The sequence below is a fragment of the Eretmochelys imbricata genome, chromosome 14 (genome assembly GCF_965152235.1).
Source record: "Eretmochelys imbricata isolate rEreImb1 chromosome 14, rEreImb1.hap1, whole genome shotgun sequence".
Lineage (NCBI taxonomy): Eukaryota > Metazoa > Chordata > Testudines > Cheloniidae > Eretmochelys > Eretmochelys imbricata.
Window position 1 is genome coordinate 44,544,445 of NC_135585.1, and position 71,098 is coordinate 44,615,542.

The 71,098-nt window shown below is 50.1% G+C and overlaps 2 protein-coding genes and 3 pseudogenes across 2 annotated transcripts; 4 read left to right on the forward strand and 1 right to left on the reverse strand.

Annotated features, from left to right (window-relative positions):
* Positions 1–2,108: 2,108 nt before the first annotated feature.
* On the forward strand, positions 2,109–3,071 carry LOC144274234 (olfactory receptor 14I1-like). The gene has a single exon (XM_077832885.1). It carries the CDS (start codon positions 2,109–2,111, stop codon positions 3,069–3,071), a length of 963 nt encoding a protein of 320 aa, XP_077689011.1.
* Positions 3,072–13,780: 10,709 nt separating this feature from the next.
* Positions 13,781–14,734, forward strand: LOC144275146 (olfactory receptor 14A16-like). Its single transcript, XM_077834287.1, has one exon. It carries the CDS (start codon positions 13,781–13,783, stop codon positions 14,732–14,734), a length of 954 nt encoding a protein of 317 aa, XP_077690413.1.
* Positions 14,735–19,051: 4,317 nt separating this feature from the next.
* Positions 19,052–19,629, reverse strand: LOC144274116 (olfactory receptor 6F1-like; annotated as a pseudogene).
* A 175-nt stretch (positions 19,630–19,804) lies between these two features.
* LOC144274117 (olfactory receptor 6F1-like) lies at positions 19,805–30,756 on the forward strand (annotated as a pseudogene).
* Positions 30,757–34,935: 4,179 nt separating this feature from the next.
* Positions 34,936–48,496, forward strand: LOC144274118 (von Willebrand factor A domain-containing protein 5A-like; annotated as a pseudogene).
* Positions 48,497–71,098: the final 22,602 nt, after the last annotated feature.

The window sequence follows — 71,098 nt, forward strand, 5'->3', positions numbered from 1 at the left end:
CTTAGCGATTGTAGGTCACATGTCTGTACTATAAATATATCTTTTATTCTGCAATCCCTTTGGGACACCCTTTGAGGCTCAGCCCTGCCTTAATTTTAGTCAAGGGTCCTACCAGGGATGCTGCCATTGTGTGAGATCGAGGGAGGGTGCTGTTCCCTGAGTTAAGGTTCATCTAGGGAAGGTTGTTAGGGTGGTTTGCTCCAGAGGTGAGATGATAGCTGGGCTCACAGCCCTGGAGACCAGATTCAGCTATTTAGCCCCAGAACAGGGACATCCCAGGTTGTGACCATGCCTGGTGCCTGCACAAACCAGGATCAGCTCGAGAGCTGAGAGGGGCTTTCAGTCTCTGATCCCATTTAGTCCATCACCTCTCAGCCAAGCCTGTCCAAGGAGGGAAGCAGGGAGCACACATCTGTGGAGTCTGCTGTCTGCTAGGAACTGCAGAGAGACCCGGCAACTCAGGAAACAGCTTCTGGATAATATAGTGATGGGGGCATGATAGACAGATGGGATTATCTGAACATTATCTCTCTGACAGAGGAGGATCAAATGCATCACAAGTTGGGAAAAAATCCACAAAGACCAGCACAGTAAGTTTCCTATTTCAATTAAATATGTGAGGGTATTAATATACAAGGCACATGTGAGAACATAAATATGCATGACAATGGGAACTCTTGAAGAGTTTTACTATCAATTTAATCAAATACCGAGCACCAGTCAGACTTTTTTATTTGCTTATTTTTCAGCAGCAAAAATGGATTGTCCATAGAAATTGTGAAAACTCAAACGTTTGTTTCATCGTGGCAACTGAGAAGAAAACAATTTTAACTGAAAACTGAAAAAAATTAACCTCTGCTGTCCTTGGAAAAACAAAATATATATTGAGGATAGCAGAGACTTTCCATGAAAATGTGTTCAATTGAAAACCCAATTTGCCTTTGAAATAATTAAAGCAGAAAATGTCTGTCTACCCAGAACTGGAAACTTAGTTTTGCACCAAGGTGGGAAACATTAAGATTTTCCACTAATAACCACAATTTCAAACCCATTCGCTCTATTGCAACTGTTTCAAAGGGATAGCTCCAGGATGGTTAAACTGAATAAAGCAAAGTCGATAGCCCACAGAATATATTTTAAGCACTGTGAAGCTAAAAGACGGAGTTGAAGCCCGCAGACAAAACCGTTCTCTCTTGACACTGCCCAAGGAGAGACAGAAGGTCAATGGGATTAGAACCTAGATCTCCTGCTCTAGCACCATATCTGCTGTCCGATATTGCTGCCACCTAAATGGCAGTGCTGTTGAGCGGTGCACAGAACATACACATAGTATGGCACGGTCCACCCCTCTAAGAGCTTCCAGTCCTAATGGACAAGGCAGAGAAAGGGAGGGAGGAGAAACAGAGGCACAGGGAGGGGAAGTAACTGGCCCAAGGTCACCCAGCAGGTCAGTGGCAGAACTAAGAACAGAACCCAGGTCTCCTGACTGCTACTGACCTGCACAGCACAGACACAAAGTCACAGAGGGAAACAATACAACCTAGCAGTAACTGAGCAATGCTCCTAGCCCATCATCACACTGAGATGGAAGTGCAGCTAGAATTGGTACCATGAATCAATCTGGAAAGAGGTAGCAGGCCGTCTGTGTGGAGGAATCATCACAGACGAGCTGCCACATAGGAAGCTGAGTGAGTCAATGTTGTATTTCTCTGGAAAGTGGGAATCAGGCTGTTGTCATTTTAGTATGTTAATTTCATGCCCAAGTTGTGGGCTTGCTGTTTGTCACACTAGGAAACCATCTGGGCTAGAATTGTTGGATTTGGACTGTACTTTGTCCCAGCCTTCATACTGCATTTTATCTAAGGCCAGAGCCTCAGAAGGCATAAACTGACCCAGCTCCATTGACTTTAAGTGAAATAATCCAGTTTTCACTAATGTGATAATGCATCTGATTAGTGCTCTGGCTGATGGAAGTGATGGTGTGGTGCACCCTTGGTATTCCCATCATGAGATATTACAGAGAGAGAATCAGGATCAATTCCTCTGGCACTCTAATCCTGACCATTGCCCTTCTCCTTCCCTCCCCAGACATCACACTGAGGAAGAAAATGTCCAACCGAACCACCGTGACCGAGTTCCTTCTCCTGGGATTCTCTGATGTTCGGGAGCTGCAGATTTTACATTTCATTGTGTTTCTAGTGATTTACCTGGCAGCCCTGATAGGGAATCTTCTCATCATCACAGTTGTTGTCCTCGACCACCATCTTCACACCCCCATGTACTTCTTCCTGATGAATTTGTCCATCCTAGACCTCGGCTCCATCTCTATCATTGTCCCCAGATCCATGGCCAATTCTCTCATGAACACCAGGTCAATTTCTTATTCTGGATGTGTTGCCCAAGTTTTTCTCTTTGTCTTTTTTGTTTCAGCAGATCTTGTTTTATTGACCGTCATGGCGTACGACCGATACGTCGCCATCTGCCAACCACTGCACTATGAGAGAGTGATGAACAGGAGAGCTTGTGTCCAAATGGCAGCTGGTGTCTGGATTGGTGTTTTTCTCTACGCTGCACTGCACACTGGGATCACGTTTGCAGTCTCCTTCTGTGGAGGCAACGTGGTGGGTCAGTTCTTCTGTGAAATCCCCCAGCTCCTCAAGCTCACCGGCTCTGACTTGTACCTCAGTGAAACTGGTACTATTGCCTTTAGTGTGTGTTTAGGCTTAAGTTGCTTTGTTTTTATAATTGTGTCGTATGCTCAGATCTTCAAAACAGTGCTGAGAATCCCCTCTGAGCAGCGCCGGCATAAAGCCTTCCTCACCTGCCTCCCTCACCTCACTGTGGTGTCCTTGTTCTTTTGCACTGCCACCTTTGCCTACAGTCATCCCACCTCCAGCTCAGCCTCAGCTCTGGATCTCGTGGTGGCTGTTCTCTATTCCGTGCTGCCAGCAGTGATGAATCCGATCATCTACAGCATGAGGAACAAGGAGATCAAAGCTGCATTGAGGAAACTGATAGGGTGGAGGTTATTCACCAGAAATAATCTGTCCATTTTTTCCCTTTGGTTGTGATTTCATTCCATGTTTCTTTATACATGTAATCCTCTGATGACATTATTATCTCCATGAGAACATGCTTTGCCATTTGCTTATGCAGAAAGCTGTATTTAGACTGGTAAAAATGCAGACAAACACAACTCAAGTCAGGGGAGTTACTGTAGATTTACACCAGTGTAGATAAGATCAGACTCTATCTATCTATCAAGTTTTTTGTACAGCCACCCATCACCACACTCTCTGAGCACCTTCCACCTCAAATGAATAGCCATAATCAAGTCCCTAGTGGACTTCATGAGGTCTCTGTGTCTTCTCCTTTTGGGGGGCATAAACTCTGCTTGGATTCAGCCTGCAACCTCGGACTTAGAGAATGGATGAGATCAAACGAGGGGAGGGCATGTCTCAGGACCATCTTGTTTTTGAAGATCTGTAACTCTTGAGGGCTTAATGCATAAAGTTTCTGTGGTTAAGAAATCCCTTGGCTCAACACATGTTCCTCGCCTTCCTATCATATTCTTCTTAAAGGGGTTCAACTAGAAGCCTAGCATGAGCACAACCTAGGTGAAGCTCTGGCAGAGTGTGTGTAGGTGTCTGGGGGCTTGGGAGAACTCAGACACTGGTTTTGAGTTGTAAGGCAGCTGGACAGTGGGCTCCAATGGCCAAGGGAAGGGCGTCAGACCAGAGGTCTGAGTGTGGCAGTGTTTCCTAGAGCCCCAGAGCTAGTGACGAAGAGACTCTACCCAGACGCAATTACCTTGGAAGTATGTGGCACCCAGAGATTGGGTCCGCTTTCACGAGATGGGTGACTGTATAAGTGGGTACCGGGCCAGGTTGTAAAAGCTATCTCGTCTGGCTTTTGTTTGGTTTTATCAGTTGGTCAGTTTGGCTTTGGGTTGTTTTTTCCCCCTTCTTTGGGGGAAGGGAAATGATTGGTTACATGGCTGTTTCAGCAGTTTGTCATGTATTTGGGAGGCCAATGTGTTCTCTCTTTGACTGGGTTTTCTGACAGATCTGACAGTTTGCTTCCCACAATGATGAAGGGGTGAGAAAGAGTTCTGTAGCTCTCTGGATGACTGAGTTTCTGCTGAAATTATTATTTTAAGGCAGCTGGGATTGTATTGTTTTAGTAATGACATGTTAGGGCACCTAGGGCCTCGGATAGGTATCTTTTAATTATATTAAAGCTAAAATAAAACTACAGCCACACTCCAGGTGTCCAGACACCTGTCTCCCACCTCAGTCCCGGAGCAATTCACCATCTGGAGGGAAGACAGGGTTTTGTCTGCTAACTCATGTGTGGGGCCCAATTGGTACGTGTACTCAGAGACCACCCATTGGATCTATTCCCATTCAAAATGTGGGTTGTGTCTTAACCACTGAGTGTCTAACCCCTGAGCTGTGGGGTATTCTGATGTGGAGCTTCCCCAGTCTCTTCCACTGAACCTGTTACACTTTGGATAAATACATAAGGAGGTATTATGGGTGAGAGAGCAAGTGGGTGAGAGAGCAAGCGAGAGAGGAAAGAATAACTCTTCAGCCTAGTGGTTAGTATATATAAATAGCTAGATGTGAATGGGGACCGATTGGTAGTTTCAGGATGTATCAAAACTCATATTCCTCTCCTTGTGTTGGCACATACCAGTTTTGTCTCCTTTCTCTGATACCAGCGCTAGTCACAAATTGTCATCTCTGAGTGTGTGTGTACAATTTTCTCGTGAAAAATTTAGACTTTTCAAAGAAAACCTCATAACAGTTTTGTTTGTTTGCTTGTTTGAAATCCCAAACCCAATTTTTTGGGGTCAAAGTCTGCCAAAAACTTTAGAAAAACTCTCTCTTTTTTTGCTCAAAATTTTTGGTTTTTAGAATTTCAGTTTTCCAGTGAAAAATCAGTTCTCAAGAGAAAATTAGACATTTTCTGAAAAAAAAAATCATTTAGTAAAAAGTCCAATTTTCCACCATAAATCTTTTGATGGAAAATGTTTAACCAGCCATAGCTGCTACTGGTTTTCAGGTACTGACTGTTCTCTTTACTGAGCACTGAGTGTAAATGGTGTACAGCGTACAGTGCTGTGATGCTGTGAATATGTATCTCTTTTTATCTACTAACCAACAGAGTCTGACACCATTATTCACACTGAGAATTCCCTTTTCCATGGGCAGTCCCATTAAAATCCATAGAGCTACTCAACATGAAGAAAGGTGGTAAAATCTGTCCCAAAGTGTATACTCAGTGTCATTCATACCTATTGAATTTAATTTCCCTTACTCCTGCAGAGACAACACCACCCTGGAGAGTCAACTGCAGTTCTCAAAAAGAAAAGGAGTACTTGTGGCACCTTAGAGACTAACCAATTTATTTGAGCATGAGCTTTTGTGAGCTACAGCTCATGCTGTAGCTCACGAAAGCTCATTCTCAAATAAATTGGTTAGTCTCTAAGGTGCCACAAGTCCTCCTTTTCTTTTTGCGAATACAGACTAACACGGCTGTTACTCTAAAAACTGCAGTTCTGTCAACTATGACCTAATGCCAGTTGTAAATTGCATCTTCAATTACACTTGAGCAATGCGGGTAGTTTGTATTGTGCCATTTCCATTAAAGCACGATTTGCCAGGACCCCTCCCTCATGCAGGACACAACATTGATGCATGGGGGGTTGTGTAAGCAACCACAAATCGGGCATATTCCAACTTTCACCATATATATATATGTATAATAACAGGGTTTTGGATGCAATTTAAATATATTGTGAAAGCAATCAGTGGCAGATTACCTCACGGGCCAACGTGGCCTGTGCCCTGGCCCCCGGCCAATTTGGAGCCCATGGAAAAATCTCCCCCACTGTGGCCCCTGGGAGCTCTCGCTCCCCATCTTGGCACTGGCACAGAGCTTCTCCAGTCTCGTGGCTGCAGTGGGGGAGCCCCCGAAAAGGAGCAAGCAGGGGTTGTAGCCATGGGGGAAGGGGTGGAACAGGGTGGGGCCATGGGTTGAAGGGGCGGAACAGGGCCATGGTTCCAGCTCCAGGGCCCCCCACTTGCTCCGGCCCAGGGCCCCAGGCAACCTTAAGTCATCTCTGAAAGCAATGATCCAGTGTTCATAGCTTCATAGTGTTCAAGGCCAGAATGGACGGACAGATAATCCACTTTGACCTCCTGTATGCCATAGCCCACTAATCTTCACCCACATACCCCTGCATTGAGTCAAATGACTTAGTTAAACTCAGCATTTCAGTCTTTGGGAGACTAAACCATTGTGTTCCACAGGCAAAGAACAGGAGTGACCAAGGTGCCACTAGAGAATATTCTCATGGAAAATTTTGATTTTGTGAAAGAGAATTTCACATTAGAAAATTGTTCCAGTGGAAAATTCCCAACCAGCTGTACCCAGAACTCATGGAGAGCCTATGGACTCCAGTGGGAAGAAGATTGGGACATTGCTGGGGTATAGCATCTAGGCTTACTCAGGCTGAAAGAAGAAATATTCCCCTAAGCAAGAATGCATTCACATGACAGAAAAGCAGAGATGGGTCCAAATCAAGACTCTAATCCATGCTGGGATCCCAAATTCCTCAACATTCAAGAGAGGAGCTTTTGGATCTGAGGTCATGGATCTGCCGTGTCACTACAAAACCCACCACTAGCTGGATGGACAGACAATGTCCCCATTGCATGTTGGCACAATCTCTTTGAAGATGCAGGTCATGAGTGTGTTCTGGAGACTGAACTCCCCTTTGCACTGTCCAGATGGGCTTCAAAGGTCCGAGCTGGCTTACTGGTCCTTCAGAAGACTGCCCAGTTGGAGATAATTAGTGACAGCTCAGATGAGTGGAAATCATGAAATCAATGGGAGTTAGGCACATCTGAGGACCCCAGTAGGAACCCAGCTGAGTATTTAGGTTTCTAAATACCTAAAACTTTAGATAGTTTTCCACATCTGACTCCTCATCTCCTCCATTGACCCAGTGGAGGTTTATATCAGGACGTGTCATCATTCCTCAGGACACTTTATCAGGCACAATCTCTTCCCATTCATGTCTCCGTGTTTAAATTCTGCAGAGTGTGTAAAGGCTCAGGGATTCAGGTGTCAATAGAATAGAGGACACAGGCCATGTGGAGAATTCCCTGGGCGCAACGCCGACTGGGAGTGCAGAGCTGTGATTATCCTCAGTGGGCATTGCAGAGGATTCAGTAGTAAAACACTTGAGATTGGGTCAAATTCATCTGGTGAGAGCCCACTGGATTCCAGGGAGTTACACCAGGAATGGATTTTGCTCTGTGGGCTTATGGAGGAAATTGTATGCAGCATGTTGTACACTCAGGGCTGAAACAAGATGTTTTATTGGCTGAAGACTATACACTGATAACACTGAATGACCTGCTTTTTGGACAAAGGGCTTTCTTCCTTGTCCCCTCCCCTGCCTGTTCTGTTTTCCTTCTTCATCAAACAGCCAGATCAGCAGCCCATTGAAGAGGCAGAAAGCTGTAATTTTCAAAGGTGCCTAAAGGAGTCAGGAGTGCACAACTCCAGCTGAAACACTGTGGGACTTGGGTACCTAAATCCCTTAGGCTCCTTTGAAAACCTCAGTCTGAAGTCGATTTTTCAAAAGAACATGTAGAAGCAGAGATTGTGGCTAGATACACTTCCTCCACATCCTGCCCCTTGCCAATGTGCACCAGTCCTGCCCTGCAGGAACCCCTTTTGTGGGTGACAGGAGAATCCATTCTTATAGATTCACAGATTCATAGATACTAAGGTCAGAAGGGACCATTATGTTCATCCAGTCCGACCTCCTGCACAACGCAGGCCACAGAATCTCACCCACCCACTCCTGCGAAAAACCTCTCCCCTGTGTCTGAGCTATTGAAGTCCTCAGATTGTGGTTTAAAGACTTCAAGGAGCAGAGAATCCCCCAGCAAGTGACCCGTGCCCCATGCTACAGAGGAAGACGAAAAACCTCCAGGGCCTCTTCCAATCTGCCCTGGAGGAAAATTCCTTTCCAACTCCAAATATGGTGATCAGCTAAACCCTGAGTATTTGGGCAAGATTCACCAGCCAGATACCCAAGAAAGATTTTCTGTAGTAACTCAGATCCCACCCCATCTAACATCCCATTACAGGCCATTGGGGCTATTTACCATGAATAGGTAAAGATCAATTAATTACCAAAATCATCTTATCCCATCATACCATCTCCTCCATAAACTTATCGAGTTTAATCTTAAAGCCAGATAGGTCTTTTGCCCCCACTGCTTCCCTTGGAAGGCTATTCCAAAACTTCACTCCTCTGATGGTTAGAAACCTTCGTCTAATTTCAAGTCTAAACTCCCCGATGACCAGTTTATATCCATTTGTTCTTGTGTCCACATTGGTACTGAGCTTAAATAATTCCTCTCTCTCTCCGGTATTTATCCCTCTGATATATTTATAGAGAGCAATCATATCTCCCCTCAACCTTCTTTTAGTTAGGCTAAACATGCCAAGCTCCTTGAGTCTCCTTTCATAAGACAGGTTTTCCATTCCTCGGATCACCCTAGTAGCCCTTCTCTGTACCTGTTCCAGTTTGAATTCATCCTTCTTAAACATGGGAGACCAGAACTGCACACAGTATTCCAGGTGAGGTCTCACCAGTGCCTTGTATAATGGTACTAAAACCTCCTTATCTCTACTGGAAATACCTCGCCTGGTGCATCCCAAGACCGCATTAGCTTTTTTCATGGCCATATCACATTGGCGGCTCATAGTCATCCTATGATCAACCAATACTCCAAGGTCCTTCTCCTCCTCCGTTACTTCTAATTGATGCGTCCCCAGCTTATAACTAAAATTCTTGTTATTAATCCCTATATACATAACCTTACACTTCTCACTGTGAAATTTCATCCTATTACTAAAAAGAAAAGGAGTACTTGTGGCACCTTAGAGACTAACCAATTTATTTGAGCATGAGCTTTCGTGAGCTACAGCTCACTTCATCGGATGCATACCGTGGAAACTGCAGAAGACATTATATACACACAGAGACCATGAAACAATACCTCCTCCCACCCCACTCTCCTGCTGGTAATAGCTTATCTAAAGTGATCATCAAGTTGGGCCATTTCCAGCACAAATCCAGGTTTTCTCACCCTCCGCCCCCCCCCCCCAACCTCACTCTCCTGCTGGTAATAGCCCATCCAAAGTGACCACTCTCTTTAAAATGTGTATGATAATCAAGGTGGGCCATTTCCAGCACAAATCCAGGTTTTCTCACCCCCCCCCACCCCCCTCCAAAAACCACACACACAAACTCACTCTCCTGCTCTCATACACATTTTAAAGAGAGTGGTCACTTTGGATGGGCTATTACCAGCAGGAGAGTGAGGTTGGGGGGGGGGGCGAAGGGTGAGCTGGGCCCATCTCAAATTAATTTGCAATTTCCTGATAGAAATAGTCTTCTTCTGTCAGCCACACAACCCTCAGCTCTTACATAGCAGGGAAGGCCCGGTCCTGATCCCACTGCCGTCACTAGCAATAATCCCGCTGACTGCAGCAGTTCCAGGGGTTGATCATAGAGGTGCACGCCGTGTGTTCAGCAGAGCAAATTTCTCCAAGGAAATTTCTTCACTTCACAGGTTTTTGTTTCATTTTTTCCCCATTCCATGGAGAGGTGGCCACATCAAGCAAAGGACATTTGTATGGATGGAAATGTAGGTGGGGAAGGAAATGAAGTCCAGTGTTGCACAGTTAGGAACGGAGAGAGCTACAAACATGGGCTGGGGCTTCCAAGCTGTCTTACCCCAGTTCAAACAGAGAGACGTTAATGGCATCCCTGTGTGTTCCCCCACTGGTCATTGGTGCGGATACACTCCCCCCATGGAAACCAGGAGGCACCCAAATTTCAAAGCTATCCGAGTAACCATTCAGCTTCTAGTGCACTTCCAGAAACTGAGCTTTAAACCATACGAAATGGCGGGAATGGAAATCCTCTAGCCCTCCTTCTGTATTGGCACAAGCGCACAATCCAACACGCAGACTTTCTTAAATTCCATTCTCATTTCGGGTCCCCCAAGATTTCGTGGGGGCCGTGCACTACCTTGGGTAAAATGAGACAGATTGAAACCAGTTTGACCTGCCTCACATCAATAGTTTGATCTCTAGCTTTGAGCAAAATAAACAAAACCTAGAAACTTGTAACGGGGCTCATATCTCCACAACCCTCTCTCAGATGACCCCACATTTAGGTCACTAATCCTACCCTGCACCCTCCTAAGGCACATTAAATTTCAAAAGAATCTGACTAAGCATGTCTTCTGTTTTTTCCTTTTCTTTTTTTTTAGGAAAGGAGGACCTTTAAACAGAAATCATGGTGCAACCTCAACTAGAAGGGCGTTGCTGTGATGGTAATAATATTCATCAGTTCATTTACTGGTTGGGTACCCATCTTGCAGGTTTCTATGAACCCTGCTATTGGAATATTCCAGGAGCATTGAGATGGGATTGTGATGTTCAGCAATGAGAATCTCAGAGACAGGAACAAACAAAAGACTCAACATCACGGCACTGATATTTAGCTCATGTAACCTGGCCTAGTTCCATAGCACTCTGCCAATTTACATTCACTGAGGAACTGGTCTAATTGACTTCAGTGGGGCTGGGGCTGGGGCTGACTTACACAACAGCTGTTTGGGGATCTGGATCCTTTGAGTCCAAGGCAGCTAGAGGTGATTTACAGAAACTGGGGCACTGACCCATTCACTTCAGTGGAGCTACCCTGATTTGAACTTGCTGAGGATCAGAACCACTGATTCCAATTGGTCTCGGGCTGATTTCTACTCTCTGGCTCTTTGTATTTCATCAGTTTCTCTGACATGAATGTCTCGTGTAAAGTACACATTTTTAAACAGTGCATCTGTAGCCAAAGGAGCCTTTTATTTTAATGTTGTCTGCCGGAAGGAAAACAATGTTACTACTGCGAAAGAAAGAAAGAAAGTAAAAGACCTGGGCTATTCATCCCAATAAAAATTGAAGATCAGATGCAGAAAATCTCCACAACACTGTCCCCAGTTCTGTCCCAAGTGGGAATGAATCGCTCTGTCACCCTTACAAGTTATACTTGTAATTCATCTGAGTGGACAAAGAGCTAGGAAAGAGGAGCCTGGTTACGAATGTTTGACTCTTCTTTGGTTCAGTTTCACAGGCAAAGGATATGGGTTGGAAACTGCATCATGGGTCAGATCCCCAGCTGGTGTAAATGGATGTAGCTCCCTGGAAGTCAATGAGTCAGATCCCCAAGTGGTGTAAATAGCCCTCACTACTCTGAAGTCAGTGGAAGTGTATCAAATTACACCAGCCCAGGACCTGGTCCTTAGTTTTTAGTGTTTGTCTCTTAGTGAGGAACTTGAAGCAGCCAGGGCAGCCTGAGCTGTGGGTTCCTCTGGTGGCTGCATCCCAAGAGCTGGTGGTGCAATGCAGGAGAAAAACATCTCTGCTCCCCTAGAGGTGACTATGTGGAGTTAATGAAGGAACAGGCTATTCCAGGCCAGCTGAGACTCTGGTGCCAAGAGGCTCTTAGCTATTGTAGATCCCATGTCTGTGCTACAAATATATGTTTTATTTTGCCATCCTGTGGGGACCCCCTTTGTGATCCAGCCCTGCCTTGTTTTTAGCTAAAGGTCCTTCAAGAGATGCTGTCATCATGTGAGATGCAGGGCAGGTGCTGTTCCCCCTCTGGGGAGTTAGGGTCAACTAGGGCAGGTTGTCAGGATGCTTTGCTCCTGAGGTGAGAGCAGAGCTGGCCTCACAGCCCTGGAGACCAGATTCAGCTATTTAGCCCCAGAGCAGGGATATCTTGGGCTGTGACCTTATTTGAAGATGGCACAAACCAGGATCAGCTCGAGAGCTGGGAGTGTCTTTCAGTCCCTGATCCCATTTAGTCCATCACCTTTCACCCAAGCCTGCCCTAGGAGGGAAGCAGGGAGCGCCCATCTGTGCTAGGAACTGCAGAGAGACCCCTGCAACTCAGGACATCCAGCGAAGGGATCTGACAACAGCTGGTGAATACGACAGTGTTGGGGGCAGGAGAGAGAGAGAGAGAACCAAACAATCCTGGCAGTGGGTGAATAGATAGATAGATAGATAGATAGATAGATAGATAATGAGCAATGATTCCTAACACAGTCGGATCAAATGCATCGCAAATTGGAATAAAGACCAACAAAGTAAGTTTTCTATTTCAATTAAATATGTTAGAGTATTAATATATGGGGCAAATTTAATATCAGAAATATGAATTGCAATTAGAACTCTTGAAGACTTTTACTAACAAATTATGCAGATATCTAGAGATGATCAGATTTTTTTTTCCACCAGAAAAAATTGACTTTTCATTGAGGTTGTGAGAACCAAACAGTTTCAGCTGAAGACTGTTGGAACCTGAAAATTTTTAGGCATAATCAAAAAAAGTTTTCATTGTTATGGATATCAGAGACATTCCATGAAAATATATTCAGCTGAAAACTGAATTTTCCTTTGAAATAAAGTAGAAATTGTCTGACTACTCCTACCTGGAAACTTAGCTTTTTGCCAGGGTGGGGAACATGAATATTGTCCAATAACACCATAATTTCCAACCCCATTCCCTCTATTGCAAACGTGTTTGTCTGTTTCAAAGGGGTAGCTGCAGGATGGTAAAACTGAGTAAGTAGCAAAGTTGGTAGCCCAGAGAATGTGTTTTAAACATACTAACCTCTCTAAACTAAAGCTCTGAGAGTCGAAGCTCCCAGACAAAGCCTGTCTCTCTTTATCCTACCCAAGGACAGGCAGCAGGTTGATGGAACTAGAACCCAGATCTCCACTTCTACCATCATAGCCTCTGTCCCACACTGCTGCCTGCTAAACAAAAATACTGTCAATATGTGCACAGAACATGCACATAGGAAGACACAATCCATCCCCAAAAGAGTTCACATTCAAAGTACACAAGACAGACAAAGGGAAGGGGAGGAAAGAGAGGCAGCGGTGACTGCTCCATGGTCACAAAGTGACAGAGGCAAGACTAGAACAGAAGTCTCCTGACTCACACAGCACAGAAATAAAGTCACAGAGGGGAACCACACAACCTAGCAGTAACTGAGCAATGCGACCAGCCCATCATCACCCAGCAATGGGAGTGCAGCTGGGATCTGGTGCCATAAATCAACATGTAAGTAGACATCAGGCGGTATGTGGGATGTTGGGGTGGAATCATCACAGAAAAGCTGCCATGCGGGAAGCTGGGTGATTCTGTGCTGTATTTCTCAGTTAAGTGGGAATCAGACTGTGCTGACATTTTAGTATTTTAGTTGAGTTGGCCAAGTTGTGAGCCTGCTGTCTGTAGCAATAGGGGCATAATTTTGGCTCAAATTGTTGGATTTGGATTGTACTTCGTTCCATCTTTCATCCTGCATTTGATCAAGCCACATCTTGGGCCAGATCCTCAGATGGTGTAAACTGACCCAGCTCCAGTGACTTTAAGGGAGCGATGCCAATTTACACTCCTGTCATAACGCACCAGAGTAGTGCTCTGGTTGTGAGCGGTGAGGAGCCCTCACTACTCCAGACAATGGAAGTGACAAGTGCTGTACACCTTTGACATTCACATCATGAGACATCATGGAGAGGGGAATCAGAGTCATTCCCTCTCTCACTATAACCCTGACCATTGCTTTTCTCCTTTCCTCCACAGCCATCACACGAACTAAGAAAGAAAATGTCCAACCAAACCACCGTGACCGAGTTCCTTCTCCTGGGATTCTCTGATGTTCGAGAGCTGCAGATTTTGCACTTCATTGTGTTTCTAGTGCTTTATCTGGCAGCCCTGACAGGGAATCTTCTCATCATCACAGCCATAGCTCTTGACCACCACCTTCACACCCCCATGTACTTCTTCCTGATGAGTTTGTCCATCCTAGACCTCGGCTCCATCTCTGTCACCATCCCCAAATCTATGGCCAATTCCCTTATGAACACCAGGTCCATTTCCTATTCTGGATGTGTCGCCCAAGTCTTTTTCCTCATCTTCTTTGCTGAGGCCGACTTTGTCTTACTCACCATCATGGCGTACGATCGATACATCGCCATCTGCAAACCACTGCACTATGAGACTATAATGAACAGGAGAGCTTGTGTCCAAATGACAGCCATTGCCTGGATCAGTGTAATCCTCTATTCTTCATTGCATACCGGGAACACGTTTTCGATAACCTTCTGTGGAGGCAACATGGTTGATCAGTTCTTCTGTGAAATCCCCCAGCTATTCAAGATCGCCTGCTCTAACTCGTACTTCAATGAAGTTGGGGTTATTGAATTTAGTGTGTGTTTAACTCTAAGTTGCTTTGTTTTTATAATTGTGACATATGTTCAGATCTTGACCACGGTATTGAGAATCCCCTCTGAGCAGGGCCGACATAAAACCTTCTCCACATGCCTTCCTCACCTCATTGTAATTTCCATGTTTCTTTCCACTGGTGTCTTTGCCTACGTGAAACCCATCTCCAGCTCTCCGTCAACTCTGGATCTCGTGGTGGCTGTTCTCTATTCCGTGCTGCCGCCAGTGATGAATCCGATCATCTACAGCATAAAGAACAAGGAAATCAAAGCTTCCCTGAGGAAACTGACTGGGTGGAGGTTATTCAACAAGAATAAAATGTCTGCGTTTCTCTGATGAACGTGGTTTTATCTGTGTTGTTTTAGCAAATACAATCAACTGATGACATTACTGTCCCCATAAGAATATGGTGTGTGATTTTTTTTATGCAAAATGCTGTCTGTATAGTGGTAAATCCACACTAACTCCACTAAGTCAGTGGAGTTCTTCCAGGTTTATAGCAGTATAAGTAAGATGAAAATCTATCGATCTCATGCTTTTATACTGCCACCCCTCACCATGTTATCTGAGTACCTTCCACATAAAATCATTAGCCATTAGATTTCATGGAGTCTCTGGTTCTTCTCCTTTTTGGGGGTCAAAACTTTGCTTGGGGTATGATGGCTTTTGGGTTTCTGTTTGCTGGTGTGACAGAGTGGGATACGGCAGCATCAGATCATGAACTCTGTGTTTTGCTGTCTGGGTAAATATTGACATGGTGACTGCAGAACTCTGGCCTTGCTCAATAGCCGTCTATCGCTCTTTGTTCATGGCAGCTCTCCTACCTGAGAAAGGTGCATGTTACTTTACTGAAGAAAGAAGAGAAATCACTCAGAGAAATCAAAACTGAAGGATGGGGCCTTTGATTTTTGTTGCCTTTCACCTACAGGCCCTGCTGCATGGAACAAGTCTTTTGCTGTATAGGGAGTCTGGAAGTGATGGGTGGGGGGGAGGAGCATGGCTGGTGGGTCTGGAAGTCTTAATTTTAGCACATGACAAAGAGACAGGGACCTATTTAAGTGCAGAGTCCTACTCTGTGTCAGGTGCCAGCCATAATCCCATGTAAGAAGGACTTGCAGGAGTTTGTTCTATCTAATCTAATCTATCTGTCTATTGTAGGATTTCACACTGTCACCCACCACCATGCTATCTGAGTACCTTCCACATAAAATCGGGAGCCATAGCAAAGCCCCTAGTAGACCCTAAGGAGCCAGAGACTCCATTCCTTTTTTTGTTCTTCCCCTCAGGGTAAAAGATATGATTGTGGTATCAGTGCAGTTGTTTGGTTCTTGCTTCTTTCTCAGATTTTTTAAATTTTATTTTAGGGTTTTTTTTTTTTGTTTTTTTTTTACTGGTGGATTGATTTGTTTCTTTATGAGGTGGGAGTGCCTGGGGACAGGAGCGCTGGAAGCTCCCTAGAAGTGGTGGGGGCGCCACTGACACCTGAACCAAGGCCCCACCCCCACACGGCCTCTTCCCCTGAGGCCCCACCCTCGTGCCGCCTCTTCCCCCCAAGGCCCTTCCCCACGCTTGCTCCTCTCTGCCCCCTCCCCACCATCGGTCTCCCTTAAGGCCAGTAAAAAGTGGGAGAACATACCCCTCCCACTTTTAAAAGTGATGGGGCCATGGCCCCCTGCCCCCCCACCCCCATCTCCAGTCTGGTTCCTCTGCCTGGGGAGAGGCTGAGTGTTTGGATAGACAGTGTTGTCAGTGTTTTCTCCTTTATTGGGCGTGCCCGTATCTCATCTCCTTGATGGGGTTTTCCGAGCAATGGGTGAAGTAACATCCTGTATTGGCCCAATTTCTGTTGTTGGGAAAGACAAATTTCCAAGCTTACACAGAGCTCTTCCTCGGGTTTGGGAAAGGTGTCACAGCTAAATACAAGTTTCAGAGCGGTAGCCGTATTAGTCTGTATCAGCACGTTTTAAATTTTCATCCAGATTTGGGATAAAAACCAATTTCAAAATATTGGAATTTCCTCTACAATGAAAATTCCAACCAGCTCTAATTAGGGCTGGGACTTCCAAAGAGGCCAAAGGGACATAGGTGCAAAAATTCTATTGAAACTCTCTCAGGTTCCTTTGGTAAACCCAGCCTACGTCTTTACGCTCCTTTGAAATCCCCAGCCTTAATAAGTAAAACACTTTCCAAAAGGTAGGGGGATACAAAGGTAAAAGTTAAAGTTTATTTACACTTTGATGATAAGACTGGTCTAGATATAAATATACAAAAATAGAAATAAGTCAGGCATCAAGGGCAAGATATGTAAAGGTATTTAGGAACCTAGTGGGATTCTCAAAAGCATCTAGGCGTCTATCACCCATTAAAATCAATAGTTCCCATCAACAGATGATGACACTAAACTGGGAGGAGTGGTAGATACGCTGGAGGGTAGGGATAGGATACAGAGGGACATAGACAAATTGGAGGATTGGGCCAAAAGAAATCTGATGAGGTTCAACAAGGACAAGTGCGGAGTCCTGCACTTAGGACGGAAGAATCCAATGCACCGCTACAGACTAGGGACCGAATGGCTCAGCAGCAGTACTGCAGAGAAGGACCTAGGGGTGACAGTGGACGAGAAGCTGGATATGAGTCAACAGTGTGCCCTTGTTGCCAAGAAGGCCAATGGCATTTTGGGGTGTATAAGGAGGGGCATTGCCAGCAGATCGAGGGATGTGATCGTTCCCCTCTATTCGACATTGGTGACATCTGGAGTACTGTGTCCAGTTTTGGGCCCCACACTACAAGATGGATGTGGAAAAGCTGGAGAGAGTCCAGCGAAGGGCAACAAAAATGATTAGGGGGCTGGAATACATGACTTATGAGGAGAGGCTGAGGGAACTGGGATTGTTTAGTCTACGGAAGAGAAGAATGAGGGGGCATTTGATAGCTGCTTTTAACTACCTGAAAGGTGGATCTAAAGAGGATGGATCTAGACTATTCTCAGTGATAGCAGATGACAGGACAAGGAGTAATGGTCTCAAGTTTCAGGGGGGAGATTTAGGTTGGATATTAGGAAAAACTTTTTTACTAGGAGGGTGGTGAAACACTGGAATGCGTTACCTAGGGAGGTGGTGGAATCCCCTTCCTTAGAAGTTTTTAAGGTCAGGCTTGACAAAGCCCTGGCTGGGATGATTTAGTTGGGGATTGGTCCTGCTCTGGGCAGGGGGTTGGACTAGATGACCTCCAGAGGTCCCTTCCAACTCTGATATTTTATGATTCTATGATTCTATGAACAGTTATGTTTTGAGAACTATCAGTTAGCCAGTTTTTAATCAATTTACCGTTGTTTTTGTGTAGTGTTATTTTTTTAAATAGTGTGATGTTACCCTGAATCAAACCTTTAGAAAAATGCAAGTCTATTACATAAACACCATTGCCTTTATCAATCAGAAATGTCACAGTTAAATCAAGTTCATTTGATAAAAAACATTCTGTGAAAACATATTGATCACCATTAATTGAACTTCTTTCTCCCTTGTAATTCCTTTTGGTTGAAAAATGACCATTTTCAAAAACGAAATTGTTTGTAAAGAACTGTTGATTTAGTGAATTTTTGTTTTCTTTTTTTAATTAAATTTTTCATTTCAATTTTCGACAACATTTAAACGGAAAACTTTATAAAAAACATTATTGACTTGTTTCAATTAACCAACATGTAGGATCCCCAAACTTAGAACCTTTAAAAAGGGAAATAAATTTGATTTTTTGAAATTCTTCACTAATTAAAAAAAAAAATCCACCATCGTTGTTCATCATTCTGTATTTCCTGCATGTTGTTCTTTAGTCTGCTGTTTAATAATTTTTCAGCTATTGAACAAGGGAACAGACACAATGTCGTGTGAGTTGGCCAACCAGTCATACATCACAGATAATGAAAATTCTGGAGTTGCTACAAATTTAAACTTAGAACAAACTTCTGAGTGCAGATTCAGTGTCACTAAGGTCTTGATCCTGCACACGCTTTATGCCCAAGCTTTCTTTCCTAGTGTGAGTAGTCCCGTTAGAGTCAACTGGACGACTCAAAATAATATAATTTAGCACTTGAGTAAGGATCTCAGGATGGGGGCCTAAATGTGAATTGCTAAAAGTAATGTCCACATAGGGCCTGATCAAAAGGCCATTTAATTCAGTTGAAAGATGTTCGTTGATGCCAATGGGCTGTTGATGAGACCTCTCAAGAGATTTTAAGGGACAGATTTTCAAAAGTATTTGTAGCTACCACTGAAATCAATGGGATTTTGGTGCCTCATCTGCTGAAGTGCTTTGGAAAAGCCCACTAAACAACTATCTGCATCTTTAGACACCTAAATATCTTCAAAAATATGCCCCTTAGGAGCTCACGTCCGGTAGATTTTCAATAAAAATTAGGCTCCTAGAAGCTAGATCTTTCATGGTATTTAGGGGCCTATCTGAATCTTTAGGTGCCTAAATTCCTTTGCAAATCTGGCCCTTAGGCACTTCTGAACATTTTACCCAAATACCAAAGTTGTAAATGTAAAATTGGAACCAGGATTAAAAGAACAACAACAAGGACAGTTACTACCAAAGGGAACATGAGCACAGGCTGAGAATCAGACCCAGTAACATCTAAGCCATTCAAAAACAACTTCATGTCCCACTGAATACCTTCCATAAAGTCTCCTTCACCTCTTCGTTTCTCAGACTGTCAATGAAGAGGTTTAACAGCGGAGTTACAATAGTATTCAAAGTGTTGACAGTCTTGTTCATGTCCAAGGCATTCTGTTTGGAAGTCCTGACATACAGGAAGATGGTGGAGCTGTACCATATAATCACAAGAGTGAGACAGGAAGAGCAAGTGGAAAAGGCCTTTTGCTGGCCTTGGGCTGACGGGATTCTCAGTATGGTGGAGAGGGTGTAAATGTAGGAGACCAGAATTATTGAACATAATCCCAGGATGACGATGATCGAGATGATAAAAGCTGCCATCTCAAACACATAGGTGTCTGTGCAGGAGAGAATGATTGAGGAATCTATGCTGCAGGAGAAATGAGTAATGACATTAGTGCCACAGAAGGACAACCTAACTCTCAGAGATTCTGGGATAGAAATAGCCAGGAAACTACACACCCAGGAGCCAAGGGCCAGCTGAGCAGACAAGAGGTGCTGTTCATGATGGTGCTATAGTGCAATGGGTAGCAAATAGCCAGATAGCAGTCATAGGCCATGGCAGAGAAGAGGAAATATTCTGTGCAGCCCAGGGAGAAAATGAAGTACATCTGCAGGATGCAGCTACTAAAGGGGATGGTTCTGCTTTTCCCCAGGAAAATCGCAATGGTCTTGGGAACACAGGCTGTGGTGTATCATATCTCCAGCAAGGAGAGGTAGCAAAGGAAGAAGTACATGCGGGTGCGGAGTTGATAGCTGGCCCTCACTAGGACTAGGATGGCAACATTTTCTGCAACTGTCAGGACATACATCATGGCAAACACCACAAAAAGAGAGATCCGCAAATATTGACTACCGGGGAAGCCCAGAAGGATAAATTCCTGTATCCTGGACTGGTTTGCCTTCTCTTTTCCAGTCACAGGCTCCATCTGTCAAGATACAAGAGACCATAATTCAGGAGAAGCTTTGTTACCTGGATTGTTAGACATCACAGATACAGTTTTCAAGGGTGCCTGTCAAGGTTCCTTCCCCACTCTGAACTCTAGGGTACAGATGTGGGGACCTGCGTGAAAGACCCCCTAAGCTTATTCTTACCAGCTTAGGTTAAAAACTTCCCCAAGGTACAAACTTTGCCTTGTCCTTGAACCCTATGCTGCCACCACCAAGCGTGTTACACAAAGAACAGGGAAAGAGCCCACTTGGAGACATCTTCCCCCAAAATATCCCCCCAAGCCCTACATCCCCTTTCCTGGGGAAGGCTTGATAAAAAACCTCATCAATTTGTACAGGTGAACACAGACCCAAACCCTTGGAACTTAAGAACAATGAAAAAGCAATCAGGTTCTTAAAAGAAGAATTTTAATGAAAGAAAAGGTAAAAGAATCACCTCTGTAAAATCAGGATGGTAAATACCTTACAGGGTAATCAGATTCAAAACATAGAGAATCCCTCTAGGCAAAACCTTAAGTTACAAAAAGACACAAAAACAGGAATATACATTCCATTCAGCACAGACTATTTTACCCACCGTTAAACAAAAGGAAACCTAATGTATTTCTAGCTAGATTACTGACCAACTTTTTACAGGAGTTCTGAGCTGCATTCCTGATCTGTTCCCGGCAAAAGCATCACGCAGACAGACAGACCCTTTGTTCCTCCCCCTCCAGCTTTGAAAGTATCTTGTCTCCTCATTGGTCATTTTGGTCAGGTGCCAGTGAGGTTATCCTAGCATCTTAGCCCTTTACAAGTGAAAGGGTTTTGCCTCTGGCCAGGAGGGATTTTATAGCACTGTACACAGAAAGGTGGTTACCCTTCCCTTTGTGTTTATGACAGTTCCTAAATGATATAGAAGCCTAAATCCCATTACAAAATCATGTAAGTTGCTTAGGAGCCGAAAAGCTAGAGTTTCAAAAGTGTTTAGATGTCAACGTTGCAGACTGACAAAAATGCTTAAGCAGGTTAGGCACCTAATGTGGTTAGGTGTTTTTGAAAATCCCACTGAGCATCTATCTGAAGCTTTAGACATCTTCATACTTTTGAAAATCTATCTCTGAAAGATTAAAGCTCTTTTGAAAATTGGATTTAGGCTCTCTTGTCACCCAGGGCCAGATTTTAAATGGCATTTAGGCATGTAGTGAGATTTTCAAAAACACCAAGGCACCTAAACACGTTGAATTCATTGATGCATAGATTCCAAAGTCAGAAGGGACCATTGTGATCATCTGACCTTCTGTATAACACAGGACATAGACCTTCTCCAAAATAATTTATAGAGCAGATCTTTTGAAAAAACATCCAATCCTGATTGAAAAATTCTCAGTGATGGAGAATCCACTGTGACCGTTAGTAAATTGCTCCAAAAGTTAATTACTCTCACTGTACGCCATATTTCCAGTCTGATTTTGCCTAGCTTAAACTTCCAGCCATTGTATGGTGTTATCCCTTTCTATGCTAGACTGAAGAGACCATGAAGGAATTTATTAACCTTCTTTTTGTTAAGCTAAATAGATTGAGCTCCTTGGGTCTGTCACTATAAGGCGTGCTTCCTAAACTTTTAATCATTCTCATGGCTCTTCTCTGAACCCTCTCCAATTGCTCAACGTCCTTTTTGAACTGTTGACACGAGAACTGGACATAGTCTTTTTCCTGTTTATGCATCCAAGAATTGCATTAGTCCTTTTGGCACAGCATCACACTGGGAGCTCATGTTCAGCTGATTATCCACCATGACCGCCAAATCTTTTTCAGAATCACTGTTACCCACAATAGAGTTCCACATCCTGCAAGTATGTCCTACATGCTTTGTTCCTAGATGTAGACATTCACATTTAGCCATAGTAAAATCATATTGTTTGCTTGCGCCCAGCTTACCAAGCGATCCAGATCGCTCTGTAACCCTGTCCTCTTCATTATTAACTACTTCCTCATTTTTGTGTCATTTGCAAACTTTATCAGTGATGAGTTTATGTCATCTTCCATATCATTAAAGAATGTGAAATAGAGTTAGGATATGAACAGAACCCGCTTGGACCCCACTGGAAACATACCTGTTCCAAGACAATTCCCTTTAACAATTACATTTTGAGACCTAACCGTGAGCCAGCTTTTAGTCCATGTATTGTGTGCCATGTTATTTTTGTATCCTTCTAGTTGTTTAGTCAAAATGTCAGGCAGCACCAAGTCAAATGCCATAGAGAAGTCTATTATATCAACACTATTGCCTTTATCAATCACAATTGTAATGTCATCAAAAATGATACCAAGTTAGTTTGACAGGATCTATTTACCATAAACCCACGTTAAATGACATTAATTATATTACTTTATTTCTTTATTAATTGAGTCCCTTATCAGTGTAACGATGCTGGTTCTGGCGGGACCCAACGGAGAGTGCCCATTCAGGACAAATAGCTTCAAGCAGGGCAGTTACAGCCCAAGGCTGGGGTTTCTGTGCACACCAAGGCAAACCAAACCAGTCAGACAGAGAAGACTTTGCTTTTACCCCACTGGCTAACCACAAGTCACACAAGCAATTCCCTTAGACACCCCAGTTTCCCAGTATCACCACCAGTGCCACTCGTTATGGGGACAAATGGTGATGAAAACCAATAGCCCAGTAAAAGAAAAAAGGTTCTCTCGATCCCAAAGGACCAAGCCTCAAACCCAGGTCAATATACAAATCAGATCTGACCCACAAATCACACAGTTGCCAATCCTTTAGAATCTAAAATCTAAAGGTTTATTCATAAAAAGAAAAGATATAGACGAGAGCTAGAATTGGTTCAATGGAATCAATGACATACAGTGATGGCAAAGTTCTTGGTTCAGGCTTGCAGCAGTGAGAGAATAAACTGCAGGTTCAAATCAAGTCTCTGGAGAACATCCACAGCTGGGATGGGTCTTTCAGTCCTTGGTTCAAAGCTTCAGTGTAGCAAAGTCCCTCCAGAGGGATGAAGCAGGACTGAAGACAAGATGGAGGAGCTGCAGCAGCTTTTTATAGTCTCTTGCCATGTGGTCTTTCTTTCTTTGTGCCAAAGAGAAGCTGTCCATCACCTGGCCTGGAAACACCTGAGAGTTCTGTCCATAGGCAGGTCCCTGCATACCTTGCTGAGTCCCAAGGCGTGTCTGCTTTCTTTCAATGGGTCAATTGTATATCTGGTGGTCCTTAATGGGCCACCAAGCAGCCTAGGCAGAGCTGACACCAGCTTGCCTGGGGTGTCACGGAGAAGCGTAGCATAAGTTTGAAATACAGACAGTATAGAGCCAATATTCATAACTTTAACAACAAAAATAATACACACAAATAGACAGCATAATCAGCACCAGAAAACCATAACCTTGTCTTTGACACCTTATTTGACTCCCTTTATACAAGATTTGGTGCCACTACAGGACTTTGGTTGCAACAATGATCTATACGGTCCCAGCTTATGTCAATCACCTCACAATCAGCCACTCCCTTATCTTGCCTGACAGGCCTATAATTACCTTGGTCCTCCCATTTACCCTTTTTCAGTATTGGCACAACATGAGCTTTCTTCCAGTGTTTCAACAGTAAAGGCCCAGTGAGCTCCTCAGCTAGCATTTTTTACACTCCTGGATGCGGGTTATCTGGATCTGCTGATTTAAAAATGTCTAACTTTAGTAGCTTCTGTTTAACATCCTCCTGAGGTACTAGTGGGTTTGAGTGGGTGTTAGCCACCTAGATGCTTTTGAAAATCCCACTAGGTGCCTAAATACCTTTAAAAATCTGGCCCTTAGCTGCTGTTGAAAATTTTACCCCACCCCACACAGTGACCAAATTCATTTGGTCCACAGATCTTCTAACATCTGGAGAAATAAATGATACTTTGTATTGAATTCTGTTCTTCTCAGTCCTCCTGATGAGAAACAATCTCATCATCCATGGGAGTGGACGCTTCCTTCTGTATGCAAATAGCAGCAATAGGGAAATCCAGGACTCAGAGGGTGAAAACCAACACACCAAATCAGTTTTCCATCTCCACCCCAGTCTTGAATTCTGTAGGTCACAAGAGATGCTCATGGAGTTAAACAGTTAAAATGCATTATTGGATGTTCCTTGAATGTTCAAGTCAGAATCCTAGTGCCTGAATAATTATTACCACCTCCCCATCTCCCTAAACCTCAATCAGCTACAACTTACAACTAGAGTTTGTCAAGAAACAGGGCAAGGGAAGGGAAGGGGATCCTGATCATTTCATCATTTTTCCCATTGACACTGGAAATGTTGATGGCACTTTTGATCTACTAATTGTTCATTCAATCTTCAGCCAGTGCTATTCCTTGTCAAAAGTCCCTCCACGCTGTTAGCTGGGATTTTCAAAGGGGTTTAAGAGAGTTTGGTACCCAATACCCATTGAACTCCATTAAGTTACGGACACACGGCATGTAGAATTTCCCTTGATTCTGGATGTCCATATTAAAGGGATGATCTTGACTTGCACTCTGGAGAATCACTGATATGCAAATCCCATTTTAACAGATCTGCGGAATTTAGCATGAAGAAGAATAGGAAGAAAAATATCCCAGTTTCCCTGAAAATTTCCTTTCTTCTAATATTAAGGTAAATGGGTCAGTCTTGTCCTCTGCTATTTTCTCCTTCATGAATCTCTGCTGTGCTCTGCGGCAGGCAGGACTTGTCTTTGTTCCTCAAAGGCTCTACGATGAACATTTTACATCGGTATATTCCAAGGCAGAGAATCCTAATCTCTAGTTCCAGCACAACATTGCCAAACTTGAACTCCTAATCTTTTCTCCTAGATTCTCCCTCATTTTCCATTCTCCAGCTCATTTCAGAACTCAGCTACCCTTCCCAATACACACCTTTGGAACGCTGGGGTTATTTATGTGTCTTCTTCTGAGTCCAGGACCATGATTTTTGTCTTTGGTGAAGATTTTCAGAGGCAAAGAGGGCAATTCTGTGGCCCAACTCCCATTGAAAATCCTTTGACAATCTCCCCATTTGTATCAAACATTAAAACTGATTTTACATTTTGCCCAGGATCAAATTCTAACAACCAAGGAACAGACGTCATGGCTAGGCTTGGAAGGATTAGATTTTTATTGGTGAATGTTGATAAATGTCGATTTCAACACACACACACACACAAACTGATGAAAATGTATTTCCATCGATAATACTCAAAATTTACAAATAGGCAAAGTAAGAAAAATACTGCAGGAGAACTTATTAGAGTCAAAATCCAGTGATTTAGACTTTTGAATTCGGCTTACAAATGGATTAGTGAATGAATAGTGAAAACAGGTATGATCTGTTGAATTAAGGATATTTACTTTCTATAGTTTAACACGTGATGTTGACAATTTGTATTTTAATGGTTTATAGAGCTTTCACTTTTTGAATCTCAGTGTTAACTATCATTTGTCTGACACTCTCCCACGCCCCACCCCCATAATTTTGTACAACTATGAACACTGAAATAAATAAAAAGTGGAGAAAATGGTTGAAAATAAACAGTGACAGTACACATCAAAATTATAAAAAATAAAAATAAAATGCTGCCAAGCCTATCCATGACATATTAACATACAAGTGAGAACAGAACAAGAATTTCATACAGAATTATGTACCAGACAGTGCTTAATTGACAATGCTCTTTAAGTATAATCCCTAGCTTTTGTGCAATGCTTTTCATCAGTAGATCTCAACGCATTTTACAACCGGAGTCAGCGTCATTGTCCCCATTTTACAAAAGAAGAAATTATAAACCATAATAAATGTATCTGATTTTGCAGTGCCGGACCTTAGAGGCACATTCCATGCTCAGCTGAGACAGAAATAAGGCTTTGCCCTGAAGGATAAACGGTTGATTATCACTGTGCAATGGGATTTTCAAAGGAATTCAAAGCAATTAAAAATTCAAATCTCATTGTGATTCAGTAGAATGTAAATGCCTGATTCCGAAAAAACTCTTTTAAAAATCGCACCCATAATGATTATCCTCCTTATGCTAATCTGAGCTAGTCTGGCAAAGATAATAATACTTTGTACTTATAAACCTCTTTACATCTTCAAATCAATGTCCAGTCCTAAGCTATTTTATTCTACAACAGGTTGAAAAAAACTCCCTTTGTAGCCATAACTTCAGTGTTGTTTGGAATGGGCCCAATGCCCCTCTGTAGTAAATAATTAATCATTATCAATCCTCTGCCATATGAGGAGAAAGTAGGGCAGAGGGGTAAAGGATCTTGCTTAGGGATGCATTGGAAGTCAGGGGAAAAGCCCGGAACAGAGACCAGGATCTCCTGCCTTCTAATACCCTAAACTTCATAGTTACAGAGGGCCTGATCCAATGACAGAGGAAGTCAAAGTTATTCTATTCATTCACTCTAGTAAACTTGGGAAGAAATTCATGGTGCTTTTTCACCTGTAGATTTCAAACCATTTTACCAAGGTGGGTGAATGGTATTATTTCATTTATTTACAGATGGGGAAACTGAGGCACAGACCGTTAATCTGACTTTCACACAGTAAATGAGTGACAGAGTTGGGACAAACTCCAACTCCTTATTTCCCATCTACCAGACCAGGCTACAGCTGAGATTTCAAAAGCTGCCTAAGGGATTATGGGGCAAATTCTTAAAGGCTTGTAGGTGCGTAGTGGGATTTTTCAAAGCAGCTAAGTGTCTAATACCCATTGCAATCAAGGATTTTTAGGTGCCGAGATGATTCTAAAAATCGCATTAGGTGCCTAAAAACCATTAAAAATCTGGTTCTTAAACAAACAAATGCCCGTGAAAATGAATGAGGAGTGGGCATCCATGTGGCATTTGTGGCTATGGAAACCTAAGTCTACCTCTAAGAGAAATATCCAATCCATTTTTACATTCTTATCTATGCGGCTCAATAAATTACAGCAGCAGCGAGTGCCACAGATCTATCATATAGTTATTTTCTCTTCTGCATTCAAGAGTTGAAAAAGATGAGTGAAATTTAGAAAGTGAGAAAGTAAGTGAGAGAGAAGGAAGTATGTTACAGATGAACCAATTACTCACTGGGAAACCTATTCCTTCCAACCAGATATGGCCCAGTAGGTCACATTACCAAGTATACAAAAAATAGATCTTAATACAAGTGGTTTAAAGTATATTTCTGGGATCCTCTCTCTCTCTCTCTCTCTCTCTCTCTCTCTCTCTCTCTAGTGGACCTAACTTATTAGCTTTTGCTGACAGATCTAGCCAGAACAGACCCCCTTCACACATTATATTCTCTCCTTAGAATGAGGCGTTCTTGGATTCTGAGGAAAAAAATGCATTGCGAGCCATATTTTTTCCTCCAGCTATAAATCAAACATTTAAAGGTTTCATACACAAAATCTTCCTACTTATTGCACAAATTTCTATATTGATTAGAGTCTCATTGCATTACCATTTTGTCATCACCCTGCTGTCTTTTTCCCTTACCTGCTTCGTTTATGTATGGCAACTCAACAGGTCCAAGAAAGAAGACAAATTTATGTTCCTCAGAAGTGCTCTTGGGATTTGGTCTCAACAGAATTTCACTGTCTTCTCAAGAATGTGCCAAACCCCTGGCTTAGTAAGGACGGTGTCCTTGTTTAAAGAAGAGCATTGGAAGTTAGGAGACCTTGGTTCTGTGTCTCCATTGACTTGCTGATGGACCACTGTGAAATTGTTTAAGTTCTTTGTTCCTCAGTTTCTCCATTTGTAAAAGACAAAAGATCAGATTTCTCAAGATATTTAGATGCCTATTGAAATTTCCAGAAGCACCTCGGAACCTACAACTCATTGATTTCTGTGGATGTTAGGTGCCTCTGTCCTTTTAATAATCTCACTAGGTGACTAAATACTTTTTAAAATCTGGCCCAAAGTGGCTGCCCAAAGTTAGGCAACTACGTCCACATTTAGGCAACCTAATAGGTGGTCTAAGATACAGAAGTATAAAGCACCAGAGGCTAAAGACATTTAGACATCTGAAGATAGGCAGATAGGCACCTAGTGGGAATTTCAGAAGTACCTACGCAGGTTAAGCACATAACTCCAATTGAATTCAATGGGGTTTAGGTGCCTAGGCCTTTGAAAATCCCACTAGACACCTAATAACCTTTGAAAATCTGGTTCTAAGACACTTTGGTGCTTTTAAAATATTTGCCTCTAGTCTACACAAAAAGTTGTACTGACATAATGAAAGGTGTGATTTTATACCAATTTAGCTAAAAGAGTGCAACTTTGTGTGTGGATATTATATTGGTTTAAACCTCATGTATATCAATTTTCAGGTGCAAACTGAACTGATATAACCAGTTTTCAACCTAAGAGTCCACAAAGGCACAAAAGTTGCAGTGGGCTAAATAAAGATATTGAAGTTAAGTTGCTGTGTCTTCTCTGCATAGACAAGCCCTAGGGCCAGATTTTTAAAAGTATTTAGGCACCTAGTGGAATTTTCAAACCTTCTAGTTGCCTAACATCCATTGAAATCAATGTTTGAGGTACCAAGGTGCTTTTCAAAATCCCACTAGGTGCCTAAATACCTCAACTAACCTGGCCCTAAATCACTTTTGAAAATAGGATGGACAGTTAAATTTTCAAGTGCAGCTAATTGACTAAAGAGCCAATGAGACTTGAGCTCCTATGTCCTTTGTTCTTTGGTCCTCTCTGGCCCTGAGCTTTGCTGTAATTGGCACATTGCATGGCCTTGCACACCTCAGTCTCAATTGGTCAAAGGAGGTTGCAACTGACTCATTTTCAACTACCCAAAATGAATGCTGGTTTATAGATGTAAATGGTTATTTATGCTCCAAAATTGAGTAGCTGTCCTCTGAACTGCAACTTTGTATAACATCCCCACTCCAACTTGGGACTTCAGCAGGCTTAGAACCTGAGACTTTCTGCATAAAAAGAATTAAAGGTCCTCTTGCATTGTAGGAAGGAAATTGACAGGTACAAATCTCACGTGTTCAGTATTGACCTAAGTCTGCTCCCACTGACTCAATGACAAAAATCCTATTGACTTCCTTCCTCGGGAGCAGAAATAGGCCTATACTGAGAACTTTTGAAAAGCTCACCCTATTTAGCAGGGATTTTCAAAAGAGACGATGGGGTTTTGTTCACTTCTAAAGGAATCACAGATTGTGCTGAATGCCTAACACCCATAGGTCTCATTTGAAAATGATCTGGCTCCTGAATCCTGAAGAATTTACAGGAAAAATGTTGTTTTTTCTGTTGAAATTTTTCAGGGTTTTGTCAAAAGGACAACCCCCACCCCCCACACACACCCAGAAAGCAACTTTGTATTTGAAAATTTTCAATTTAAAACAACAAAAATATCAATTAAAATAAAATCAATCTTGGGCTTTGGATGCTGACCATGGAAAAAACATGTTTCATTGACAAAAACTAAAAATTGTGTTTTTCAAGGAACACCTGAAAATGGAATTTCTATCCTGAAAGTTTCTTTTTGGTCCAAAAGCCACTTTCCACTGGAAAAAAAGTTTCCACAGGAAAATTCAGGACAAACTTAAATTCACCCTGTGAGCAGGAAGGCTCCAGAAATGTAATAGCAATAGGATATTTTCAGCCTTAAACCATTATTTCCTGCCTCTTTTAATTATCTGCTCTTTCTGTGCATCAGAATCATCTGTATCCCACAAAGACACGGTTGTGTTTAATCAGTTTAATTTCATGTCTTCATTTGTTTTGGCAGGTAAAACAGCTGACCGCACTGGAAAAGGGCTATCACACCAGTGTGAAGGAATTTATTCTCCTGGGATTCCCTGCGACCCAATATTTGCAGATCTCGCTCTTTGTGCTCTTCCTTGTCACAGGAAATGTGGCGATCATAGTCCTAGTGGCAACCAGCCGACACCTTCGCACCCCAATGTACTTCCTTCTCTGCAATTTCTCCTTCCCGCAGGTATGGCAGACCACAGCTTGTATCCCAAAGACGCTTGCCAACCTTGTGTCCCAAAGCAAATCCATCTTCTTCGTCAGCTGTGTCCTACGGATGTATTTTGTTTTCTCCCTAGGATGCACAGAGATTTTCTCTTGGCTGTCATGGCCTACGATTGCTATTTGGCTATATGCTATCCTTTGCTCTACAGCTCCATCCTGAACAGCACCTTGACTGCTCAGCTGGATGTTGGCTCTTGGTTGTGTGGTTTCCTGGCTATTTGTGTCCCAGCATTTCTGATCACCAGGTTGTCCTTCTGTACCCTAGTGTCATCAATCACTTCTCTGGGGACCTAGCACCGTGGATAGTTCTTTCCTGCACAGATACCTACCTTATTGATCTGGTGGCCTTTATCATCTCCTTCATCGTCCTCCTGGGCTCCTGTGTCATAACCCTGCTCTCCTACCTTTACATCATCTCCACTGTACTGACAATCCCATCAGATAAGGAATGGAGAAGGGCCTTTTTAACTTGCTTTTCCCATCTCACAGTTGTGATTATCTGGTACGGTTCGACCATTTTCCTACATGTCAACCCTTCCATGCAGAACTCATTGGAATTGACCAAAATAGTCACCGTCTTGAATACTATTGTCACACCCCTGTTGAACCCTTTCATCTACACACTGAGGAACCCAGAGGTAAAAGAAGCCCTGAAACATGTATTCAGGGAAGCGATGTTTTTCAAAATGTGCTGGAGGTCATTGGCTGTCACAGAAAATGTGGTGAAAGAAAAATGAGTCTGCACATGGAAGATATACCAAAGTTGATAGGGTATTGAAAAAACAACAACAATCCCTGAGGGCCAGAAGTCTAAAGATAATTAGCTGCCCAACTCCAATGGAAATCAGTGTGAGTTAGGTGACTAAATACCTTTAACAATCTGGTCCTTAGTGTCTCATATCCTTGAACATTTACAGCCAGATTGTTAAATGTATTTAGGTGCCTAATGGGATTTTCTATGAGTTTTAAGGGCCTAGATACTTTTTAAAACCCCATTAAGCACCTAAATACCTTTCAAAATCCAGCCCTTATGCATTGTTATCCTCTTACTTTGTATTTAATTTAAAATGAAACAAATTGCACATGTGCCAATTATTTATTTCTATTAAAGCCTGGCCTGTGGAGAGGATAGAGATATCGACAGGCTTGGCAGAATTCAATTTTTATTTTTTATAATTTTGACAGAGAATATCAAGGTTTATTTGTGAGCATTTTTTAAAAAAATATTGTCTATTTGTATTTTCACACTTGTGGGAAATTACTGTGGTGTGTCAGACAACAAGGTGGGTCAAAGAATAATTATTTAACGACAACTGGTTTTTTGGACCTTTTTTTTTTTTTGGGCGGTTGACGTTCTGCGTGGCGAAACTGGCATTTCCCGACATTTACTGATAAAAATTTAACCCTTCCAAACCAAGGTAAGATAAACCCACAGGAACCTCAAATCAAGACCCCAGTGGATTTTGAAGGGGATTCAGAATAAAGTTCCGGTTCCAGTTCCAGACTGGGTAAAAACCCAGATGGGTATTTTTGTAGGCTTCTTTTTTTCTTTGTTTTTAGTACACGGGCATTCCAAAATTTTGGAAAGATTGATTTCGCACGGATTCTGCCGGTTTGGACTGAAAATATGTGAGAATAGCTTACAAAATTTTGATGATGTCAAAACTGAATCCAGAATCTTAGTCCTGATTCACCTTTAAAATCACAGTGTGAGTGGAGGGGGATCCCCACCCCCCACTCCCTGATACCCCCTCACCCTCGCTGCGAGCATCTCAGCAAGGAGAGGAGACGTCATTAGAAATCATGAGATTGGCTTTAAATAATAAATGTTGGGTTCTTTTGATTTGCTGTCTGGTTTTTGAGTCTGTAGGGTGCACTTCATGTTTTTATGCTTTTCTCTGTAACCATGAGTGTGCCCTGGTGGCAAGAGGACTGGACTGCGACTAGGAGAATGAAGTGAGCTGTAGCTCACGAAAGCTTATGCTCAAATAAATTGGTTAGTCTCTAAGGTGCCACAAGTCCTCCTTTTCTTAGTTCTATTCCTGGCTCTGCCATTGGCTTGGTGGATGACTTTGGACAAGTAATGGTGTTAGGGGGCTGTATAGTCTGCAGTCAATCAGGAAGTGAGTGGGTGGGTGTGTGGGCAGGGGGAAATGGGAACTGTGGATGGGGAAATTGGAATCATGTTTGGCTAACGGCAGGAACGGGAAGAGGGAGACAGGTCTAAGGCTCTTTGGTATCAGAGCTGGGAAGAGGGACACTAAGGAAGGAAACTGGAATCATGCTTGCTGGAACTTCACCCCAATAAACATCGAATTGTTTGCACCTTTGGACTTCGGGTATTGTTGCTCTCTGTTCATGTGAGAAGGACCAGGGAAGTAAGTGGGTGAAGGAATAAGCCCCCTAACAAATGGCTTCTCTCTGTGCCTCAGTTTCCACATCTGTAAAATGGGGATAATGATTCTCACCTCCTTTATATAGTGCTTTGTGATCTATGGGTGAAAAGAACTACCGAAGAGAGAGGGATAATGATTATGTAAAAGAAAATATGAAAGCTGATCTGTTGATTCAAGCAGTTGAGATTTGAAGAAAAACAACAAATATTGTGAGACAGACATTAAAAATCATAAGAAGATCCTAGCCACACTGACGTCAACGACAGAACTTAATTTCAGTGGGGCCAGGATTTCACCTTACATTGTCCAGAATTTTATCTTAACCCAACATTCAAACCCTTTGAGGCTTGCCTGCTGTCTTGGCCAGACCTTCAACTGCCAATTTACAGTAGATTAGCATCCAGTCTACCAAATGTACTTAAAACATAAGGATCTGTTATGTACAATTAATATCGCTTCATAAAATAACATGGAACTGGTTAAGATTTTGTGCCATCTGATTTACCTAATATTCACATAAAGATCATTGTAAGTGGTCACTCACTGATTCACATAAGCAGTGTCCATGTTTCCATTGAATCTTGAGCCCATTGAGTTTCATGAGTGTAAATTCTAACGTTTCCATGCACTCACAGGTGTTAGAATCATGAAATGCCACCGAAATGTGGTGCTTTTGTGGATAGCTATCACTTTGGGCCTGGTGGAGGCTGTTTCAAAATGTTAAAGGTTATGAAAGTGATATGTACAAGGAAGATTATGTCCCCAAATCATTCTCAACCAATTTAGTTTATTCTGTGAATTCTACTTTTGTGAGACACTATGCACTTGATTAGTCTGAATATATTTATTGTTGGAATACCTAGGTAGTACGATAAATTAGATTAGATAGATAGATGTGTCTGGGGACACAGAGAGAGATAATTTTTGTTAACTGTGATCTCCATACAGTTAATACACCTTCATTTCCCCTGATACTTGAATAGAATTTTACTGGTAGCTTTGGTTTCTCTTGGCAAACATGGATGTTTCAAATGGAATTTCTAGATTGTGCTTCACTGGACCATCGGAGCACCTGAAACAATTCAGGAAATATCCTTTGATGGTTCACAAGGATAAAAGAATAATTCAAGTTACTGATTTCACAACATACTCAACTCAGTGTACAGTGATAGCAAGACACAGAAACACAGCAATTAATGTGAATGAGGGACCTGATCACCTCATACGATATGATTTTTATTGTGCGCTTTTTGTCTAATATGCAATATAAATCCCAGGCTCATGGTTTGAGGATCTGAGTATTTAAATTAAAGACTTATTTATCCTTCCTATGGAGTTATTATCAAGTTGGGATACAAGCTTGGGTACTGATGTTACAAAGGGACATTGGACCAAATTCACATCTGGTGTAACTCACTTGACTTTGGAGAATTTGCCCTAGTGTCTCACAGGAACAGAGTGGTGGACAAAAATCTCCTTCAACATGAGCCCTATGTAAATACAAAAGAGGGATACACATTACACTTTAAAGTAAGAGTACTGCAGTTACAGTGCAATGGCCCTCTGAGCTGAGCGGTGACTGCGCCTAAGGCTGTGACTTCCTCTGCCTCCATCAGAGGGGAAGGGCCCGTCCCCCTCCCTGCATCCAGACGGGGCGGTGGCTGAGCTGAGAACCCAGCTCCCACCCCAGAGCAACCAGCTCAGGATGGCACGAACTCTCCTTCTGCTTGTGCTGGGTAAGTGACCTCCCTCGGCCCGCATCCCTCTGTCTCTCTGTCTGGAGATCCCCCCGTCCAGCATCCCTCCATCCCTCTGCACCCCCATCCCCTCCCTGGAGCTCTCACCCCTTCTCTTCTCTTCCCTTCTCTCTCCAGATTCTCCCCAGGCCGGAGTCCCCCGCAGGTAACAACCTCTTCTCTCCTTGCTGAGAGACTCGCAGCGAGGGTGAGGGGGTATCAGGGAGTGGGGGGTGGGGATCCCCCTCCTCTCACACTGTGATGTTTGGAACTGCAAGGAAGGGGGGATCCCTGGGTGCCCCCTGTGTCATCCCCTGGGTGGGTCAGGCTGCCCCGTTCACAGGTGCCTCCTATGAACCTACCCCAGAAGCAGCTACGGTCCAGAGCCACTTCCGTGGGGGTGAAAGAGCGACCCCAGCTGATGCCTGCTTGTGGGGTCCATTTGGTGGGTCCCAGCTCAGGCCGTAGGGGAGAAGATGCCCCCATCCCCCTGGGCACTACCTCATTGGCAGCCTCAGCAGAGAGAGCGAGGTCTGGAGGGGCCATGGAGACTGACCTCCTACCTCCCCATTACAATGAGTCCCCCCAGGCCAGAGACCCATGGGTATGGGGCTGTGTGTGGAGGGGGGGGGCTCTCTCTGCCCCAGCTCTGGGCTCCCACCCACAGAGGACTCAGGGCTGGGGGGGCAGATCCAGCACCATCCAGCGGGACATTAAAAGAAGGCTCTGCAAAGACCCCAGAGGAAACGCAGTGGGTGGAAAAACTCCCCACTCCCTTCCCCACATGCCGCAGAGCTTCCTCATGCTCTTGGATGCCTTCTCACTACTGAGAGACCGGTGTGAGGGTCGACTGATGGGTTCTCCCCCGTTTCCACCACTGCCCCCTGGATGGAGAGTGTGGGGTGAATACCCTGATGGGAAAGGGGTATCTTGGAGTTGAAACATTTGCATCCACAATCCTCCCCGCTTTTTGCACCATAAAGAGGCAGGAAGGAGCAAGGGGCAGTTTGGAGACCCCCTCTCCCCAGCCCCAGTTCAATGGGGGGACATGGCAGGATGTGTGGAGCGAAGAGTTTGCAGACAGTCCCTGGCTCCCGGCTGGGGGGGCGTTGAACTGTGCAGACGGTCCCTGGGTTATAGAAGCTGGGGACGGGGAGCTGGCAGACGCTCCCTGGCTGGGTTGGGTGGGGGGGTGAGGCGTTTGCAGACGCTCCCTGGCTGGGTTGGGTGGGGGGTGAGGTGTTTGCAGACGCTCCCTGGCGGGGGGCGGGGCTCGTGGGGACACTCTCCCTCCCAGCCTGGCTCAGGGCTTCGCTGCTCAGAGACCGAGCGAGAAGGTACCGGGGGTGCGGATCGGGCCCCAGTCCAGCCCCCTCCTCTGGGGGGCCTGGCCCCCCTGGCCCCAGCCCCCCCTTCCCCTCCGTGTCCAGGGCCCCCCACCCCCTGGTCTGGGCCCATCCCCCGACTCAGGGCTTCGCCCCTGCAGAGTCTCCCCGCCCTGGCTGCGGGGCCCTGCGTGCCGGGCGGGTTTGGGGGTGTTTGGAGGGAGGTGACCCCGAAATGTTTCTGCTCCGCCCCCCGCCCCGATCCACCCTCCCTTTCCGCGCTTCTCCCTGCGTGGGTTTCCCAGGGGCCATCCCCGTGGCGCCCGGCCGGTGTGACGACACAAATCTCAGCCCTCCCCTTTTGCACCGGGGGGCACCGGCCCTGACCTGCTCCCCACAGGCTCCTGGGGTCCGCTGGGTCCCGTGAGGGGTCGGAGCTCCCCACCCCCGCCCACCCCGCCCTGCGGCTCCGCCGCACCCCAAGAAGCAGCTGCTGCAGCAGGAGCCGCCGCCTGTGAATCGGCCGAAGTTTCACGCCGACTCCCTTCCTCCGGGCGGGGAATTAGGCATCAGAGTTCAGTGCCGGGACCAACCGACCCGCCCCCGCGCCCCGCTGGAGCCCTGCCCTGGCCTCAGCCCTTTCCCAGCCTAGGGAGCGCAGCCCAGAGAGGCGGTAAATACCTGCGGGGGGAACGTGGCCTGTCCTGTGGCTGGGAGTTGCAGGCAGATGAATTCAGGCGAGGAGGGAGGCTCACCTGTCTGGCGGGGAGGGGGGGAATTAGCTGCTGGCCCAACCCCCCGGGGGCTCGGGTGGATTCTCCATCCTGGGCCATGTGTGAAGCCGGGCGGGAGGTTTGTCTAGAAATCTGCCTACGTTCCCCCCCCCCCGACCCCCCCAGGTGATCCCAGTCTCCCCGTCCCACCTTCCAGCTGGGAATTCTCCAGGGGGCTGGAGTGGTGGCGAGCAGAAACGAGGCTCGGAGAGTGGGGTTGGGAGCCCCTCTCGCTCACGGCAGCTCTGGCGTTCCTCGCCCCCATCCCACCCTCAGCTCCCCGCTCCTCCGCGGAGACTCCCTGCACGCCTCAGAGCCAGATTTCTGCTGCGGGAGAAATCAACCGGCTGCCGTCCTCTAACCCCATCGTAAGGCAGCAAATCCAAGGCCCAGGCCAAACGGCTCGGGGGCGTGGAGCAAGAACGCCGGGAGCCCCTGGGCATGGCCAAGGGCTGGATTTCACCCCCGTTGGGGCGGGGGGTCTATGGCGACTGCTCCAGCCTGGGGTGAAAGCTGAGTAAATAGCAGGGCCGTGTCCCTGCCAAGAATGGCCAGGAGCTGGAGCCTGCTCCACAAACCTCTGCTTCTCTGCAGGGCGACAGTGGGGAGAAAGGCCTAGCCGGGTTAACAACCCCCCAGTGACCGAGCCGGGTCCCCTGCAACCCCTGTCGCTGTTCCAGGGGCCCCCCCAGGGGCTGGGGATAAAACCCAGCAGTCCTGGCTCCCAGCTCCCTCATTCTAACGCACGAGTCCCCCATCCCCCTTCATTCCGTCTGTCTGTCTGACCCCTGCACCTCTCCTTCCTTCCATCTGTCCATCCATCCCCATACACCCCCCTATGTTTCTCTCTCCATCCCCCAACTGCCAGCTGTACCCCAGTCCCTGCCTGCCCCTCCCTGCGGGGGGCTGGCGCAGTTGCGGCAGAGCCGTGACTCTGATCTTAGGAGCTTGGGCCTGTGGGACTCCCTGCCACAGGACCTGGCTGAGCAGAGGGGTGGGGCTGGGGTCTCAGAGCCATCGCCGAGTGTGTGTGTGTGTGTGGGGGGGGTGTCAGGGCACCCTGTGCCCATCAGATTCCATGGGAACCCCGTATCTCACCCCCCAACCTTCCCCTCACACAGATCCCCGACCCCAGAGCCGAGATGATGAGTTGCGGCCTCCTGACCAGCTCCAAGGAGCCGGGTGAGTCAGGGCTGCGGGGGAGGGTTGCCCCATGGCTGACGTGGCTCCTCCCCCCCGGTGCCCGTGGGGGGCCTGTGGCTGATGTCCCCCTCCCCCCAGTGCCCCTGCACTGCAGCTCGGTGTCGGTGTTGATCCGAGGCTTTGTGGCGGACATGGGCTGCCAGTTGCTCTGCAGGAACGAGGAGCCGGGGCCCGTGGAGTCTGTGTTCAAATTCCCCGTGGATGCCGAGGCGGCTGTCGACGCCTTCCAGGCCTGGCTGCAGGGGGCCTGGATCCAGGCCCAGCTCCAGGAGAAGAGGTAGGTGCTGGGGGCAAGGGTCCCGGGGGGGAGAGAGGAGGGGACCGGGCTGAAGGGATCTCGGGATGACCCCATCTCTCCCAGCGGGTGCATGAGCTGTACAGGGATGTGCTGGTTGGGGGGGGCAGGGGATCTTGGGGGACAGGGATCTCGGGGTGACCTTGTCTCTCCTGGCAGGCACAGGAGCTGTACGGGGACGGGGCCACCCGCTACGTGCTACCGACCATGCTACACCCTCGCTACACGCCCCACAGTGAGACCCACAGATCCCCCTGCGCCTCTGCTACATGCCCCACTGTGAGACCCACAGATCCCCCTGTCCCCACTCCGTGCCCTCCGGTGAGACCCACAGATCCCCTACCCCCATCACTGTGACACCAACAGACCCCCGCCCACCCCGCACATGCCCCATGGTGAGACCCACAGATCCCCCCATACTCCCCTGTACCCCAGCTGCGTGCTTCCAGCCATGCTGCACCCCTTTTACATACCCCATGTTGAGACCAGACCTTTAGGTGCCCTAGATCCCGCATAGCTCCCTGTACCACGTAGCCCCCAGAACCCCAGCTACACACCCCACTGTGAGTGACCCCGCAGCCTGTACCCCCTGAAACCTCCATAGCCCCTTCTACGTACCCCACAGTGAAAGACCCATATAGCCCCCATAATGCCCCATAGGCCACTACTGTCTTCCCTGAGGTAAGTGTGCCCCACCCCCCCAGGGTCTGCAGTCCCCGCCCCAGGGTATATGACCCACCCCAGCCATCCCAAAATCCCCTGATATCCAAGCCCAATACCCCCCCAATAACTCATACCCCCCATCTTCCCCCCACTCTCCCAGCCCCCTGGCCCTCACCCCTGTGTCTCTCTCTGCAGGGTGGGATGGGGAGAACATCACCCAGGAGGTCCCACGGGTCCTCCGGGGGAGCTGCCCTACACCCTGAGCCGAAGCGCCATGCTGCAGTCGCCCCACGGCATCGACCACGTGCTCTCCAACTGCCCCCTCACCCCCCTGAGCTATACAGCCGGGAACCTAACCACTGCCCAGGTAAGGGCTCACCTGGACACCTGGGTCCCAGCCATCCCTGCTGGGAGGAGGGTGCTGGGGGTGGGGCAGGGGGAGGGTTCTGGGCTGAGGGGTGGGTTCCAGGGAACGGGGCTGTGGGTGGGGGGAAGGTCCCGGGGGTGAGAGATGTGGTGTAGGGCGGGGTGGGTCCCGAAAGGGGGAGCATGGGCCAGACTCTTTGGGTGATTGAGGGGGTGGGGGATCGAGTGACAGCAACGGATCTGGGGAATTTCCCAGAAATCTGCCAGTTTGGGGATGAAATCCCTGGCAGTCGCTGGGCTCTGTAAGTCTTTAGTGTCTGGGATTTTCCCTCTCCTTGTTTCTCAATGGAAGTAAATGGAGGTGGGGGGACCAGGAAAATGTCACCCCCAAATTGGAAAGATTTAGACTCCCCCAAAATGTCAAACTTTTGCAATTTTTCACCAGGAAAAGCCAAGTTCCCACGTTGGCCTTTGGGGTTGTTTTTCCTTCTCTTTTCTCCACCTAACCCGGGGGGCCCAGCCAGCGTTCCCAGGGTCTGCCCCTCACCCCGTCTCCATTGGGGGGTGCCGAGCCGGGCGCGAGAGCCAGCGGGACCCTGCCCCCCCCGGAACCGTGTGGAGGTGACTGTGTGTCTGTCGCCCCCAGGTGTCGCTGGCCCAGGCCCCCCCGTGGGACAGGGAGTTGGAGCTGCTGGTGTATTACACGGAGCCACCCAAACCCAGCGCGGTGCTGGAGGCCGGGCTGCCCGGAGCCGAGCCAGGTGCGGGAGGGGATCCTGAACCCTACTACCCCTGGGCGGGGGCGCAGAGGGGGATCCATAGGGTGGGAATCTGGGGAGGGTGAGGTAGGTGCTGAGCGGTGACATAGGATCGGGGGGGGCATGGTGCAATGAGGGGGATGATGGGGGAATGGGGAGTCCTAGGGCTGCTGTAGGTGGGTGCTGGGGGAATCTGGAGGCAGGCGAGGGTGGGGGGACAGGAGCGGGAAATCTTGGCAGAGCTGGCGTTGGCAGGACGGGGTGTCTGGGAGCAGGCGGGCACTGGGGAGCACTGCAGGTTTGGGAGGCATGGGGGAGAACTGGGGATGGGAGAGCAGGCACTGGGGGGCTGGGTACGGGGGTGGGGGGGATTTAAGGGGAGAGGGGGTGGGGAGGGACAGAGCAGTGGGGGTGGGTCTCTGGGGACAGTCATGGGGCTCTGAGGGGGTGGCTCACAGCGTTTCGACCCCATGCCCACCCTGTTTGGGGGCTGGCCCCCATCTCCCCGCAGGCTCCCGATGGGCGACCCGGCCGTGATGATGACCCTGCTGCCCAGAGTGCCCGAGGTGGTGCCGGCCCAGAGCCAGCCGGGGAGTTCGTCCTCCTGCTGGGCCGCTCCGGCAGCACGGCCTGCCCCATGGACGCAGAGACCTGTCCCGCCAGCGCATCAACAGCACCAAGGGACGCGCTAGATGGGCCCGTGGGGCCGTGCCGGGGGAGCAGCCCAGGCTGGCTGGGCCCGTGGGGCTGACTCTCCATCCGTCTGTCTGTCCCCAGGAGACCCTGGTCCTCCTGTTGAAGAGTTTGCCCCTGGGCTGTTATTTCAACATCTATGGCTTTGGGTCTGAGTTCGAATCCTTCTACCCGTGAGTCCGAAGGGCAGGGAGGGGGCTGTCTGGGTTAGGGGGCAAGGCTGGTTAGCGGACAGAGGGTGTCTCTTAGTTAGGGGGCAGGGTGTGTCTGTGGGTTGGGGTCAGGGCATGTCTGTTTGTTGGGGGCAGGGGGTGTCGGTGGGTTGGGGACAGGGCTGGTTAGGGGGCAGGGCATGTCTGTCTGTTGGGGGAAGGGCTGGTTAGGGGGCAGGGGGTGTCTGGGGCTTGGGGCAGGGCTGATTAGGGGGTGTCAATGGGTTGCGGGTCAGGGCATGTCTGTTGGGGGCAGGGCTGGTTAGGGGACAGGGGTGTCGGTGGGTTAGGGGGCAGGGCTGGTTAGGGGACAGGGGTGTCGGTGGGTGAGGGGGCAGGGCTGGTTAGGGGGCAGGGTGTGTCTGTGGGTTGGGGGTCAGGGCATGTCTGTTTGTTGGGGGCAGGGCTGGTTGGGGGACAGGGGTGTCGGTGGGTGAGGGGGCAGGGCTGGTTGGGGGACAGGGGTGTCGGTGGGTGAGGGGGCAGGGCTGGTTGGGGGACAGGGGTGTCGGTGGGTGAGGGGGCAGGGCTGGTTAGGGGGCAGGGTGTGTCTGTGGGTTGGGGGTCAGGGCATGTCTGTTTGTTGGGGGCAGGGCTGGTTGGGGGACAGGGGTGTCGGTGGGTTGGGGGCAGGGCTGGTTGGGGGACAGGGGTGTCGGTGGGTTGGGGGCAGGGCTGGTTGGGGGACAGGGGTGTCGGTGGGTTGGGGGCAGGGCTGGTTGGGGGACAGGGGTGTCGGTGGGTGAGGGGGCAGGGCTGGTTGGGGGACAGGGGTGTCGGTGGGTGAGGGGGCAGGGCTGGTTGGGGGACAGGGGTGTCGGTGGGTGAGGGGGCAGGGCTGGTTAGGGGGCAGGGTGTGTCTGTGGGTTGGGGGTCAGGGCATGTCTGTTTGTTGGGGGCAGGGCTGGTTGGGAGACAGGGGTGTCGGTGGGTTGGGGGCAGGGCTGGTTGGGGGACAGGGGTGTCGGTGGGTGAGGGGGCAGGGCTGGCTGGGGGCAGGGTGTCCCTGGCTCCGGCTGTCCCAGCCCCAGACCTGTCGGCGCCCCCCGCAGGCAGAGCGTGGAGAATACCCAGCAGACCAAGGCCGAGTCCCTGCAACGCCTCCAGCTGCTCCAGGCTAACCTGGGGGGCACCGAGATCTTGGAGCCGCTACGAGCCGTTTACCGCAGCCCCTGCCGGGACGGGCACCCACGCCAGGTGCTGGGGCACCGGGGCCAGCCGGAGGGGCATCCTGGGGCGGGCCTGGAGAGTGATTGTGGGGCCGAGGGGTGATGTGGGGGGTCGCAGAGAGGGATGCGGGCCTGCGGGGACAGACTCACAGACTTTCAGGACAGAAGGGACCGTCCTGACCATCTCATCAGGCCCCAGCTCCTCGCTCCCCCCGGGGACAGCCCCACCCCTCAGGCTGAGTCACCGGCACCCCCAAACCCTGAGTTACAGGCTTCAGATCACAGCGACTCCCCCAGTTGCTCCGGTTCAAACCAGTGAGTGCCCCAGGCTGCCGAGGGAGACCAACCCCCTCGGGTCTCTGCCAGTCTGAGCCAGGGGAAAATCCCTTCCCCACCCCAAACGTGGGGGTCAGCTTGCCCGGAGGATGGGGGCACGACCCCCCCCTGCCAGCCCCCTGGGAAGGATTCTCTGCAATAACTCTGAGCGCCCCCCCACTCCCAGTGCCCCGCTGCCGCCCATGGGGTGTTTGCTCCCAGCTGTCGCTGTGGGCCATACACCATTACAGACCCCTCTTTGCCCAGCTTCCCCCCCCCCCCAACACTCCCCTCAGAGGCTGTTCAAGGGGGAGACCCTGGGAGAGGGGATCGGAGAGGGGCTGGGGGCCGTGGGGGGCAGCCGAGCGGGGCCAAGGGGTTGCTCGGAGTGGGCCTGGGGCTCTGGGCCAGATGGGGGCCACTGCCCCTGGGGGTGTGAGCAGGGCGTGGCACATAGCAACCCGGGGGGGGAGGTACCTCTGTATAGAGCTGGGAGGGGCAGCGCTTTGTGCTGTGCCCAGCTCTGGGGGGTGCCCTACAGCCGGGAGGGGCAGGGAAGTCACTGGTGGGGGGTCAGGAGGGAGCTCCTGGAAAAGTGGCCACAGCAGTCGGTGGGTTCTTGTCTCCAGGGGCCGGTGAACAGGTGATGGTTTGGGGTCATGCCTCGGAGTTGGGGGTCACAGAGATGGGGGAGGTCAGCAGTCCCCGTCTGTCAGCTCCTCAGGGGAGATCTCTGGGAGGGGAGGGATGGGGCTGGGGGTCTCTGGGAGGGTCAGTGGGGCAGACTCTCCATGGGGCTGCTCCCGTTCCCAACAGGGAGGGGGTGTCTCTGAGGGGGTTGGGGTCCCTGGCTCTGACAGCGTCTCTCCCTCCCTCAGCTGTTCGTGTTTACGGATGGGGAGGTAGAGAACACCCAGGACATAATCGCAGAGGACCCACAGGTAACTGGGGGTGCCTAACCCCCCCCCAGCCCTGCCCCCATTAGCATTGCCATCATGTGGACCCCCACCACCATAGTGCCCAACATCTGCCCAACCCTTTGCCTCACCCTGCCTCCCAGCCCCACGAGCATGGGTAGCCCCCCCCCAGTCCAGCCAGCCCTACTGGCCCCCCTCCAACTGCCCTGCCCCCACCCAGCACTGGATGGGCCCCACCAGCTCTGCCCCTCCCCCTCCGGTCTCTGCCCCCCCCCCCCCCCCCCAGGTGCTTCTCCTTCGGCATTGGGGACAGAGCCTCCACGGCTCTGATCAAAGACATTGTTCGGGCAGTCGGGGGCAGCACCAAGTTCATCACCGGACAGGACCGCATGCAGCCCAAGGTGAGAACCCAGCAATCCTGGCTCCCAGCTCCCCCACTCTAGCCTACTAGACCCCACTCCCCTCCAGAGCTGGTGACAGGACCCAGGTGTCCTGGCCCACCATGTGTGTGCCGGTTCCCCGCCAGGTGCCGCAGTCTCTGAAGTGGGCCCTGCAGCTGGCAGTGACCGGGATCTCACTGAGCTGGGATCTGCCCCCTGGGATCCAGGCGGAGCTGCTGCACTGGGACCCCGAGGTGATCTTTGCTGGGCAGCGGTGCCTTGTCTACGCCCAGCTCCGCGGGCAGCCCCAGGTGGGAGAGCGAGGTCCCCCGAACTGGGGTGCCCCCAGGGCTCGGGGTCAGTGACTGAGGCAGGAGCCCCACAGTCCCCTCCTGGGCGATAACTCTGGCCTCTAATGATGGCCATTGGCTGGAGCTCCCCGAGCTACCCCAGCCCCATTGTTCTGAATGGGGAGAGTTCACTCTGACCCCTAACGATGGCCATTGGGCCAGGGATCTCTGTGTTACCGCAGCCCCATTGATCTGTGTTGGAATTGTTAAATCTGACCCCTAATGATGGCCATTGGGCGGCAGGTCTCTGTACCAGCCTGGCTGCTTTGATCTCAGGGCAGGTCTACACTATAAGTTTTCATCGGTGCAGCTGCACCGCTGTAGCACATCTGGTGAAGACGCTCTAAGCCGACGGGAGAAGCTTTCTTGCCAACGTAGCACCGTCTGCACAGGGGGCTAAGGTCCGTGTAACTACGCCACTCATGGGTGTGGATTTTTCATGCCCCTGAGCGATGTAGTTCTACCAAGGTATGTAGTGTAGACGAGACCTCGGTGGGGATCGATAACTCTGATCTCTAATGATAGCCACTGGGCTGGAAGTCTCTGAGCTGCCCCAGCCCCATTGAGCTCAATGGGGATTGTTATCTCTGGACCCTAATGACGGCCATTGGGCTTACTAAGCCAGCCCCCCAAGTGGTGTTCATTGGGTGTATTTGCCCCCTTTGTTCTGTAAGCTGGGTCTGAGGGGTCCCAGGGCATCTTCTCCCCCCTTGCATTCTACCTCTGACCACCTTTCTTTCCCCACAGCCCCCAGACATTCCCATGGGGGGCATCACCCTGCAGTATCACATCCAGGACCAGACCTACTAGAAGACGTCGCAGTTCTCCCTGCAGCCACAGGATGGAGACAGGTGACAGCAATGCTCCCCTGGCTCCCATCCCCCACCTGAGGCAGCTGGGTCCTGCCCCCCCACGTCCTCACCCCAGCAGAACAGAGACAGGATGGGACCAGCCCCCCTTCTGTGACCACTAGACCCCACTCCCTTCCCGGGGCCAGGATAGAACCCAGGAGTCCTGGCACCCACCCACCTCCATCCCACTAGACCCTGCTCCCCTCTCCGTAGCGGCTAGAACCCAGGTGTCCAGGGCTGACCCTGTGAATCTCTCTCCCTGGCACAGGCTGCCCGTTCATCGGCTGGCCGCCAAGTCGCTGCTGCTGGAGCTGGAGCGGGCCGTGGGCGCGGGGTCGGAGGGGGACGCGCGCCGGGCACTGGAGGCCAGCCTGAGCTCGGGGATCGTCTGCTCCCTCACGGCCTACGTGGGGGTGGACATGGAGCGGGGGCAGCTGGTGAGGTGGGATGTCCCGCTGGCAGGTAACCCCCAAAGCAGCTGGGGCTCCTGGCGCCAGGGGAGGACTCAGCATGTGGGGGGAACTCGGGTGGGAGGGGGAACCTTGCACTGGGGGCGGTATGGGGAGGTGGGGGGAACCTGGCGCCAGGGAGGGATCCCAGCACAGGGGGATCCCAGTGTAAGAGGGGGGGACCCAGAAGGGGCATGCAGGGGGCATCATGTTTATGGGGTAATGTCCCTTTGCCCCTCTCCCTGCCCCCCTGACTCCCGGGGGCTGTGCTGCCCCCTCCCTGCTCCAGGGTGACGGCGACCCCAATCCCCATACCTCCGGGGCATGGGGAGAGCAGGGGCACTAGCATGGTGAGACGGGGAGTAGCACCGCCCCCCACCCCAGCCGGAAGAGAGGGGTCTGTGCCAGACAGACAGACACAAGTAGACAGGCATGCGGAGACCCAGAGTCAGACAGGGACAGAGACTGAGAATCAGCCGACAGACCCAGACGGGGACAGGACGGAGAGACACAGAGAGAGAAACAGACCCAGTCAGACAGACAGACCGACCCGGGCAGATGCAGGGACAGGAGGGGTGGGCACATTGCTGTCATGAGCAGACCTGGCTAGTAGGGGCCTCTCGCCCCCCAGCATTGTGCCCTCATCCATGGAGTGCAGCACCCATCCCTGCATCCCCTGGAACTGGAGGAAGCGTCCTGGCTGGGGGGAGAAGAATGGGGCTGTGGGGACTGGATCTGGGGGTCACAGCCAGGGGGGAAGGGGCAAGAGCTGGGAGATCCTGGCTGTGATGGAGCTGCGGGGAGAGGAGGATGGGGCTGGGTGTGGGGGGGTCCCAGCTCGGGGAAAGGGGCTGGGGGGTATGGAGGAAGGGTCCCAGCGGTGCGTTGGCTCTAAGTGTCTGGGGGGGGACGGAATTCTCTTCCCTCCCTTTGCTTCTCTGGGTCTGTTTTTGTGTCCGTCTGTCTCTGTGTCTGTCCATCTACTCGCTAAATTTCGATTTCATCATGGACTATATGGAGGTGATAGACTGGGTCTCATAGACCCCATCTGCGAGCGGCCGGCGAGCGGAGTGCTCCTGGATGAACCGAACCAGCGCAGCGTCTTCGGGCGCTTGTCCCGTGACTTGGCTGCGGCACGTGAGTACCTCTGCCCCGCATGCCTGCAGCTCCCAAAGTCCAGCGCCGGCCATCTCCTCCCTCGCAAGCGCCTGTCCTGGCTCCGTGGCCTCCCAAAGCTCAGCCGGGGGGGCCCAACACAAGGGCAGACAGTCCTGCAATCAGGGGGCCCCACCGGAGACGGCACCCCAGAACGGTGAAGGGGGCTGGGAGTCAGGACTCCGGGGGTGGGCAAACGCCAGGGTGACGCTTCATCGGGTTAGAGACCCATGTGCCCTGAAGGTCACGGAGCTGTGCAAGTCTTTAAAAACGACATAGAAAACGAAGGAAATTCCTGGGTGAAAAACCTTTGTGTCGCTGAGGGAGGGGGAATTCTTGGCTGTTTTTTTTAGTGTTGTGAAGCAAATTATCTCGAAAGAAAATGACTAAAAAAATAAGGAAACCCCCAGGCAAAAAACTCTGTGAAGGTGGAATTTGGGGTGTGAGTTTGTGTCAGTGAGCTAAGGGTGTGTGTGTGGGGCAGGGATCAATAGTTTTTCGTAACAGGAATGTCTCTGAGCAGTTTTCTCTGAAATAAAGCCAGAGGGAAATTCCCAGGCAAAAAAACCTTGTGAAGCTGGGTCTGAGCTTGGAGGTTTGTACAGGCGAGTTCAGGGCAAAAGTCTTTATTCGCACCTTCTGGTTTATAAACGAAGAAACCCACGAAAGGCAGAAATTTTAAAGTTGCCTTAAAACCTGCATTTGGAGAGTCTGGAAATACAAAGTGACTGTAGCCCAGATAACTTTAACTCTGCCCCGTAACCCTGGCCCATGCATGGCTATAATATCATATAAACTCTGTAACATCCCATCCCCCGCTACCCCTTTAGACTCTCGTGTCTCTCTCCGGCCATAGGTCTGTATCGCAGGTTGTAGTGGGGGATAGTCCCGGGGACAGACTATGTTTGAGAAACACCGTGGGGTTGTGGAATTAATGCCTGGGCAGGAACAGTCACAGGGAGTTGGGTGCCCATCTCCGATTGAAAGTTAATTGTCATCCCATGGGTGCAAGAAGGGGCGGAGTTAAGGATGACTGTGATGGGGTTAAGGGTGCAGAAGAGCAGGTTAAGGACAACCATAGAGGGACAGAGTTAAGGCCACACAGAGAGTGACAGTTAAGGCTATTGGCTGTCCCCCAGCCTGGACAGGCCATGTCGCTGTTCTGTACCCACAACGCTGTGCCAGCCCCATCTCCCTGTGTCTCTCCCCAGAGCGGGCACCGGAGGAGTCTCCCTTGCTGAGGCTGGTGTCTCTGCAAAATACCGACGTCTTGTGGAACCTGGACCCCTGGCTGGCTGCTGTGCTGGGGGTGAGTGAGACCGACGCCAGGGGGAGGATACCCAGTGAGGTGAACGGGGGTGCAGAGGAGAGGGGAGAGATCTGGGGCAGGTGCCATTGATTGGGCCTGTTCTCTGCTCCCAGATGAGATTGGGGGCGACCCATTCGGGGGGGGGGGTCTGAGGGTGATTGGATTAAAGGACCCCTGAACCTGGAGCACAGTGGGCGAGACGGGCCCAGATCGGGGGGCTGGGAACCCCCTAATGGGGTCGGAGCATTGGATCGAGGGGGCCCAGGGCCAGATGGAGACGCCCAAGTTGGGCCCTGTCTCAGGCCATCTCTCTACTCCCTGGACATGGCACTGGGCATCTGGGTAGAGGGTCCATGGTGCTGGAGCGGGGGCTATAGGAACCCTCCGAGTCGGGGTGGGGGGATGGAGTAGGGGGTCCCTAGGGAAGGGGGAGGGCTGGGTGAGGGATGGAGGTCAGGGGAGGGGGCCAGGCTGGGTGCTGACTCAGGCTGTCTCTATCCTGCCCCCCACAGGACGTGACCCCCAGCATCTGGGCCACGGTGCTGGCCATGGTCTGGCTGCACGACTGGGCCGTGGGGTAGCGTGACAAGTCGAGCTGCTGGAGGCCAAGGCTGTGGTCTGGGTGCAGGACTGAGCAGGTGAGAGGGGGCCTGCTGGGTGGGGGGCAGGGACAGTGTCCAAGGTCTCGACCCTGAGAGTCCCTGCCCCATGGGGCCCCTGAGCCTGGGCCCCAGGAACCTCCATCCTCACGGCCCAGAGCCATGAGCCTTCCCCCCCATGTCCTATAGCCCAGCCCCCTTCAGGGCCCTGAGAGCCTATGCCCCATGGGTCCCCATTCCTGAGATTCCTGCCCCCCAGGGCCCCACAGCCCAGCCCTCGAGAGCCCCCATCCCCAGCCTCTCCCCATCCCAATCCCAGCACCCTTCCGGGGTTTCCATGCCCTGCCCCCCAGCACCTTTACTTCCCAGCTTCCCAACCCCCACACCAGTCCCCCACGTGCTGTGAGCTCTGTTCCTTTTGCCCCCAGGCCCTCCCCTCGTTCCCCGGGCTGGTGTCTCTCCAGTGCTCCCCTCTCATTTCAGGGGCCTGGCTGAGCGAGTGCCTGGAAGCCGCCAACGCCCTGCTGGGCTGCAGCGTTGGCCCTGCCATCTTCGGGCTCTGAGCCCCCTCCAGGATCCCCGCACCCACTCCCCAATCTACCCTGGGCGTCCAACTGGGAGCCCGAGGGCCAGCAGGGGACACTGGGTGCAGACCCACCTGGGCGGCCTGTGCCCAGCCCGGAGCAAACCCCCAGCTGGGATCCCATCTCTGCCACCAGTTCGGATGCATCTGCCTCCCACTGGCTGAAGAGGAGCGATGGCTGCCCCGCAGCTCCACCCCACTCTGACCCACTCTTGAGTAACCCCCACGCTGCTCACAGCCACTGCCTCCTCTCTGCATTGTGGGGGAGTCCTCGGGATTGCCTGCATCAATGTCGCACATCTCTTCACTTTTTACAAATGATTGAGGGGTCCCTCTATAAACAGCCCCCGGCCCACACCCCAGAGGTGGCTGCACTGACCTCGCCCTGCATGAGCCATCCAGTGTCAACCTAGTCCCATCTGCACGGAGTTCAGCTACTGGACAGCCAGCCAGACCAACAGGATCTTTCCTTGTCCAAACACAACCTCACTTTGTCGTAATGGCAGTTTTCTCTTCGCTGGACAATCCTGAACGCAAACATGAGCACAGTGATTGGCTTAATTCTTCATTTCCTCTCTGTCTAGGTCCAGACTAGAGCTGGTCAGTCATTTTCCAGCTGAACAGTGCTGTGTTGGCAAGTGCAATTCTGTGGTGAGGGCTGAAAGGTGGAATCAGGCAGCAGATGGAGGAAGCTTGCCCCGTGCTGCGTGTTGTGAATCCCTCCCCATTCACCAGCTGCTGAATTCTCTACCACAGGAAGAAATGCTTCAAAACCTGACCGTCCATCTTGATGGTTAATGCTCGCGCTGTGTCCATCCTGGGCAGCACCGGGCCCTTCTCAGGACATCCTGGGACTCAAGCAAACAATGAAAGACCTCAGCTGGTTAATTCCCTGGAAAGAAAGTGCTATTTTTATCAAGAAACTGCAGGAACATACAGAAGAAGCAAACAGTTTTCCCACTTCATGTTAGCCAGCACTGACCTCCTTTGAACAGCTTTCAGCATATGACTCTGTGCTGGGTGGTGTCCTTATTTCAGCCTTTCCGTGTCTGAGAAGGCAACTCAGCAAATTCAATTTACAGCCACATTGTGCAGCGACTCCAGGGAAGGATTAAGATACCAGGTAATGGATTAATTGCCTTAAGGCCTGAAGGAATGCTGCCCTGGGACTGAGATTTCCCCAAAGGCCAGACGGAATTCAGAGATCTTAATTCTCACTTCCCGCTGTGAATAGTGGAACTTCAATACCAGCAGTGACACCCTGGTCCATTGAAATCAAAGGCAGTTTTGTCTTTGACTTCAACGGGCACAGTATTTCAGCCCATATTACGAGGCTTTTGCAAATTGAAAATCCCAACCTACTATCCTGTTCCAAACCCACTGAAGTCAGAGGAAAGGCTCTTTCAGAGAGAGCTGGGGAACCAGCTCCCATTGAAAACTCCAGCCAGAGTGAGTCTTTCCAGTGGTCTTTAGATAAACTCCGTTGGTAGAAGCTGATTACCTAGCTCCCTTCGGCGCCTTTGGATATCCCAGCTTCCAGCTGACTCCAGTGGACTTTGAAGCAGACCCAGTCTGTATTTCTGAGCCTATAGATACATGGATAGATAGATAGAAGATCCACACACACAATAACAAAATAAAATCATATAACCATCTGTACTCACACGTATGTGACCATAAACAGCCTCACGTACTGTAGCACACCCATTAATGTATGAACCCTCCAGCCTGTAATGCCCCGTCCGTTCCCGTCTGGTCCTGGCTCCTAGGTCCTCTCCTTGGCTCTGGCTGGGCTTGGCATGCTAGCGACTAGAGCAGGGGACTGGCCCATGGCGTTCCCGGGTTCTGTTTTGGTTCCTGGAGGCAAATGTGGCCTGGTGGGTTGAGTAGTGGGGACTGGGACTCAGGACTTCTGGCTTCTACTGTGGTAAAAGCATCACAGAGAAACCGATGTAAACACACTGAACATAGCAGGAGTCACCCGTCAGTCTTATGGGGCCCCAGCAGGTCAGAGTCTTTCCAACGCTTCCGCCAGCCCAGAAGGTCCTGTCCGTAGATGGGTCCGAGTCAGTTCAAGCTCATCCTTTCAGAGCAAAAGTCCTTTCTTTGTTTCCTCGTTTCTGGAAAAGCCAGCTCGACCCAATGTGTGCGAACCCCCCAGAGGGCGTGGAACTTCTGTGGAGCAGATCAGTCTGCGGTGGGGTGTCTACGCTGCATTGTAAACCCAGGCTTGTGGACTCGGTGTTTCCAAGCCCGTGCTTGAGTGTCCACGCTGCATTGGAAGCCTGGGTTTACAATGCTGGGTCTGGGTTAGCTGTGCTAACGTGTCCATACTGCACTGTGCAGACCTTCTGACTCGGGTCTGCGGCTTGACCCGCATCCACACTGCACAATGACAGGGCTTGGACCCGAGTCTCAGTGGGAGTTGGGCTCTGACCCATCCCCCGAGCAGCATCCTGGGACCCCGAGTGCTTCCTGCGCTGAGTCAGACTGACCTGTGTGCACGCAGAAGGGGGCCTTGGGCTCAGACACGAGTCAGAGTCCGGGCGTAGGGTGCAGCGTAGACATAGATGGTGAGCTGCTTTGCTTTACTCACCCCTTCCCTGGTATTTTTGGTTCCTGGAGGTGCTGGTATAGCCCTTTCCCATGGATTTATGTAAAATTCCTGGCCCACAATGATACATAAACTTAATACAGTGTGGTCCTCGAAATATTGATGGGGTGCGATATCTAAGACTGGCCTGCAGAGAGCATCCCAGTGATGCCCTGGATTGGGGAACATGGGTGCTGAGTTCGATTCTCAGCTCTGTCACTGAATCATAGCGTGATCTTGGGTAAGTCTCTTCATTGCTTTGTGCCTCAGTTTCCCCTTTGAAAAATAGGGATGAGGATGATGATGATATTCCCACTTCCAGTTGTGCTATGAGGATAACTCGAAAAATACTTGGGAGTCAGACATCACAGTGCTGGGTGCGGTATAATACCTCGGGCAGATACATGATGGGTAACATCTTGGTCAGTTACTGCAGCAGAAATAGTTTTGAGAAAGAAACTTCACTTATCAAATGTATATTTCACACCTCCTCTTGGAATAAATCCTTTAATCTTTGAGTCAGCGAGAGTAAACCTAGACCATCCCTGACAGGTGTTTGTCCAACCTGGTTTTAAAAACCTCCAATGATGGGGATTCCACAACCTCCCTTGGAAGCCTGGTCCAGAGCTCGATTACCCTGAAAGAGAGTTTTTCCTAATATCTAACCTGAATCTCCCTTGCTGCAGATTAAGCCCATTGCTGCTTCTCCTCCCTTCAGTGGCAATGGAGAAAAATGGATCACCGTCCTCTTCAGAACAGCCCTTCGCTTATTGGAAGCCTGTTGGCAGGTCCCCCTCAGTCTTCTGGTCTCAAGGTGAAACATGCCCAGTATTTTAACCTTTCCTCACAGGTCAGGTTTTCTAAGTCTTTGGTCATTTTTGCTGCTCTCCTCTAGACTCTCTCCAATGTGTCCACATCTTTCCTTAAGTGTGGTGCCAAGAACCGGACACAGTACCCCAGCTGTGGCCTCGCCAGGGCCGAGTAGAGCAGGACGGTTACCTCCCGCGTCTTACACACGACCCTCCTGTTAGTACAGCCCAGAATGCAACCAGTGCTAGGGCCTGTGTTACACACGAGGGAAGATGAGATGGTCCCATAGTTTCCAAGGCCAGAAGAGACCAGGGAGTCATCTCCTCCTGTCCAGTCCCTATAATGCTGCTTCCCTCTCATTCCTTATCCTTTGCTGCCCTCTGGCGACCGCATGAAGCAGCCAGAATTTCATGGAGATCTGCTGTATTCTCCATCTTTTCTCTTTACCAGTTCGCTTCCAAATGCTTCCCATTTGTCAGTCAAAACTCCTGAGCAGCAAGGGCTGGTTGGGGCGCTTGGACTGTGGATGGGATCGCAGCGCCCCAGGCACCCGCTGAGATTTGCCTTTGTATTGAGTCACCAGCAGGGAACGCACGTAGGCCCCAATCCTGGTGAGACAGGGCCAATGGGAGGTTGGCCTTTGATCTCAGTGAGGACAGGTTTTGCCCCCACTGTCTATCTAGGTAGGTAAATGCCTCTGAGCACGGTCGTGTCTGAGGACACGCAGGGATGAGGTGAGACCAGTGTCGCTACGGCCGGGTCACACCACCTGGGGATCTGCCCAGTGACTCCAATGGAGCGACGACTGATTGTGGGCCAGATCCTCAGCTGGAGCCAGAGTTTAAGGTTGATATTTTCCAATCCTGACCAGGTGATTTGGGCACACAATTCCCATCACATTTAGTTTGAAAACATCAACCTAAGCATCGCGCTCAGTGCCACACAGGGAGTCTGGAGCAAAGCCAGGAACTGAGCTGGGAGTTCCGAGGGCCAGTCCAATGCCTCCAACACACGATCAGGCGTCACCACCACGCTGGGGTCAGTGGGTGAGGGTCTCTGGCCTGTGCTATGCCCAGAACAGACTATATCCCAGGGGTCCCTTCCGGCCTTGGAACAGCTGGGAACCTATGAGTCTCCTAGTGAAATTGATCCATGGCTGTTCAAAAGAATTGTTTAGCATTGAGCGTCCTGCTCCTCAATGAAAATTGCAACCTCTACTTTTCCCAAATGAACAGCTTTAGAAAGATTGATTTGTGGCCAACATTTTCAAATGGGGGGACCTAAAATTAATAATAATAATTAGGCTGGAATTAGGCACCTAAATCCGACTGAATTTCAATGGGATTTGGACATCTAGCTTCTATAAAGCTGCTTTCAAAGTGCCAAACTTCGCTCTCATCTGGCACAACCGTAGACCTCAGCCCCATCTGGCGAAACTGAAGCACAGAGAGGAGATGGGTCACACTTTCCAAAGCATCTAATCCTAGTATCCAGAGGGACAGGTTTGTAAAGGTATTTAGGTGCTTTGTGGAATTTTCACAAGTGCTTAAAGAAGTTAGATGCCTAACTCCCCTAGAAATGAAGAGAAATTGGGCATCCAAATCCCTTCAGCAGTTTGAAAATCTTAGTCTTTACGTCTCTGTTTTAGTCTGGGTGTGTTTTTCAGGATTGCTGGGCAGCCCTGGCTCCCAGACAGGTCACTGAGAAATGCAGGTGCCCAACACACCTACAAGTCTGGCCACCTTGATTAGTAGGGATTTTTGCTGGCTAACTTTAGGCACCTGAGTTTGAAAACTTTTGCCTAAGTGATTTGGCTGAGGTCGCAAAGAAAGTCAGGGCCAGCTCCTATATTAAAGCTAAGGTCTCTGGATCCCCATCACGTGCTTCAAACTATTCTTAAAAAGAAAAGGAGTACTTGTGGCACCTTAGAGACTAACCAATTTATTTGAGCATGAGCTTTCGTGAGCTACAGCTCACTTCATCGGATGCATACTGTGGAAACTGCAGAAGACATTATATATACACAGAGACCATGAAACAATACCTCCTCCCACCCCACTCTCCTGCTGGTTATAGCTTATCTAAAGTGATCATCAAGTTGGGCCATTTCCAGCACAAATCCAGGTTTTCTCACCCTCCGCCCCCCCCCCCCCAACCTCACTCTCCTGCTGGTAATAGCCCATCCAAAGTGACCACTCTCTTTACAATGTGTATGAAAATCAAGGTGGGCCATTTCCAGCATAAATCCAAGTTTAACCAGAACGTCGGGGGGCGGGGGGAGGTAGAAAAAAACAAGGGGAAATAGGCTCCCTTGCATAATGACTTAGCCACTCCCAGTCTCTATTTAAGCCTAAATTAATAGTATCCAATTTGCAAATGAATTCCAATTCAGCAGTTTCTCACTGGAGTCTGGATTTGAAGTTTTTTTGTTGTAAGATAGCGACCTTCATGTCTGTGATTGCGTGACCAGAGAGATTGAAGTGTTCTCCGACTGGTTTATGAATGTTATAATTCTTGACATCTGATTTGTGTCCATTTATTCTTTTACGTAGAGATTGTCCAGTTTGACCAATGTACATGGCAGAGGGTCATTGCTGGCACATGATGGCATATATCACGTTGGTGGATGTGCAGGTGAACGAGCCTCTGATAGTGTGGCTGATGTTATTAGGCCCTTTGATGGTGTCCCGTGAATAGATATGTGGGAACAGTTGGCAACTGGCTTTGTTGCAAGGATAGGTTCCTGGGTTGGTGGTTCTGTTATGTGGTATGTGGTTGTTGGTGAGTATTTGCTTCAGGTTGGGGGGCTGTCCGTAGGCAAGGACTGGCCTGTCTCCCAAGATTTGTGAGAGTGTTGGGTCATCCTTCAGGATAGGTTGTAGATCCTTAATAATGCGTTGGAGGGGTTTTAGTTGGGGGCTGAAGGTGACAGCTAGTGGCGTTCTAACACGGCTGTTACTCTGAAAACTATTCTTATGAATTCTTCTTCTTCTCCAAACTTACGCCAGTGAGACCAAGGTTAGAAACTGACCTCTGGAGACAAATCAGGGTCTCAGGTGCCCCAATGCATTAGCCCCACTTAAGTCACGGAAGGTGAATTCTGATTCACACTCTGAAGACCCAGAACTGTAACAGAAGTTTAACATTTTTGGTGATATATTGTATGTGTATATGTGAGGAAGGGGGAATTTTTGGTAATATTTTTACGACCTCACTATGTGCTTCAGTTTCCCCTCTATGGCACGTGGTTACCCAGTGCGGGGAAAAGGACTCCGTGTGTTTTCAGGAAAGGCTAAAAGACAGAGGAGTGTGCGTGTCAGCTCCCTGTCTGGGTGGCATGAAGAGTCATTAAGGAACTGGTTGAAACTGACCCAGATGAACAAGGGGGCCAGCGAGACAATGCCAGCGCTGCCTGGATTTCCCCCCTTCTCGCAGGGTAGCTGAGCCAAGACACCCACCTTGCCAGCTGGAGAACGGAGGACTGGGAAGGGGTGAGCTGGGGGGTCAGAGGTGGCTTCCAGATGCTCTCTCTCCTGGGAACTGACTACAGAGGTTCGACAGACACAGCCTGGACATTGGGTTCACTGCGGCTGGGCGGGGCCCCGGGCTGACCAGAACAGACGATGTTTTCACCTTCATTTCTCTGTGCTAACCTAAGAGCTTCCTAGGCTGTGTCCACGTGACTGATAAACCCGGCTGTTTTGCACACGCTGCCCGAATGTCACCGCGAATCCTGGGGGAGGCGCCCGGGACCCTGCACAGTGGACACATCTGTCTCAGGAGTCTGGCTCCGCTGGACAGAGCTCACGGGATGAAGCAGGGGGGCTGGAGCCCCAGAGGGTCAGTCCAGGAGGTGGTGAGGCCACGTGGCCTCCCCTGAAGAGAGAGTGAGACCCTTTGAGGGTCTGGCCCATCGAAGGGGATCCACCAAGGGACTGTTCCAAAGCTGGGGGGCGCAGCACGGATCCTGTGGATCTGGGACAGTATGTGTGTGTGAGGCTGTGGGATCTGCTGTGTATTTGTGTGTGTGTGTTTTGTTGTTGTCCCCTGCTGGAGGGAATGAGGCCTGCTCAGTGTGTGGGTGCAGGTGCATGCATCCCTGCTGTCCTCTTCTCTCGCTCGGGTGTGGGAGGCGGGATGCGTATTTCCCTTCTGCGCCCTCTCGGAAGGAAGGACACTTGTTCTCTGAGAGTGGGTGGGTGAGGAGGGAGAAGTGCAAGCTGCTTTGTGATGCCTGGAGACAGCTCAGTTCTGGCCTGGGCCTGGCCTGGCAGGGGCTGCCGGAGCTCAGAACTCCACAGAAATACCAACGCTCTGAGGACGCAGGGCCTGGGCCAGGCTCCTTCGCCTGCGTGCTGCAGACAGGGCAGGAGCGTGGCAGGAGGAGAGCTGCCGGTCACAACTGTGGTGCATTGACAGAGCTCTGGTGGGGGGTGGACTTGGATCGCAGAGGGTCAGGACGGATGGGAACTGTCAGCGCTGTGTGTTTGGGGCAGGGCAGCAATGACAGCTCCTTGCTGTGATGTGTGGGCAGCGTTAGGACGGGCACAACAGGGGTATTGTCAGTCAGGGCTGAGATCCCTCAGCAGAGCTGTCAGGGAGTCAGGGCTGGGACCGCAGGGGGCTGCGGGTCAGGATGGAGGGGCAGCAGCACAGCTGTGTGTGTGTGAGCCCAGAGATGGAACGGGGTGGGGGAAAAGGGGGCTGTGGGTTAGGACTGAGGACATCTGCAGAGTTAGGGGTTGCGGGCAGGATAGCAATGCCCGTCAGTCACTGAGGCCTAGAAACCCGGAATTGCCATTTGCTCAGTGCCCCTGGGCCGTGACGCCTTTGCTAACCTCGTGGGAAACTGAGGTTTGTTTACATGTCTGTTTCACTGCACCCCCCCCCATCCCCCAGCCCCTCACATTCCCTAACTACCTGAGGGTCTGATGGAATTTACGAAGAGGGGGATCACCTGTCACAGGCACTGGGAATGAACGGCTTGACTGCTTTGGATTTACCCATCGGGGCTATCTGCATAGGAACAGACCCGTCCCTTCCTTTGTCTAACTTTAATCAATGCCTCTGAGTTTCTGTTCTAATCAGCCCCCACGAGACTGCCACCGAGACTGGCATTTCCCAGCAGTGTTGCCATTCTGATGGCCCGCGGCGGGACCCATTAAAGCAACGAGTAACTTTGTTTCTGCTGCTGGCCCGTAATTCCTCGAGAGAGTTGTCAGCTTGCCAGGCTGGGCCCAGCCCTGTGTTGGGCTGAGCCCTTCTCTGAGTGCTCATTAAGACATGCGAAGTTGTAATGACCAGTGTGTCCTCCTGTCGGTCTCGGTACACTCACAGACACTGCAAGGCTCATTGGAGAGAGTTCTTTTTAGAAGGAGCTTTGCTAACAGGAATGGTTTTAATGAGCACAGAATGAAGCAGCCTTTTGGGTTGGTTTGTTTTTCTGTTTGTTTTTTTAAATATTTTTGTCCTAAGCAGAGCGTCAGTGAAATTAATGTGTTTCAAATGAAATGGATCCAGGCTGTACAGCAGGTCACCATCGCCTCCTGCAGCACCCCTTGCAGCTGAGAGGGGCTCTGCTGGATGCTGCTTCTGTCTTCCCCCCGGAGATCACGTTAACTTTAAGGCTAGTAGGGACCATCATGATCATCTGGTCTGCCCTCCTGCACATCGCAGGCCACAGAACCTCACCCCACCCACTCCTGGAATAGACCCCCAACCTCTGGCTGAGTTACTGAAGTCCTCAAATCTTGATTTAAAGACCTCAAGTGACAGACAATCCACCATTTACACTAGTTCAAGCCAGCAAGTGACCCCTGCCCTGCACTGCAGAGGAAGGCGAAAACCCCCCAGGCTCTCTGCCAGTCTGACCTTGGGGAAACCCCCCCAAAAACCTGCATGTTCCCACGTCAACTTTTGAATTAATCACACATGTATCTCTGTTAGTTAACGCTCCATTCACCTTAGTTCATAGCACTGTCAGGGTGCTCACGGCAAGAGAATCTCTCCTGTCTCATGTCAAGGAGAATAAACACATGCAAAAAAAAAACAAAAACAAACCCAAACATTGACATAATATCCCCTCTCTTAGGGTTGGATTTTCAAAGGGCTTTGAGAGCGATATAGAGGCCCAGCTCCCCTGGAATTTCAGCTGGCCCCCGTGAGGCCCTTTGACAATCCTGGGCTCTATCATTTTCTTCACTAACTTGGTGTTTATATCCTGGGAGGCAGTGGCTGGGGAGCTGGGAGCCTGCTGTCTATTTTCATGCCTACCACTAACCAGCTGGGTGACCCTGAGCAAATCACATGACTCCTCCGTGCCTCAGTTTCCCCATCTGCAAAAGGGGGTTAGCCATGCTTCTCTTTCTTGTAAGGACTTTGAGCTCAAGAAAATTGCACTGGGTATGTGGGTGTGATGGGGTGTCCACCCCACACAAGCCCTGAGTGGGTTAATGTGGGCTGGGAGGGGCCAATTAACCTTCGATGCTGCACCTGGAGGGAAACCAGGGCTTGATAGGGCCTAATGGCAGGTGAAGCCCAGCTGTGGGAGGAGCTGGGTGAGCATTATCAAGCCAGAAAGCCCATGCAGGAATGAGCTGCTGGGAGGCAGGATGTCTGCAGTTGTTCCTTGGAGAGAAAGGGGAGTTGGCCTGGGACAGGGAGGAGATCCAGGGGGATAAAGAAGCCCTGGAGTTATGCCCTGAGCCAGGGAGTCTGACAAGAGATCTAGAGGAGTGAAGTAGCAAAGGGGCATGGAGGAAGCTCCAGGGGTGAACCCAGGGGAAGGCAAGGAGATAGACCTGGTTGCTGCAGCCCAGCGCTCTGAGACTGAGCAGGCCTAGCTTGCAAGTCAGAGGGTGCCTGGGTCCCCCCACCAGCAAAGTGGCCCAGGACCTGGCATTGGGACAGAAGCTGCCTGAGAAGGCAGATGGATAGCTTGTCGGCTGGGACTGCGTTACCCTGGGATGCCACATAGTGACCTGGCCGGAGGGCTGAGTCACAAGAAGGGAGCACCCTGAGTTATAGGGAGGGGTAACAATGTGAGCAACTCATGGAAGAGGGCACCAGATGGGGAGAGAACTGATTCCCAGACCAGCTAGGAGGAGGTGTGCCTGTGTTGAGTCACTCCCTTCCCAGGGAGATCAGGCTGAGATTTCAAAAGTGCTGAGGGGATTTGGATGTCCACAACCAGCTGAATGGCAGTGAAAGTCTGTGTGTGTCTGTACTAAGGTCAGGGCTAGCTCATGCGCATTTACAGAGATGTCCTGGTCACTCCAATTTATGGTCCCCACACAGCTCTGCAGTATTTTTTGGGCCCTGCCTGCCTGCCTGCCCATGGGGGTCTGACCCCTTCTTCTAGTCTCCTCCTACCTGAATCAGGTTCAGGTGGAGCTAGCCTTTCTGTGGGCCAGGATCAGGGAGCCCTTGCCCCTCTGGATGGGGGAGCTGAGAACAGGCAGGTTTGGGGCATGTACCAAGGACACACTGCTGAGAAAGGGGGTGCTTGACACACCAGAAACTCTCCAGCCCTGGGGTGGGGGGAGGGGAACCCCCACTAAAGTGAACAGGGGCAGTTCACGTGCCTCAGAGCTGTGCTTTCAGGCTGTATTGAGCCCTCCTGGGTGTTCTCTTTCAGCTGAGAACCTCTCAGGGAGATGAGTGGGCCACTTCCCACCTCTCTGAGCCCAATCTGCTGCAGATAGATGGGTGGATCCTCTCTCCTTCATTCTCCCCCTGCTTCATACAGTAATGGAGTGCCAGGGTAGCTCTGCCCTAGCCAAGGTTGGGAAGCCCTTCTTGTTAAGTGGATGACTCCAAGTGCTCTAAAATTCACATGCTTATGCAGATTGTGTTAAAACTTGCCATGGCAGTCCTGGTAGCAACTGCAAACGTTGCAAGGCATTGCTATTGCACTAAACCAGTGGTTTTCAGCCTGTGGTTCACAGACCGCTTTGGGGTCCGTAGTCTGCGTAAGATTTCCACAGGGGTGCATACCTTCCTTGGAAATTGTTTAGGGGTCTGCAATGAATAAAGTTTGAAAGTCACTTCATTATAACCAAAGTATGGGGAGGAACACTGCGGAATTACAGAGCAACTGTGTGGCTGAGGGGAAAGCTTGTGCCCTTCCATACCATTGCGTTCAGCAAAACTCAGACTTTGGGTAAGGTAAAAGCCCGAGTCACCTTAACTCTGCCCTCAGTGCGTGCTGCCCCTCCCCCATGACCATAATACACAAGCTGCCTCTCTACCTTGTCATGGCAATGGACGGGTATATCTACAGCTGCCTGGCCCTCAGTGCTGAGCCAGGCCCTGTAAAATGTAACCAGACTTTTACAACTATGATGCTTCTCGGGGTGCCCAGGGCTGGGAGTCACCTTGTTACCCCCTGCCTCCAGCACGAGGGAGTCCTGCCTGTGCTGGCTGAGTGAGAGCTCCGGACACAACTGGCCGCTCAGACGCTCTCCTTTGGTCTCCACCAGCCCTGCAGCCTCACAGTCGAAGCACCCCAGCTCCTGAGTCCCTCCAAAGTGTCCCCTTCTGGCATCCACCCCAATCACTGGGTTCCTTAGTTTCACCTTACCGCCCCCGGTGCTCTGTCACACAGCACTTGAGTTCAGTCACAGTAAAACAAAAGGGCATTTATTTAAGAAAGAACAGAGATTCACACAGAAACAAGTGTGAGTGACAGAAGCAAATGGCTACATACAAAACAAAATCATAAAGCACAAACTAGGGCCTAAGCTTACTCATGGTCACCTTTCCTATCTAATAAAGTAGATTCTCACCCCAAAGTTCAGTCTGTCACAGGGATTGCAAGCCCCACGGAGCTAGGACCTGGTCTTTCATAAAGCACCCCTGCTCGGCCAGGTACCTCCTCAGTGAATGAGTGCAGTCTCTTTCTCCTGTCATGTACGGAATCAGTCTTTTGTCTTTATTCCCAGACAGGGCCGTCTCCTCCCTGTCATTTCATCTTTTTTACTTCCACGGGGTTTTGATGTTTATAGTGTCTTTGGCTTTCCATTGATTGTTCTGGATTGGTAAACAATTGAGCGATACATTACATAATAAATGGGCCAGGGAGGGATGAAAACTCCCTCCCAGTTAAATGGGCCATCACCAAGACACGATTCCTTGCTGACTAACTCTTACTCCAAGACCATAAGGGCAAAACTTTTAGTATAGCTACATTATTCCCTATATGTACACCTCGCAATAATTGAGTATCGGTACATTACAAGCTTTCAGTAGACACCTTGGATGCTACCCTTTATGGATAAACACGTTGAAAAAGATGTATTAGTTGTAGTGAGTTTGTCAGGTCTGAGACAGGAGTTGCTTGTAAACAGCAAACTCTTTGGCAGTTGGCACCAAGGGGCCCCTCTGTCACAGCAATCCCTTCGCTGTTGCATGCATGATACCAACTAACCCTATACTTTCCCTACCCATCATTAAAGCCGCAGACCACTCTCACATCCTATCTCACTGCTGTCAATACCCGTTCCAATACAGAATCATTTAGGGGTCAGTGGTTTTCAAGCTTTTTTTCATTTGCGGACCTCTAAAAAATTTTGAATGGAGGTGCAAACCCCTTTGGAAACCTTAGACATAGTGTGCGGATCCCAGGTTGAAAACCACTGATTTAGGTTGTGTCAATAGCAAGGCACTGGGGTCATCTTGCGCCGGGCAGTGAGGACCTCTCAAGGTTCCTTCCCACCCTGCATTTCTGTGATTCACACAGGAACGTAGAGTGGAGCAACTCCAAGCTTGTCAGCAGCAAGGAAAACACCCTTGGGGTTCACAATGCCTGAGACAGATACTCAGGCTCCCTGGACAATGAATGGGGAGCGACAGGACTAAGACTGGGAGTCACAAAAGCCAGCGTGCTCTGCAGGCAGGCGCCTAAGGTAGCCCCTGGGAGATGCTAAGAGGAGTATGTCCCAAACCTGCCCCCTCAAAAAGTTCAGCACCTAAATCCTGGCTGGAGGGAGGTGCATACTTCTGACTGGGGCTCTCAGCCCCTCTCTTTGAATCAGACACAGCTGCCCCATAACTCTGAGCCTCAGGGGGTACAGCAGTCCCCAAGGACATGGGAGACCCTGGATCCAGTCCCCCTGCTCTAAAGGCATGTTCATTATTTAAAGTCAATCAATTATGACCCTACTTGGAGTGTAGCTTTTAGAAGGAGACTCCAGCCTTCCTGTAAAGTCTCCAGATGATGGCAACTCCACCACATCCCTTGGTAAATGGTTCAGAGTTGCTCCAAGACAGAGGTAGGCAACGTGTCCGTACATGGAGACAAGTGTCCGTAGTAAAAATTGTGATGTCCATGGCAATTGGAATCTGGGTTGAATAACTGAAAGACATAATCCTTCCTGCAATGTCTGTCACTAAGTCCAGTAATTTTGTCAAGTGTCCGTCGCACAACATGGTGGTGCTGACCTGTGCTCCAAGAACGATTTGGGGATCTGGAAAAGCAACCTTACAGTGAAAGACTCAAGAACCTCAAACTATGTAACTTAACAGGGAGAAGGTGAGCAAAGCATTCACAAAGAGTTGACTTGAAGTACCTACAGGGAGGGGTTGATGGTTGCCAGGGACTCTTTAGTCTCCTAGACAAAGGCGAAATGAGAGCCAATGGCTGGCAGCAGAAGGGAGACAAATTTGGGTGAGAAAGAAGGGGCATATTTTTAACAGTGAGGGCAATTGGCCATTGGAACAGTTTGTCCAAGGCTGTGGTGGATTCTGGGTCATTTGCAGTCTTTAAATCAGGGCTGGATGCCTCCTTCTAAAAGATCCTCTCTAGCTCCGGGACAAGCCAGGGGTGTTGCCAGGGGTGGGCTCAGGCTAGAGGGGGTTCACCCCCTGCCAGATCTGAGCGAGCCTCCTGCTTGGTGAGAGCCCGCTGGCTGCCCAGCAGGAGGACGTGCAGGGAGAGTCCCCGTGGCCCAGTGTGGTGCCGCGGGCAGAGTCCATCCTGAGCGTGCCCAGCGTGCCAGGCCTGTCCCCGGTGTGGGGAGTAAGATGGAGGGAGGGGAGGGGAGGGGAGGGGAGGAGGAAGGGGCTGCAGGGGAGGGAGGGAGACAGACACAGCCAGCTGCTGCCATCCGCACTGCCACACGGCTCCCTGTACTCCCAGCCCCCCACCGCCCTTCCCTTTCCCCCTCCAAACCCCCATCATAGACCCCCCAATTAATCCCTTCCCACAGTGCCCCTCAACCCTCTCCCATAGCCCCCCAACCAACCCTCTGCCATAGACCCCCCAATATTCTCCTGCAGTTCCCAGCCAACACCCCCACCACAGACCCCCATATAACCCCCAACCCTCCCCACAGCTCCTGTTTAAACCCATCCAACCCCCTTTTACCCCATCCCCAAATAAACACATCCACACACCCCCGGAGAAACCCAAACCCCACAAAATCTCCTTCTGCCACATCCCCCACCCACCACACTACACCAACCCCCTTCTCCCCACATATATCCACCTCATGGCACACCCCTCCAACTACACACCCCCAGAAAACATCACCCTGACAGCACCCCCTCACCCCACCCAGACCTCCCCTCGCCGCTGCTCGTCATCCCCCCAGCCCCATTGCCTAATAAACCCACCTCTGAAAACCGTCCCTACGCCCCCATCCCCCACCATCCTCAAACCATTTCCTTCCCCACACCTCCCTCTGTCTTCACCCCAGCCCCTCCTGCCACTGCTCCAGCACCCCGACTCCCCCCAGGGCCCTTTTGTGTCCCCCAACACCCCAGTCCATCTACCCTACCCATCAGCCCGAATGCCCCCAGCTCCTGGCTACACCAACCCCCCTCTCCCTTCTTCAGTCGCTCCGGTCCCCTGGGGCTCACCCCGGAACCCCCCACAGGGCCCCTCACCCCTTTACCCTGACATCCAGCATCCTACCTTCACCATATGTGGGGCTGGGGACCTTTTTCCCCCTCCTTAGCCCTCCCCTTCCTTGTCTCCTTGGGGTGGTCGGAGGTCTGAGCCCCACTCATTGGAATGAGCCGCCCAGCAAATCTGAGAGTGGGGAGAGCCAACAGGCCAGAGCAGGGAGCCAGGCCCAGCCCCACAGGACGCTGCTGTGGGGTGAGCGTGGGGCAGGCTGGCTCTCCAACCTCCCTCCCCTCCTTGCTGGGGCCTCATCTCCGCACCAGGCTGGGATAGAGACAGCCACCCCGACACCGGAGAGTGGGGCCTGACCATTTCCCTGAGCTCCCCCAAAGGGTATCTTCACCAGCCCCCTAGGGCGATGGGCCTGAGGGGGGAATCGCTGGCTGGAAAGCTCCAGCCTCTGCTATGCGGGAGATGTGACTAAAATGATCAGAATGGATTTTTTTCACCTTAAAATCTATGTATCTAGGAGCTCCTCTCCCCCCTCCTCTCCCCTCTCTCTTTCCTCAGCTGAGTAGAAAGGAGCACAGTGCAAACCACCTCCAAAGATTTTGACAGAAAACTGAAAACAACAGAACATTTTTTTTTTTTTTGAGAGAGAGAGAGAAAAGGTGGGTGAGGTGTTATCTTTGATTGGTCCAACTTCTGTTGGTGGGAGAGACAAGCTTTTATGCTTACACAGAACTCTTCTTCAGTCTGGGAAATGTACTCGGTATCACAGCTCAGTACAAGGTGGAACAGATAGTCTATCATAGTTCACACGCATTTCAGGGGACCGTTCAAGTTGAAATGTCCCATTTAGTCGGGGATCGGTCCTGTGTTGAGCAGGAGGGGTTGGACTAGATGACCTCCTGAGCTCCCTTCCAACCCTGAGAGTCTATGATTGGGGACAAAACTGTGTGAGCGAACACACTGCAATGTCACTCCAAGCGACAAAAGTCTCCTGTTTTTGCAGCAAAATAAAACCGCCTCAACGAGAGGCGTAGAGCTTTTTGTGGCAACGTTTTGGCAATAAACTGTCAGTGTGGACACCACACTCAATGATCTTTCCCAGTGTTGTTCCTCGCTGTGAGCAGACTGTCTCCAGGGCAAGAAGCTTCACAGCTTCCACCTTCCTGGGTCTGACCTCGGATCATTCAGCATCCCCTTCCTCACCGTGTGCCTCCCGCAGTGAGTCCGCACAGGCGGGGCTCCCGCGGAAGCCAGAGGGCCCTGCACCCCAACTCTGCCGTCAAACGTGACTCTCAGCCAGCCAGTAAAACAGACGGTTTATTAGACGACAGGAACACGATCTAAAAGAGAGTTTGTTGGTACAGAGAATAGGACCCCTCAGTCAGGTCCATCTTGGGGGGCAGGGAAGCCAGACCACGTCTGCGCCTCCCTCCGTTTCCCCAGCCAGCTCCAAACTGAAACTCTCCAGCCCCTCCTCTGGCCTTTGTCTCTTTCCCCGGCCAGGAGGACACCTGGTCTCTTTGTTCTCTGACACCTTCAGTTGGCACCTTGAGGGGAGGGGCCCAGGCCATCAGTGGCCAGGAGACAGGGAATTAGCCAGTGTCTATGCTGAAGGTATGACAGTGGCCCTCTGGGGCTCTGCAACTATCATACCCCCTTATCCCCCCACCAAGATACTTAAGAAATGCATAGGGGAAACTGAGGCACCCACAGAGGAGTCAGAGAAAACATAAAGAACAGTCTCACTTCGTCACAGTGCTACATAAAAAAAAACCCTTAATAATAATAAAAACTTTTTTTGTTCTACACATAAAAGCACACAACTCATATTTTAATATCCATAGTCTTAAACTTTCTGATGCGATGGATGTGCCCTCTCTCCACCACCGCAGCAGCCCCCAAGCTGGGGTTGGGAAGAAGTGGGGTTCTCTCCCCCACCACAGTAGCCCCTGAATTCGAGCTGGAAAGGACGGGGGGTGGGGCGGGGGGCTCTCCCTTGCCAAAGCAGCCACAGAGCTGCAGCTGGGAAGGAAGGGATACTTTCAAATCTGGGGGCGGTGGAGAGGCTTTGTTTGTGTTTGTGTGTGTGTGTGCGTGTTCTCTTGGGAAGCAGAGAAGCATCAGGTCAGAAAACCCCTCCTCCATTATAGTCTCCAAAAAAAGTCTCTCATATTACAAAAATTGTAAGTAAAAGCCAGGCAAGGCATGTTAGATTATCTTTTGTTTTTGCTTGTGCATTTTTCCTTGGCTGAAGGGAGAAACCTCTTATTTCTGTTTTTTGTAACTTTGAAACTAAGCCTAGAGGAAGTTCTGATGGGTTTTTGAATCTTTTGTTACCCTGTAAAGTTATCTTCCATCCTGATTTTACAGAGGTAATTTTTACCTTTTTGTTTTTAAATAAAATCCTTCTTTTAAGAACCTGACTGATTCTTCCCTTGTCCTAAAACCCAGGGGTTTGGGTCTGTACTCACTTTGTAACCAATTGGTTAGGATATTGTTCTCAAGCCTCCCCAGGAAAGGATATTTTGGGGGGAATAGGAACTCCAAATGGTCCTTTCCCTGATTCTTTGTTAAATCACTTGGTGGTGGGAGCATACCGTCCCAGGGCAAAGAATTTGTGCCTGGGGGAAGTTTTAACCTAAGCTGGTAGAAATAAGCTTAGAGGGCTTTCATGCGGGTCCCCACATCTGTACCCCAGAGTTCAGAGTGGTGAAGGAACCTTAACGGGGGGAGGGGGGTGCAGGCTCTGGGGTGGGACAGGGAAGGGGATGAGGAGTTTGGGGTGCAGACAGGGTTCCCCGGGGCAAGGGCCAGAGAGAAGGATTCCCCAGCCCTCTCCATGCAGGCAGCAAAGAGCTCCGGGGGTGGGCCCCCTACATTCCCCCCCACATCCCCCTCCCGCACCACACTCACCTCACACCACTGTCACTGCACTTGCTCCCAGGGCCCCTCTCAGGTACAGGAAGCCCACTCGTCTCCCCCGTGGTGGGTGTCACCGAGGGGGGAAAGCCTTGGTGGGGGTGGGGCTGCCCTTGTCCAGCGTGGAGCAGGAGCGGTGACTGCAGGCGGGGGGACCCCCTGTGCTGGTGGAGGGTCCCGCCAGAAAATGAAAGGGTCTGAGGGGGAAGGGCAGGCTCAGGGTCAGTCTGCCCTGGCAGTGGTAAATGGGGGACACTAGGGCCCTGCGATGGCAGGTGATGCAGGAAGGCAGCATGGAGCTGCATGGGAGAGACAGGGATACTCTGGGCTGGGGGGGGAGGTGCACAGGAGCAGCAAGTGGGGGCCAGGAGACACTCGGGGGAGGCACATGGGGGTGGCAGGCGGGGCCGAGGGAGAGACCCGGCCCCGAACCCGGGTGGATCCGGGAGCCCAGGCCCTCAAGATTACTGGAGCCCAGGCACCATGGGCCCATACAACTTGCTGCCCCTGTCCCCATGTCCATGGCGGCAGCGGGTTGCTGGGACGGCAGCATGCTCTCCAGGAACCCTCCAGCCTTCCCTATCAGCTCCGCAGCAGCAGAGCCCGGACTGGAGCAAGGGAAACGCAGAATCCTTCCCTCAGGGCTGTCTAGGGTGACCAGATGCCCCGTTTTTATCGGGACAGTCCCATTTCAGGAGACTTTTTCTTATATAGGCGCCAATTACCCCCCACCCCCTGCCCCGTTTTTTCACAGTTGCTATATCTGGTCACCCGAGGGCTGGCACATTGAGAGCAGAAGTCCCTCTGACAGTTAATGTTGCTCTAAACAAAGCGGGCGAGGGGTGTGCAGCTTCTTGACACACCATGTAAAGTGATCAGTTTGTAGGGAGGCATAAAGCCCTACACTGATTGCTCTGAGAGGATTCCCCCGAGCAATTGGGGAAGGCAGGACTTTATTCCTTACCTCTTGTAACAGGGCAACAAAGGGTTAAGGAGCTGCTCTGGCCTCAGCCAGCCCCACTCCAACACACCTGCAGGGCAAGCACAGACTGGGGGGAGGATTTAAAAGGGAGCAGGAAAGCTCCCTTGTGGGTAGACTTGGCAAGAGGTGGAGGGAGAGAGGCTGTCTGGGTTGTTGGAAGCACTAGGATCTGGAGAGAGGTCTCTGGATCCTCAGGATGTGCAGGTTAGGAGACATGTGGTTCCTGCCTAGGCCACATAGGGGCACTGTTTAGGGGGGAGCAGGGGAGGGCTCTTGCCCCCATGTTTTGGCCCAGAGGCCTGCTCACAGGGCATGCCCTAGGCCCAGATGAAGCTCCTAGCTTCAGCACAGCTTGAGTGTGATAAGTTCTGTGCTGCTCCCAGCTTCCCCCTTTGAGCCTGGGAGTTTGTTTATAAACAGAGGCAGGGTGATTAAGATCACAAAAGGCTTGTCATTCAATTCAATTAAGGATCATTGGATGATCCTGAAAGCATTGCCAGGCAGGCCAGTTAAAAGATAGGAAACAAAGGTTAGGAATAAATAATCTGTTGTCAGACTGGAGAGAGGTAAATAGTGGCGTCTCCCAAAGGCCTGGCCGGGGACCAGTGCTATTCAGCATATTCCTCCATGATCTGGAAAAAGGGATAAAGAGTGAGGTGGCAATATTTGTGGATGATATGAAATTACACAAGATAGTGAAGTCCAAGACTGACTGCAAAGAGTTACAAAGGAATCTCCCAAAACTGGGTAACTGGGCAACACGATGGCAAATGAAATTCAGTGTTGATAAATGTGAAGTAATCCAAATCCCAATTATACATACAAAATGACAGGATCTAAATTAGCTGTTAGCTGGCAAGAAAGGGATCTTGGAGTCCTCGTGGCTAGGTTCTGTGAAAACATCAGCTTAACAGGCACCGCTAATAAAAAAAGCGAACAACATGTTGGGAATTATTATTTGGGCTCTGCCTCAGCCTGCAGCGCCCTTGCTGGGCTTGGTAACCCTCTCTGGGTGCATGTATGCCCCCTTCTTTGGGGCCAGTAGAGGAACCCTCTCCCACCTTGACACAGGTAGCAGCCCAGGCCTCTGTACTCAACAGCTAGGTCTGCTCTTTTCTCTTTGCTGCAGGTTTCCCTGGGCACATCCTACCTCTCTTCTCAAGTTCCCTTCTCGGCTTTCCTTGCGGCTTTCAACTTCCTACCTAGTTCTCATTCCAGTTCATAGCCCAGCTGAGCTTTATCACTGCTGAACTCTGGTTCTTTTGGGACCAATACATGGTCCCTCTGAGATAGGACTCATTCTGTAATCAGTTGAGCTAAGCCCCAGGCTCTGCAGCCCAGGGGAAAGCATTCTCCTTTCCCTGTTACACACCTGCTCTGCCCAGCCCTGCTCTTATTGGGTGGAGGGGGTGAGTCTTGCCCACATACTCAGTGTTTAGCTGATGGCCATATTTGGGCTGGGGAAGAAATTTTCCTCCAGGGCAGGTTGGCAGAGTCCCTGGGGGGTTTTCACCTTCCTCTGCAGTATAGGGCACAGTTCACTTGCTGGAGGATTCTCTGCACCTTAAAGTCTTTAAACCATTATTTGAGGACTTCAATGGTTCAGACACAGGTTAGGGGTTTATTACAAGTGTGGATGGGTGAGATTCTGAGGCCTGGATTGTGCGGGAGGTCAGACTAGATGATCATAATGGTCCCTTCTGACCTTAAAATCTATGAGTCCATGAGTTCAGACCTCTCCACTTCAGACCTGGTTTCCAGATGGGCTAAGTTCACAAAGGCTCGACTGGCTGCAGTTGGAATTTTCTTGGTTCTGGTGATTCTGACATTCAGGCCCTTCATCATTCAGAGGCTGACAGGTTTGTTGAGAGGATAGTAAAACCCCATTGCTGATCAGAAGGAGGTCAGAGTCCATTCTCTAAGAGCTGAAGGTTCATTTGTCCTGCTGTGGGAAATGGAGCTGGAGATGTTATGTGAATGAGACTGCATGATGGAGTTGGAGACTGAGGGACGGGAGCCTCCTCCCAGAAATGCTCCCAGGAGATCAGGTTGAGGACATCTCTGGGGAGGCTCTTGCGAGGAAAAAAACAAGGGTGGCTCATTGATGGAGATGTCTCTGTCCTAGGGATGGGGGAAGCTCCCAGCCAGGCTATGCAGCAGGGATCCTATTTCTCCCCCAAGAAACCCATATGCCCAAATAAGTCAATGGCTCTTACCTCCATGAGAGAGCGGGCTCTTCCCTCTCAGCCTCTTTGAGAACTACCACTGCTTGGTTTCATAGGAAAAGGTGAAGTGTCCCCACTGCTCCCTGAGGTGGCTCAGCTTCTGACTGCACCCATCTCGGAGGCTGTCACACAACCCGGGGCCTAGAAGACATGGGGGGAGGAAGCTCCTCTTCATGTCAGACTCTGAGAGCCCAGAGAAGGGCCAAAGGAAGAATAAAGGGCAGGAGATGAAGCTAGCCCGGAGCCTCTGTCCCATCCTCACCTCCTCAGATGTGGAGCTTCCTGAGCTTCAGTTGGGCAGACAGTCTGTAGCCCTGACACAAAGGTCCTTCTGCGCCATATGGGGCAGGAAGATCTCTGCCTGGGAGCACAGGGAATGGGATGGGGGTGACATCAAGGAAAGAGGGGAGGGGTATGGGTGTGAAGGAAAGAGCTCCTGCCTCAGATGAAGGAATTTGGGGGGCCGAGGGAAGGACCAAGGTCCACAGAGAGGGGAGAGAGTTTCTGTGAGTGCCAGGGGCCTCCATTTCTGCTTCCACTAGCCCCCCATTTACAGTGAGACAGAGCAGTACCTGCAGCAGGGAGCGGGACTTGCTGAACAGGGAGGGGAACCTTGAAGAGCATCAGATGAGCCACAGCCCTTGCAGCGCCTCGGGCATCTGGTGCAAGTGCCGGATGATGTGAAGCTGACCCATGACCTTGGCTGTGACATCCTCGTGCTGCAGGGGAACGAGAACATGTCAGAGACTGAGACACTCCCCAGGAATCAGGGAGGATTAAGGGCACATGGAACCAGCACCTGGTCCCTGAGCTCCCACTTCACGCCGCCCCTTGCCTCCAAAACCCCGCCCCTCCCCCCCCAGCTCCCTTCTCTCCCCACTCATCCAGTCGCTCACACTTATGGCCAGTAAAAAGTGGTGGGCCCTGGTCCCCCCTGTTCCGGCACCCCTGGAGGAGAGTGGGAGAGGATGAAGAACTCCTTTCAAATATAACCTCCCCCACCTCCCCCCGACCTCAAAAAAGCACAATTTGCCAGCAACTGCAAAACACGCACCTAACCTATCCGGGCCAGTCACGTTGTGTTGTGTGTGACATTCCCGTCCTGGGGCGGTTTATGTCTTTGAGAATGTGAGCCCTGCAGGCCTGGGTGTTTCTCTACGTAATGTGACCTTAGTGCTCCTGATGAGAGCCATTGT

Coding starts and splice junctions, on each gene's coding strand:
- LOC144275146 (XM_077834287.1), top strand. CDS start 13,781: ATGTCCAACCAAACCACCGTGACCGAGTTCCTTCTCCTGGGATTCTCT.
- LOC144274234 (XM_077832885.1), top strand. CDS start 2,109: ATGTCCAACCGAACCACCGTGACCGAGTTCCTTCTCCTGGGATTCTCT.